The sequence below is a fragment of the Chenopodium quinoa genome, unplaced genomic scaffold (genome assembly GCF_001683475.1).
Source record: "Chenopodium quinoa cultivar QQ74 unplaced genomic scaffold, ASM168347v1, whole genome shotgun sequence".
Taxonomy (NCBI): Eukaryota; Viridiplantae; Streptophyta; class Magnoliopsida; order Caryophyllales; family Amaranthaceae; genus Chenopodium; species Chenopodium quinoa.
The window spans coordinates 4619400-4691488 of record NW_018744092.1 but is presented as its reverse complement, the minus strand read 5'-3'; the positions used below and the strand labels follow the sequence as shown (position 1 = coordinate 4691488).

The 72089-nt window shown below is 36.5% G+C and overlaps 3 protein-coding genes across 4 annotated transcripts; 2 read left to right on the top strand and 1 right to left on the bottom strand.

The window, feature by feature from the left end:
* Nucleotides 1-22359: 22359 nt before the first annotated feature.
* On the top strand, nt 22360-43020 carry LOC110691973. 2 transcript variants are annotated; one of them, XM_021868958.1, is made up of 15 exons: nt 22360-22736; nt 23067-23157; nt 23924-24171; nt 26463-26544; nt 26672-26775; nt 26864-26990; nt 27085-27179; nt 27731-27854; nt 32337-32417; nt 34802-34900; nt 34994-35179; nt 40177-40317; nt 40566-40613; nt 40863-40991; nt 42515-43020. In XM_021868958.1, the coding sequence occupies exons 3-15, from the start codon at nt 24131-24133 to the stop codon at nt 42680-42682; spliced, it is 1425 nt and encodes a 474-aa protein (XP_021724650.1). In that variant the 5' UTR covers nt 22360-22736; nt 23067-23157; nt 23924-24130; the 3' UTR covers nt 42683-43020. The 2 variants fall into 2 exon arrangements, with proteins under 2 accessions (XP_021724650.1, XP_021724649.1); XM_021868957.1 differs by lacking the exon at nt 23067-23157.
* A 235-nt stretch (nt 43021-43255) lies between these two features.
* On the bottom strand, nt 43256-47037 carry LOC110691972 (glucan endo-1,3-beta-glucosidase 5-like). The gene is made up of 2 exons (XM_021868956.1): nt 46480-47037; nt 43256-44477 (listed from the first exon to the last, which is right to left on the bottom strand). The coding sequence occupies exons 1-2, from the start codon at nt 46773-46775 to the stop codon at nt 43370-43372; spliced, it is 1404 nt and encodes a 467-aa protein (XP_021724648.1). The 5' UTR covers nt 46776-47037; the 3' UTR covers nt 43256-43369.
* A 2120-nt stretch (nt 47038-49157) lies between these two features.
* LOC110691970 (probable galacturonosyltransferase 4) lies at nt 49158-53026 on the top strand. The gene is made up of 9 exons (XM_021868955.1): nt 49158-49552; nt 49666-49706; nt 49825-49866; nt 49968-50046; nt 50140-50369; nt 50701-50981; nt 51095-51452; nt 51720-52295; nt 52407-53026. Exons 1-9 carry the CDS (start codon nt 49441-49443, stop codon nt 52680-52682), a joined length of 1995 nt encoding a protein of 664 aa, XP_021724647.1. The 5' UTR covers nt 49158-49440; the 3' UTR covers nt 52683-53026.
* The last annotated feature ends 19063 nt before the right edge of the window (nt 53027-72089 follow it).

The following is a 72089-nucleotide window of genomic DNA, read 5'->3' as shown; positions in this document are numbered from 1 at the left end:
AGAGGCATATAAGGGTGTTTATAACCCCCCCCCCCCCCCAAACAAAACAAAAAAATAAAAAAGACAAAAAAGGGTAAGAACTGATGACTATAGTCGGTAACAATTATTAATGGGATATATATTTATATATTTAGAAAGAATAATTGAATCTAAGCTAGCTCATAATAGTTAAGAATCAAAGAATGCCAAATGAATTAAAAAATCATTCTACAAAGTTTAGAATTCAACAACTGCAGCAGTGTCTCTCTATTCTGCATATTCCACATAATTGCACAAGTGTAGAACCAAGTAATATCCATATATGAATTCAAAGTAGCTTATACACAATAGACCATTATTTGCGTAATAGCCACTGCATCAATGCGCATCATTAGTTTAAATCATGCTGTCAACCACTTTGTCATTACAGCATCACTCCTTTTGCATCACAGAAGTCGGAAACACTACACTCAAATTTCATCTCTACCACTAGAATCCTCCTACCTTCCAAACTCAACAAGATAAACCTTATAGGCTTAAAAGGTATATTAACAGGTATTCCTTATACGACCCTATATAATAGGCCATATTAGATTGAAGGTCAATTTTAAGGAATTGGGTTGTATTACCATGGCAATCCTTCTTTTTGTAAGTTTTTAAATCATTACCATGCCACATACTTAGTTTTATCATATGGATAATTAATAAGTTTTTAAACTAAACCTATATAGTTTATTACAATCTAAGAGTAGAATGTGGTCTATTATTTAGGGATGGAAGAAGTCTAATACAAAATTCACATGGCTTATAGTTGAAGTTTGAATTCTCATATTTGTCAAGCCTAGAAGCTACAACTACAACTTAATACAGAGACACCACTGTTTGCAGTTCAAAGATTATCAAACAGCCAACAAAAAATTTAAGAGATGTAAAAGTACCTGCCATGTATCATATGCAAGGTTTAAGACAAAAAGTGGAGTCTTGATGTAACTCAAGTGATATTGTGGAAAGAAGCACTGATATAAAAAAAAATGAGACATGTCAGATTAGATCCTTATAAATGTAAAAGCAAATTAATAATTACTATGAATACTTTAAGCAGTTTGCAGAATCATACTTGCTTATGATTGATTTGAGAACCGGTACAGTTTTAGTTCAGATTCTGTTCTACTCCTTGAAGAGAAACGACGTCATGGTAAAAGGATCTAATTGTGTCGTTCTTGGCTACATCTTTTCTGTAATATGGATGGATGACAATGAATTGAAATCTGAAAATATATATATATATACATATGGTAGGGGAAAAGAAGGCTATAATATGGCAGGGGACATGAGTAAATAAGATGACTAACACAGTAACACGTCTAAGAAAAAACCGACATAACTGATACATTTGATAGTAGAATTTCCTGGTAGAGAATTGGAGAAGTTGTCACAGTGCAGAAACACTGCTAAACACCCTGGTGAGCAGCCAGAAAGCAAAGCATGCAGAGCGCAGATCAGAGTACGCATAGATGTCATATGGCAATCATTTTCGCAACGTGCTAAGAAGATTTTGTATAATTATCAAAAAGTGTACTCGTAATAGATTGTCAGAATTTCAACATAAACTCTTCATTTTTATATCTGAAAGGGAGTCTTCAACATGGTTTTCCAAAACTGATAGGCATTCAAATCCATGAGACCATCGATGATCAACATCAAACAAATGTTTGAGTAACAACTATTACTAAACAAACAACTAAAATGCTGAATTTCACAGCTTACTGACACGAAACGCCTTTAATTCACTCCTGTAACTTCTGGTAAACCCATAATTTACCCATAAAAATCTTTCTCCTCGAAACAAGCTTAATTAAACAACTGAAATCAATTTCACCACCACAATTCATCATTTTATGGTTCTTGGCACTATAAATCCTACAATATCCCTAAAATTAAGCCAAAAAAATGACCCCGAAGTAATTAATCCCAAGAGCAAGAACATACACAATAATCCAATAAACACATCCCCCCACCCCCAACAATTAATCGCAATAGCGACAACAAGCAAGCAGAAGCACCACAACACACAAGCTCTGCACAACACACACCGCAACCACCACCGCACCCACGAAACCAGGAAACCCTTAATTTCTTCCAATTAACCTTAATTGGCAAAAATCACTCAAACATAGAACAAATTCACGAGTAAATCCATTAACAATCAATCCAATAACACATGAATAACACAACCCTTAATTTCTTCCAATTAACCTCAATTGGCAAAAATCACTCAAACATAGAACAAATTCACGAGTAAATCCATTAACAATCAATCCAATAACACATGAATAACACAACCAGATTCGACAACCCTAAAACAACAACAACAAAATCAACTTCACCAATTGCAACGAAGATCCAAATTGAGAACAGCAAAAAAAATAAAATAAACCAAAACAGAGTGAGGCATCCTTGTACAGTTGTATTAGTACATCTCAAAGAAACAAAAACAAAATCACATCAATCACACATTAACACACACAGTACACAAGAAATCTTCAATAATCAACAAATATCAAACAAAATTAGACTAAAAATTAGTGTTAGCGGCGGAACATACAATGCAAAAGGAGGCAAAATCATTCTAGATCTTCCAGGAATTGTTGTTGCTTCTCAGTTGCAACTCTGAAAATCCAGTACACCTAAAACAGAAACATCAATAAAAGTAAGAGAGAGAAATTTGAAACGAAGAAGATGAAGAAGAAGAGTGCGATTGGTGGTACCAAAGCTATGACATGAGCAGCGATGAGAAGGACGACAAAATTGCAGATATTGAAAGAAAATTGTTTCTGAAAACCCTAGCCATCGATGGAAACGCTTGCGGCGCAGTGGCGGAGAAGGAGATTGAAGAAAAAGGTGATGGTTGGTTTATGAGGAGAGAGAGACGATGGTGGTGAACTGGTTGCTTGTACTGGTTAACTTTTCGGTGATGGTGGGTTTTTGAGGAGAGAGAGACATAGATGAGCAAATGAAAGAGAGAGAAAAAGATCGGGTTTATTATTTATATTTAGCAATAGTTTTGGCACCGGTTCAGTTTGAACCGGTGGGGAAAGTTTATTTTTCGCACCGGTTCGGTTTGAACCAGTGGGGAAAACAAACTTTTCGCACTGGTTTGGTTGGAACCGGTGCGAAAACTCTATTTTCCAATCCTGCCTATTTTTTTTCGCACCGGTTTTCAAAAATCGGTGCGGATTGTGCGGTGTCTATTTCAGTTTTTTACTAGTGTAGGCATACAGATGTGCATTATGCTTCTACTACAGATTCTATCAAGCCCTTTCAGTCTAATAAGATGGAGTTTGAATCTGCCTTGCTCGTGAATGTCCCTGATGTTGTAAGGGACAATTTGATGGAGAACCGAGATTCGACTGTAGAGTTTTTCGGGGATTTTTTAGGACACTCCGAGTTACAAAAAAGCCAAGATCTGGTCAACCCGGGCTGCTGCTGGAGCGTCCGAACCGTTTGAAAGAGTGCCAGACCCTATTGCCGAAAATTTTAAACAGCTAATGAAGGTAACTTAATCGGACCACTTTTGTTCATATGTTTTTAAAAACCGTCCTTTCGGTTGTTTTCCTCTTTATTTGGAATTAAGTCATAGATATTGTTTAGGGGTTTTCTGATGTCCTGCGGGAGAGTTACAATTCCGAGACTGGAACCGGACGCCTGTACCTGCAAAACAAACGGAGACTCCGAGTGGTTGGAGCTCCGCCTCCGACGGTCAAGTTAGCACTTGTGTAAGGAGTAATTAATGCGGAAAGATAAAGTGTGTTTCTCTAGGTGAGAGTAATTAATGAGCGTAAAGATCATATCCCCCTTTAATGAGGATTAATGAGGGTATTTATAACCTTGGGAAGCGTGCCAATCCTAGGTTTAACCTAGGGCTGATTGGGCTTCCCTTGGAAGTTGGGCCTAGGTGGCCGGTATTTCCATTAGGCATGGAGGATGCCACGTGTCGTGACATAATAGGTCCATGGTGGACAAATAGGCGCGTGCCACGTGGCAGACTCTGACAGGTCCAACTAGAGGACACTTGGCAGGACCTGATTGGCCCACGTGGCGCATTCCGATTGGTGGGAGCAAAATCCCTTAATCATTTGCCCCTCACAGGTGGCACGTAACTGGTCACATGTCACCTGTGACAGGTGTCGGCCCGTAACAGGCGACGACCTGCTACAGATGTCGTTTGGTGAAAGACCGGGAGTTTTTCCCGCTTATTTTTTGAATTTGGAGAGTGTCCCTTCAACTTCTTCCCTTGCCTATATAAGGGCATGTTGATTTCACATTTATTCATACTTGAGAACTTTTTAAGAGAACACTCGGACCCCTGAACCTGCTCTGACATTTTGGACATTTCCAGTCTACCGCAAGCCGGCTGATATTCAGATTACTTTTCCAGATCTTCGTCAACTTCTCAATCGTTCAGGTAACCGTCCGTTCTCTTATTCTTTTACATTTCTTTATTTTCTCTTTTTTGAAATGGCACCTCGGAAGCACACGACACGACCTAGGTTAGTGATCAGCCGGTCACCGGGGACGGCTGAGTCTAGGACTAGGAGTACCGCCTGCCCCTTTTCGAACCAATCTTTGCCCTTTATATAAAGTCCGACTGTTTATGTGTCTATGCAAAACATAATGTCCATAACAAAAAGAACAGCTAGGATCACCAATTCGAACGGCTCCTCCTTCTAGGTGCCGATTAGTGAAACATCTGACCATACGCCAGATGTTGAAGTGAACCAAGGCGGCTCGTCTACCGATAGCTCTGAGGGAGGGATCAAGGTGGTCCCTTCTCATTTTACCGTAGACATGTCTACGTATTCTCCCGCTCCTACTGAAGGAGAGGAGGCGGGCCCCTCAGGGAGAGGGGAGGAGTCGGACTCTTCAGAAGGCGAGTCTAACTCCAACTCTTCAGGTCACCTTTCTCTCAACTTAGAGGAGGGGCACGACCGCCTACATGAGGCGAGACTTTCCCATGCAGTCGAGAAGGGGGACAATTGGGGGAGCCATCCGCCACTCAAAGAGAGCAGAACACTCCCTACTACTGCACTGTTCCGAAAGGCCGAATCAAAGCCATGCAAGAAAAAGTGGGCAGCTTCGTGGCGGACCATGTAATGGGCCCTGGCTTTCTGGTTTTTTGTGCCAGATCCGGAAGACACAGTCGTCTGGCCGGCTGGGACCAGTTATGATAGCGCCTGCTTTGGCTGCTATGAGGCGACCATTAGGGCTGGTCTGCGTTTCCCCTTACATCCGGCTGTTCAACAAATCCTTGACGGATATGAGTTGGGGTTATGGCAGTTAGCCCCAAATTCCTGGTTCAATGTTCTCGGCTATGTAGCCGGATGTGAAATGTATGGGGTGGAGCCAAATTTTGAGGCATTCGCCCATATGAACTATCTCAGCCGGACCCCTAAGGCAAGCGGTACCGGCTGGTACCAATTGACGAGCCATTGAGGCTACCTCATGACAAGAGGTAAAGAGAACAAATGGAAGGATTGGAGCAGCACCTTCCTTATTATTGAGAGTTCAGACAAAGAGCTGAACAAACGCTTCAATAGGTGGAACAGAGACCCGCCTCTTCTAGCAGGCGGTCGCAGCATGACGCCTGTCCCTCTCAAAGCTAAAAAAGAGATCCTGGACCGAGGACTCTATAAAGTAGAGACCAGGGCCAACTCTACTACAGGGGTACGAGAGCAAGTACCCCTGAACCGCGTCTCGAGTTACAAATGGCTCTATGATGAGTACTTCCTGGCCGCTTGTGGCCTTAGCAGTCGGTTCTCTAGAGGTAGCCGACCTGTTGAATACGTACTCTTGTGGAAATTATTTCTGAATTTTTCTAACTTTTGCTTTCCTTAATGCAGCGGAAGCCATGCGCAAAATAACCGCCTCCAAAACAGCGGCTGCTCTGCTGCGCGCATCCGTCATGCAACAACACTCATCAACTGATTCTCCCACCAAGGAGATGCCCTTAGCGAGTTCCCAGCTTTCACCCCCCCTTTCTTTTAAAAGGTTGGATTTATACAAATATTAACCATTTGTCTTTTTGCAGACGGGCACACCAAGAGCTTCCTCCTCCCAACAGTCGGACCCCAAAGCCCGGAAGACAACTATGGGGAGTTCGCTTGGTTCTGCCAGTAAACCAGCGGTTGCTGACAAACAGCCAGCCACTCCATCTAAAAATCCCAGCAGGCCGCCTAGAAGTATGAAACTGCTCTTCTAGACTTTGACTCACTTTTCTTTCTCCTTGTCTAAAGTTTCTGTTTACTTTTGATGCAGTCGGCCCTCAAGAACCGGAACTGGTCGAAGTGGACAAGTCCATGATTAAAGTCGTCCCTCCAGCAGAGAGAGACGCGGTCCGGGGTGTCGGCACCCTTGACCTAGATGGAATTGCAGGGCTCCTTGCTGAGGTATACTTAACGTATTTTTGTTGTTTAATTGTTCATGTTGTACATAGTTTTGGATCCTGACGCCTGCTTCCTCTTACAGTCCTTGCTGCGAGTACACGGCCTTCGCAAGCCAATTAATGCGAAGAACAAAGAGGTAAAGGCTGCTAAAGCCATGGTCGCCTATGACTGTGACAAGGCAATGTTTCAAATTGCCCAAAATGAGATTTTGACAACTGATATTCTTTATTATCAAGCGCAGGCTACTTCCACTATTAGGACTGAGTTGGAGGCGGCCAAGAAGAAAATCAATGAGTTGGAGGCGACCATCCAGAACCTTAGAGCCGAGCTGAAGCCTCTTAAGCAAAAGATGATCCAATACGACGCCTTAAAGAAATCCTTGGAGCGTGTCAAGGAACGCTTGGTAAACCAGGAGAAGAGCCTTACTGAGGAGCTCTCGGCCAAGGCCGAGCAAGAGAAGAAGGATTTGGGTCGAGACATGATGGAGGACTCGGCCCAAATCCAGCGCATGACCTGGACTCGCCTCTTTCCAAATGCCGACTTTGCTTCTTGGGAAAAACAATTTCGCCAATGCTCAGAAACTTATAACCAAGAAGTCCTGCTAGCGGCTGCTGAGGATGATGCGCTAGAGGAGGAGGAGCCAATAGTGTCCTTGGTGCTGATTGTGGCAGATACGTCTAAAAAGGGTGCAGCTCTTGCCGAGACAAGCAAGAAGAATGCTTCTCAGAAGCAGGCGTCTCGTGCTGATCAGGCGGCTGTTGTTGTGGAAGATCTGCCCCCATCTTAAAGCTTATGTCTTTTTTCTTTTCTTTGGCCCGCGTGCCGTCTGTTTCTGTATCTCTTTTACCCGGCCAAGGGGTCGAGGTCTTTGAATATTTTGCCGGTCTTTATGGCCGGTTTATTTTTGTATCTTTACCCAGCTAGGGGCCGGGGTCTTGAATATTTGTGCCGGTCTTTATGGCCGGCTGTTAATAGAATTTCGGCGACCATCTTTTTAGGTCGCCTTAGCTGCCAAATTTCGAATTTTGCTTTTCCTTTTATTTTTGCTAAGTGTCGAAACTCTGATATCCGCTTGCATGTCATGCCGACTGTTATGTATGGCCGATAGTTGCAGACAGGTACACTGTAAGAGCTGCCTATGCCCCTGGACGACTAGTTGTCTAAATTCCAGGTTAGATGATCAGTCGGCCACTTATCCAACCGGTCTCTAACGTATTTTGATGAGTACGTTAGGCTTGCTTAACTTAAGATTGGAAAGTAAAACAAGCTCTGAGTTCTGGTTCTCCTTTAGACAGGTGGTCCCGTCATATCTTTAGAAATCGGCTAAGCATGAGAGTGACTACTCGCTTGTCATGGTTATGTTTGAGTAGTAGAGTCACTAGGCGGCGTAGGCCGGTTAGTCCCCTTGACTTACCAAACTTTGTTGGATTTTTACTCAAGGTGTGATAACTTAGTAAGAACAGGCGGTATGTGAAAACCTTTTTTAATTTCAAACCAAGTTTTAAGGAGTGACTATAAGTAAACATGGACTTCACTTAGTCGCCGTCACTATTTTTTGAGTAGTAGAGGTACCAGGCGGCGGAAGCCAATTGGACCCCTTTATTCGCCAATGTTTGTTGGCTACTAACTCAAAAGGTACCGGCTGTACTTATCCCAAGTAGTACAGTCGGTTATCTGACGCGGATGTTAACTTCTAACACTTGTTGGACCAGTGAGAGTTATCCTTGTCTCAGAAACAGCTACGTGGTTGTCTTGGTAGACAGTCGTATAGGTGTCGTGTAATTAATTTATAGAACAATGTTCCACCCAAAAGGGAGCTGCTCTCTGCGACGAATTTCATCCGAATGGATGCCGCCGGACGCCTACTATGATGTTGGGACAGGTCGGATTAGTTTAAAAGTTGGATCAGTTGGTCTGACGCCTGGTCTGATCATTTCGGCCATAGGCCTTAGATAGTTCTTGGTGAACTATGTATGGGAGAGTAGCCGGTTTTATAGAACAAGCGGCATGCCCCTCTTAATTGAACACGTAAATAAAAAGCATGGAGAGTAGCCAACTGTTCTACCAGTAGGCATGCCCCTTCTTAATACAAAATAAATGAAGTGAAATAGCAAACTTTTATTAGGTAGTTCTCGGCTATTTACATCATTCAAAAATAATATTTTTTGAGATTATCTACATTCTAGGTTCGAGGCAAGGGTTGGCCGTCTGGTGTTTCCAGGCGGTAGGTGCTGTCCCGGACCTCTTCATAGATTCGGTAGGGTCCTTCCCAGTTGGGAGTTAATTTGCTGGACTCATTAGCCCTACCGACTGCTTCCATCTTTCTTAGTACAAAGTCCCCCACTTTGAGTGGACACCTGTGCACCTTTTTGTTATATGATCTGGTCATTCTCAGGCGGTAAATTTCATGGCGCAAGGCTGCATAGCCCCTCCTTTCTGGGAGTGAGTCCAAAGCCAGGCGCATGGACTCCCAGTTCGCCTCTTCATCGTATAACATTACTCGAAGAGTTGGCTCGTAGTGTTCAATTGGAAGAACAACTTCCGCACCATAGGTTAGGAGGAATGGAGTCTCTCCAGTCGACCCTTTTTCAGTCGTCCTAATGGCCCAGAGAACATGTGGTAGTTCATCTCCCCATAGGCCGCCTGCTCGTTCAATCTTTTTCTTGAGCCCGTCTGAGATGATCTTATTAAAAGCTTCTACTTGGTTGTTTGCTTGTGGACGGTCGACTGATGCAAAGTAATGTGAAATACCTTGGTCTCCCAACAAGTTTTTGAGAACAGGCGTCTCAAATTGGGGACCATTGTCAAAAACCATAGACATGGGAACCCCAAACCAAGTGATGATATTTTTCCAGATGAATGAAATCACATCCTTTGTCTTGATTCCCTTGACAGCCTCTGCCTCTACCCATTTAGTAAAGTAGTCGACTGCAACAAGTATGTACTTTCTGCCGCCTGTAGCAGGCGTATAGGGGCCCAGAATATCCATGCCCCACTTAGCAAACGGTAGTGGGCTATGGATAGCAGTGAGATCAGTAGCCGGACGGTGAATTAGCTTGTCGAACCTTTGACACTTGTCACATTTTTTCACCATCTCCATTGTATTTGCTTCTAAAGTAGGCCAAAAGTAACCCTGCCGTCTGGCCCGTTGAGCAAGCGACCTGCCGTCTACATGGGAAGCGCAGTAACCAAAGTGAAGATCTTCTAGAATCTCGCATCCTTTTTCTGGAGTAACACACTTCAAGAAGGGTTGGAGGTACCCTCTCTTGTGAAGTTCTCCCTTTATCATTTCAAAACTGGACGCTCGTTTTTTCAGTGTGGCCGCCTGGTGATGATCATCCGGCAAGGTGTCGTGTGTTAAGTATGCACTGATTGGATCCATCCAAGTCGAACTTCTATCTAAAATTCCAATAGGATCTTCCTCAATGCTTCTTTTCTCCATAACCTCCCAGAAAACGGTTCTTGGAGTATCACAGGAGGCCGAGGATGCTAACTTTGAAAGAGCATCCGCCTGGTTGTTTTCAGATCTTGGTACTTGAGTCAGATGAAAGTCTTCAAGGGATCCGGCTTCTTGTCGTACCACCTGTAAATACTTGATCATTACCGGATGAGTTGCTTCGTATTCGCCATTGTATTGACTCACTATCAACTGTGAATCAGAACAAGCGTCTATTTTTCTTGCCCCGACCGCCTTGCACATGCGGATTCCGGCTAGTAAAGCTTCATATTCTGCCTCGTTGTTTGAGGCTTGAAAGTTGAAATGTAGAGCATACTCATACCTGTCGCCTTCTGGCGACTGACATATGACGCCTGCTCCGCAACCATTTGAGGTGGAGCTCCCGTCCACGTAAACCTTCCAGACTTGGTCTGGAATTTGAGAATCAGATGGCCGAGTCATCTCTACAATAAAATCAGCAAAAGCTTGCCCATTTACTGCTTTCTTAGGCTCAAATGTGATTTTGAGAGACTGAATTTCTATTGCCCATTTGATCATCCGGCCTGACGACTCCATGGTTGTCAGTGGCCGCTTGATCGGTTGATCTGTAAACACAACGACTACATGTGCCAAAAAATAGGGCTTTAATTTTTTAACAGCCATGAAGAGAGCAAGACCAAACTTTTCCACTAAGGGATACCTCAACTCGGCATTCTTCAATACGTGGCTGACAAAGTAGACCAGGAGCTGGCAACCCTCTCTTTCAGCAAGGAGGACAGCGCTTAGAGCATGGTCAGAAACTGCCAGGTACATGTAAAGCACTTCTTTGGGCAAAGGACTGACCAGCCTCGGCAAGGAATGTAAGTGAACTTTCAATTTTTGGAAGGCCGCTTCAACATCTGGCCCCCATTCAAATCTTGCTTTCTTTTTTATTGCCTGAAAAAAGTAAACGCACTTGTCGCCTGACCTGCTGAGAAATCTTCCTAGAGCCGCCAGACAACCTGTTAACTTCTGAACCTCTCGGACAGTGCGGGGCGACTGCATGTCAATGACCGCCTGCACCTTCTCAGGGTTCGCCTCTATTCCTCTCTGATTGATGAGGAATCCAAGAAATTTCCCAAACTCAACCCCAAATACACATTTCTTGGGATTGAGCATGACATGATGCCGCCTGAGTGTGGTGAATGTTTCTCGGAGGTCCGCCAGATGATCTGTCTAAAGCTTGGACTTTACAATCATATCATCGATGTATGCCTCGACGTTACTCCCAATTTGGTCGAAGAAGACCGTATTTATCATTCTTTGGAAGGTGGCCGGGGCATTCTTCAAACCAAATGGCATGATCGTGTAGCAATATAGCCCTTGATCAGTGACGAAGGTCGTCTTCTCCTGATCTTTCTTCCACAAAGGAATCTGATGGAAGCCAGAGTAGGCGTCCATGAAGCTCATCAAAGCATGGCCGGCTGTTGAGTCGACCAGACTGTCAATTTTGGGCAGAGGATAACTGTCCTTGGGGCACGCCTTGTTTAGGTCCGTGTAGTCCACACACATTCGCCAGGTACCATTCGGCTTTTTAACAAGTACAACATTGGAAACCCAGTCTGGGAAGTAACATTGTCGAATGAACCCTGCGCCAAGCAGCTTTTTAACTTCAGCGGTTGCCGCCTGACTCCTCTCTTCGCCATGATTCCTTTTCTTTTGCCTTACCAGCTTCTTTTTTGGATCCACGGCCAGTTTATGTACAGCCAGGTCAGAACTGATGCCTGGCATTTCATGAACTTCGAATGCAAAGATGTCTTTGAATTCCTTCAAAAGTTGATGAAAATCTTCACCCAGAATTTTAAGAGCAGTCGTCCCAACCTTGACTGTTCGGTCAGGACGCGAGTCATCTAGGACAAGGTCCGTATGGTCACCAGTCGGCTGAGGGCGGAATTCAGTTGACTGCTCCTCTGCCAGTGATTGCTATCTTCTTTCTTTTCTTTCGAGCCCCAACTGGGCAGCCTTTCTTTTCTTGTCGCCTGCTTTTTGAGCAGGCGCATCCTCCTTGACAATTTCAAGGTCCGCTTTTTCACCACTTGGCCCAGCGGCCACCACAGTGGGTTTGATATCCGAGAGGTAGCACTCCCGGGCCATCTTCTGATCTTCCCTTAGGGAGCCGACTGTCCCATCATCTTTCTCAAATTTGAACAGCATAAGAGATGGGATAATGACAACTTTTGAATTATTTAAGGTAGGTCGTCCCAGGATCATATTGTAGGCCGAGAGTTCCTCAACTACTAGGAACCGGACCACCATGTGACGGCCCTCCCCTTTCTCACCCAGGCGGATGGGTAAATCCACTCGCCCTACTGGGTGTACGACTCCTCCTCCAAACCCTACTAGAGGGTGGGATACCGGATGTATGCAATCACTCTTGTATTTAAGTTTTGACAGACACTTGCTGCTGATAAGATCGGAGGAACTACCGGTATCTATGAGGATTCGGCCAACTCTTTGGTTGGCCACTTTGCATTCAATAACAATGGGGTCATCATGCGGCCCCTTTACCCCTCCCAGATCTTCTTCTGTGATGACAATCTCAGGGAATGAACTTTTGGAGGGTCGTTCTTGATGAACGGAGTTAACATCTAGCCGCCTGATATTGTCTTTATTGCCCCTGATAGTGGGGCCGCCTCCTGAGAAGCCGCCTGCAATTGTGTAGTTGACTACATCATCTGTATCAGAATTATCGGCCTGTTGATTCTTTTTGGCCAACTGCTTGTTCTTTGAGGAAGTGTTCCCCTTAGACTTCTTGACATAGGAGTCAAGGTCGCCTTGTTCAGCCAAGCGGTCTAGGTAGCGCATGAGACTGATGCATTTGTTGGTTTCATGACCAACGTCTTCATGATAATGGCAGAACTTGTCTTGGTTCCGATTGCTCGCAGAACCCTTCATGGGGGTCGGCTTCTCGATTGAGATCCGGCCCTTGATTTCTTTGAGGATAGCTTGACTATCCTTGCTGAACGCATACTTCGGAGAGTATGGTTTGAACTCTTTCTTCTTTTTCTGGGCCGGCTGTTTAGAGGAATCGGCCGCCCAGACCTCTTTTCTCTTTTTGTCATCTTTATTGGCCGACTGCTTTGGGCGGCCTTCTTTTTTGTCGGACCTCCTTCCATCCGACTACTTTCCAGTACTACAGAGATCAGTCGCCTGTATATAGGCTTCTGCTTCAATCAAATCTTCTTGAAGAGTCGCAACCCTCTTTCGAACCAGGTCAAACTTGAAGGTCGACCCGTCCTTAAGGCCTCTGAAAAAGTCAGTGTAGGCCACCTCATCCGGTAGCCCTTGAATCTGTATCCTCATCAGGTTGAACCGCCTGATGTATGAACGGAGCCCCTCCTTCTCACCCTGCTGAATCGTCCCTAAATCAAGGGTCGTCTTCTTTGCAGGTATGTTCATGGAAAAGTTGGAGGTGAATAAGTAAGCAAGCGTCCTGAAATTATTCACACAACCAGTCGGCAGGTTGCCGAACCATTGTTGTGCGATTCCTTTGAGAGTCGCTGGGAAACACTTGCACCAAGTGGGATCATCCAACCCTTGGAGGTACATTAGATTGGTGAATGCCATCAAATGGTCTTCAGGGTTAGTAGTGCCATCATAGGCGCCTACTAGCACATTTTTAACTTTGGCCGGCTGAGCGACTTCAGTAATTTCCCTGGAGAAAGCGGACGGCTATTCTCCAAGTCTTAGCAACCGCAGTTGCCAGTCCAAAGGCTGGACATTCTTTGCCGCCTGTCCTCCAAATAGAGGTGGCTGCAAAAAATATTGTTGTTGCGGTACAAATGGTAAGTTTGGTACCGCCTGGTCGTTATGAAATCCAGACCGACGGGAGGTACCGCCTGTCTGACTCTCATGATTTGACTGAGTATACCTCATAGAGGTATTGTGCAGACTATCTTGGAAGTCTGAAGTGGAGGTCGACTCTGACAGTCGGTCGTTTTTCTTCTGCTCTAGCAGTAGCCGAGTGTTTGAGTATGTTTTCTTTGACCCGTCCGCCTGTATATGACGAATGGGCTTTCTCTTCCCTGGTAAGGGAAAACGGTACTTTGTCAAGTCAAGCACAGGCGGCTCCCACTTCCTATAGTTAGGGTGAGGGGTCGCCTCTCGTCCTTAAACAGAACAGGCGTCTTCTTATTGATCAGTTCTTGGATCTCCCCCTTGAAGCCCCTCATGAAGGTCATGAGCTCGTTTCTTGTTATGGGAGCAGACCCTTCGGCCGCCTGCTGCTGATCAGGCGGTGTGCCGGCTGGATTACTAGGTTCAGCTTGGTGATCTACCCGTTCTTTCCTTTCGGTGTGACGGGTGCGTCGGGCCCTTAGGGTCCCGTCTGAGGCTGTGTGTGTTTCAACCTCAACCTCATTCTCAGTGTCATGGTCTGAGTATACTTGAGGGTCGTCCTCTGGACGCCTCTCTTCTGGATTCGGTACAGAATTTGTTCCCATCTCAAAAGTACTCTCCCCACAGACGGCGCCAAAATGTTTAGGGGTTTTCTGATGTCCTGCGGGAGAGTTACAATTCCGAGACTAGAACCGGACGCCTGTACCTGCAAAACAAACGGAGACTCCGAGTGGTTGGAGCTCCGCCTCCGACGGTCAAGTTAGCACTTGTGTAAGGAGTAATTAATGAGGAAATATAAAGTGTGTTTCTCTAGGTGAGAGTAATTAATGAGCGTAAAGATCATATCCCCCTTTAATGAGGATTAATGAGGGTATTTATAACCTTGGGAAGCGTGTCAATCCTAGGTTTAACCTAGGGCTGATTGGGCTTCCCTTGGAAGTTGGGCCTAGGTGGCTGGTATTTCCATTAGGCATGGAGGATGCCACGTGTCGTGACATAATAGGTCCATGGTGGACAAATAGGCGCGTGCCACGTGGCAGACTCTGACAGGTCCAACTAGAGGACACTTGGCAGGACCTGATTGGCCCACGTGGCGCATTCCTATTGGTGGGAGCAAAATCCCTTAATCAGATATCTTAGTTCAAATTATCTTACTCTTTTCTCTTGACTCATTTTTGTATTTCCAATATGTAGACCGTTCATAATCATGTGGTTATCGCTGGTATGAACGAGGAGCTAGAAAAGAGGGCCAAAGAAGCTGAGGAACGAGCTCACACGGCAGAATTGATGAGGAAAAATACTAAAAATATGGTTTCGGAGAACCACACACGGGTGAACCATATGATGGAGAGTTTCTGGGTTTTTTGCTGAGAAATAGAACAGTCCATTTTCTCATCTTCAGCAAGGTGAGGAGTTAATTCGCTCTAATGGAGCTGAGGACATTCAGAGTTTCAAAGTTCGGATTGAGCAGAAGTTTGAGGAAGAGGCGGCTGCCCGAGAGCAATTGACCAACAAACTGAATGAAAAAGCTTCCCTCGCTAAGCAAGAAAGTGAGCGGAAGTAGGCTGACCTTAAAGCTGAAGTCAAATGTCTCGGTGATTTTGTTTTGGCTAAGGATCTACGTTTGGTTGAAATTGAAGACCAGATTCAAGCCGAGAAGAATGTTGCTGCCAAAACCAAGGTTGTCTTGGAGGGTGTCAGGGAGTTGTTGAAGACCCAGATATATACCCAAGAACAATACGACGAGGGTTATGAAAATGGGTTCAAAATTGGTCGTCGTCTTACGATTCATGCTGTGCCGAATATCAATTGGGATTTGGTTGAAAAGTGGTCCATGGACCTCAATCACCCTAAAATGCGGAGTCCACATCCTAATGAGCTTGCTTTGATTACTCGTCTAGCCGAGAAAGAAGCCTTGGAAAAAGACGATGGTGATGGGGATCGAAAGAAGCTGCGCTTCAGGTTCAGAATATTGTCAAGCCTACCACATCATCTGTTGCTAAAACGTTGGAGGCCAATGATGCTGATGTGGAGGACGCCAATGCATAGAAATTCGGGCAGCCGTTTGCAAAATCTAACGATTCTATATGTACTTTAATGTTGAAATGTTGTTTTTGTTCTTTTGTCTTTTTCATTTCAGCTTGCAATTTGTATGAAAAACAATTTAGAGTTTACTTCAAATTTTATTCTCCAAACTGAAGTTCCTTTTAACTGGAATTATCCCAAGTGTGAAATCTTGGCTTGAGGGTTCTTTTATATGAATAATTGTATTTCTCCGCTTTCCTCTATTATTTTGCCTGATTACAATGTTTGCTTTTAAAATAAATACAATATTAATAAGACCTTTAATATCATAATTCTATCACTAATTTAAATGTTATTGAACCCTTTAGTATTTCAAAAAGCTTGATTGTAAAGGGTTCTAATTTAGTACGGAGTATGTAGTTACATTGACTTTTATTATACACAGATATTGTTGGACTATTAATAGTTAGATAATATTTTTTAGATTAAGCAAGGGATATGCTTTTGAATAAGAATACGATTCTTAACAATACATATTATTATAGAACACCATTAGTTTAAATTCCAAACTGAACAAATACTTCAAATGGATTATCTTTTCATATCCAATTACTTAGACTTCTAATACCAAAATAAATAGATTTTATGTGTTCAAAATACCAGTAAGGAGTTGATTTCTGTTTGTATAAATTAAATTTGCAGACACACAATCTGTTGCTTATTATTATGTGTATTATATCTTTAATTGCTTGATAGAATTGCTAGATGAATGAATTATTAAACATACTAACTTAATATTCTTTCAAAGCTACTTTAAAATTTAAATGGCCTAAGGTCCCAAGCTTCCTAGCTTCCCAGGAAACGAGTGAAATACAAGGCAGATATACACTAGTATATGCAGTAGATATAAATGATCTTCTAATGCATCAACTCCCACTAATAAATCTACACACCAGTTTACAGTTGGCTGGTATTTTAAAAACAATTTAATCATGTAAACTTCCCTAGGGCAACACCACAACATATAGTATTACACTCTAAACAAAAAACAATTAAAGAAACATTAAAAACAAATAAGATATTATCACAAAATAGTTGAAGACAGAAAGATTAATATACAATAAATCAGAATTTAAAATATTTGCTTCATGATACTACTTTAAAAATCTAGCAAATGTCATAAATTTTAAAAAGCCTAATTGCACTTTGATATTGAAAATCCATTGTTGTAGACTTCAATCACAACTTTTCCTTTTATACATATCAGAATCTTGAATTGAATCCTAATTATCTTCATTGTAATTCCCATAATAAGAATCAGACCAGCCATCATCACCATCATCATCATCCCCGTTATAATCTTCATCGTCATCATCATCATCATTATCAGCATCATTATCATCAACATTCTTTTTTGGTTGGAGTTCTTGAGTATGGGTTTTTGAATCAGAAACTTTGTCGCTATCAGAAACTTCCGCAGCCATTAACTCATTCCAGAGAGCAAGTTTTTTGTTGTCATTGTCTGATTCCACAACAATTACTTTTGGGTGACGGTCAACATTATCATCCTCTCGCTTTCTTTTACTGCTTGGTTCTCCTTTTTCTACTTTTCGCTCCATATTCGGAGTATGCTATTGCAGAAATTCCAGATGGTTGTTCATCTTCTTTATCATATCAGCAAAATATAATAAGAAACTTGAAATCTTTTGTTGTTTAGAATCCCCTACATTCAGCTTCCATGCAAGGGGAGTGAAAACTTCCCCAGAAGTCGCAGTACTATCAGTGCTCGCCATTTTTGTTTTTTTTTAGGGTTGAAGGAAAATGGTGAATGGAGAAAATAGAGTACAAAAGAAAAAGAGGAAAATAGAAAAGACAATGGCAGAACAACGTTAGAAACAAGATAACTGCAAATATATATATCAGTCAATCAAATCCAAAGTAAACAATTATTACTTATTCTTGAAAGAACGAAACCTTGTATTTCCCAAAAAATATTAAATCACTTTTATACGTAAAATATTTGCCTATAGTACAAACAGTGTAAAAATCTTAAAACAAAAAGGAATTTTAAAAAAAATACCTTATATACGTAATATCAATATACATATGTATTAACTTTTTAAAATAACTTCCACTTTTTTTTTTTAAAAAAAAAAAAAAATTAACCTCCATTCTTAACTGCTCCATATATTTAGTACGATAACTTCCATTTTTAACTTCCATTTTTAACTACTCCATATATTTTTTTTTCAAATCAAATAATTTTAAAAATTGTAGTTATGTTAAACAGTTTATTAGTTTAATTAGGGAATATTTATTTGATATTATAAATTTGACACTAAAATAACAATATTCACAAAGTTATTTACAAACATAAAAAAAAAGGTGTACAAAAACAGATGATGTATAAAAACAACTTTGAATTTTTACATACACTTATGTCCTTTTTAAAACTCTAAAAAAAAAAGAAAAATAACATAGCAATGGTTGTAGTTTAAATTTTTAAGATTGTTTTTCAAAAAAAAAAAACATTCTAATTTAGAATTATCAGACTTTTTGTTGTTTTTAAAATAAAAAAAACTCATATGCATTTTTTTAAAAAAGAAATAAACAATACAACAATATAAATTTTTATAAATTTAACAAAAAAAAGATTACAATACATTTTCTTTAAATTGAAATTTCTTATATTAAATAACAATATAACACTTAAATACAAACATTTATGATGATTTTAATAATTAGAATAAATAACTAATAATCACTTTTAAACCAATAATTAAATTCAACTTCTGTAAGGTTGGATTTCTTATATGTTTTATTTATTATATCAGTTGTGATTTCATAGTTTACAATGGTTAATTATAGATGTTCATTTAATCATATATTGTTACAAATGAAAAAAAGATAATTATTGTAAAATAATTACATCCTTTTTAAAAATTTATATAATTACACTTGAGGGACACACTAGGTATTTGAAAATATAGCATCTATTATAAAATATGAAAAATAGAAAATTATAACTGATAAATTCTCCCACAACGGGTACTTGTAAATATAGAACTTTTTTCAAATCAAAATACATCAATTTGATTATATATCTCTCCTTAGTTTTGTTTGTAAAGAGATACTACATTTACAAGCACCCACTACAGAAAAATGAGATTAGAGACAATGGATTTTATTTTGGGTGCCATTGTTATGAAGAATAACGTTCTCAGGTGGAGATGAAAGTGAAATAGGTGGAGACAGGAGAAAAAAAAAAAGTAAAAAAAAGGTGAATATAAGTATTTGATAAAATGACGGTTTTCGAGATGTGAGAAGGCGAAAAGGTGAAGTAGATAATTATGATTTGACAATTCAATGGATGAAGGTGGTAAGTACATATGCTGATTTGCATGTATTTGGCACTAGGGATACGTGAAACAATATTTAAATAATCTTTGAAAAATCAGAAAGAATTTTACACACATACAAAAAGTCATTTACAAAAAAAAAACAATAACTTTTTTAATAAATATTCAAAGATATATTCATCAAATATTTTATTCTAATAATATTGTACATGCACTCTTAAAAAGTAGTACTGCGACAAGGTTAGTGATTACCCTAAGAAAATGCACTCTTATTTAACATGCCCATCTCCTATTTAACTATACAATTTTACACATTTATTTCTGAAACTTTAAATAAAGCTCAGTAAATTACCGATAAAGTCGAAGAAAAAATGGAACACTATAGACTATTAATATTTTGAAAATGCATACTAAAATCTTTGAACAGTGTAAAAAACTATATTTGAATTTAAAATGACCTCTAATAAAGTTATATTCATAAAGTCCAAATATAAAATTACAGGAATTTATATATTCTCATCTTCTCGAATGGGTTCAATACTAGCAAGTCTTTCAACCAAAGCCGGATAAAAGATCCTTACATAAAATGTCCTATTACCAGCATGATAAATATACATTATTTCACCATCAACCAAATATTTTACATTAACGAAACTTTCCCACCCAATATCAAAACACATAATACTTTTCGTATCTTTACTAATCTTCAATAGCTGCATAGGCCATATACGACTATTAGGGCCACGAAGAACTTCCAAAGGACTGCAAACTTCAGCCAACAAGCAAGTCCATTCTTCTGGAAGTACCTACAATATTCACAAAGTTATTTACAAACAGAAAAAAAAAACATACATAATATTTAAAACATAAATTAAATAACCTACCAACATATGTCTACATGCATCTCCAAAAATAACAATATGACATGGCAGATTACTATACATCTTTACAATTTAGAAATTATGATTAATATGTTATGGTTAAGTAGAATCTGTATTTATATACAATCAAATCACACTAACAATAACCAAGTATTATATTGTCAAAGTGTTTTAACTATGTGTACACATGTTTGACCTAATTAAAAATTAAATATGAATGGAATTAAAGTTTCATAATATTTCTCAACTTATTTAGACTAAACAAGTTGAATTCTACATTAATATTCATCAATACATTTGAATTAAATAAATATATTAAATTTTAATTGAAAACAACACTTGACTAACTATAATAGTCAAAATCAATAACAACCAATAGTCAGGTATTTTTTTCATTGTAACTTATTTTAACGATAATTCAGATTATAACTTTAAACTTATACTAAAGATGAAAGAAAAGTATAAACTCCATAATAAAGAAGGGGGCATAAAAAAACTGTAGAAGCTAAAACAATTCTTTAACACTACAATTTCGAAGTTATGAACAATTTATTCTTATCTAAAATTTCTTTAATTTTTACATCTAAATCGTCAACCATAAATTTCTAAGGTAAACTAAAAGCTACACTTAATATACATGTATAAATTTCTAAGAAAATTAAAATAATAACATTTATTAATGTAAAGGTATAGTTATATAGTCTATAAATAATCATATATTAATGGTTATAATTAGGAAATTTTTAATAATGTGTTAAATTTTCAATAGCAATATTCAGCTTACCTTTAAGAGATGTTTAGAAACCAAAAAATTAAAACTAAAGCAGAAATTGTTAACATTAGATAAATATGTTAATATAAGAAAAATTTGATTTAATCATGTGCATATCGTAAAAAACATAAAACTCAAGTAATTCAGTTCTGAAAATATTAAGCTCAAATATGAAACTTATCTCTATAAACTAATATTCTGATAAAATTTATGTAAAATATCTAATTTCTTAAAAAGATATAATGAAATTATTAATATAAAATAAATTTATTAGTAAACAAAGGACAGAACACTTATAAAAAACTTTTTAAAACACATATTATTTCTCCTTTTTAAGATTCCAACAAAGATATTAAAAAGATTGGAATAAGTCAAAGCATAACAATGTTTTAAGAAATACATACTAACGGAGAACTACAAAAACAAAGAAGGTTATATTAATTTGTTTTAGCAAAAACAACAAAAAAAATATACTAATGTGAGTGTCCTATGATAAATTTCATCTTTTTAAAAAAAACAAAAAAAAAACAAAAAAAAGTACAAATTTCTTTATATACAAAGGAATTGATAATGTAACATATAAATATTGATTTATATTATGGAAAAAAATTAAACCTAAAAATGTTAAAAGTAATGTTTTGTCTTGATGAATTATCGACCGAAGATCTGCAACCGCTGAAGCTTTTCGACAAAGTGAGCAGAAGAAGACGAGGCTGAGAATTATACATTCTGAACACTTGGCTACTCTGCTACCATTACATCTTCCAGAAGAAGATATTAGCTTTTGTAGGTCTAAGCCGAAAGTACCAATATGGTAAGAAGGATGTTTGCAATGCTTTTCTCCATAATAACTCCATCTTTAAGAATAGTAGAGCAGTGTCTAGATGGTTATACCCTTGCTTTTATATTTATTTACGGCAAATGCGTCAACTAAACAAACATAAGTTTATCTGTTTCCTCCTTTTGTGAATCCATTTCGGCAAATATACTTTTGTTCGAGTGTGCATGTTATATGTGTTGTTGTATGTGTCGAAGACATACTGTTGTGAAAGTGTAGTCATCCTATATCCGAAAGCGATTTAGGCTTCTAATGAGAAGACTCGCTGGATACTTTAGCAACACGTGTCTATATGCTGCCTCTTTTTTTTATGTGAAGCCGAGCTGAAAACATATTGTGAAGACTCGGCCACCCTCTAGCCGAAGATGAGGTTGGCCCCGAGGAAGTGAATTTGCTGGTTATTTTGGCAAACACCTAGGTTCACTAGTAGAGAAATGCTCATTTGCGTCGCCTCATTTGCTTCGCTTGTAGAAACAAACTAAGCAAATGATATAATTTAAGTTTAGTTTAAAATATTTGCGTCGCTTATTTATTAAAAGTGCGACGCAAAACATTGACATAGGTTGTTTGCGTCGCTTATTTATTAAAAGTGCGACGCAAAACACTGACATAGGTTATTTGCGTCACTTATTACTAAAAGAACGACGCAAATAATAATGTCATTTGCGTCTCTCTTTTAATAACATTGTCATTTGCGTCGCTCTTTTAGGAATAAACGACGCAATTAGTTATTGCTACAACGACCATTTGTATTCCAAAACTGAATACAAAATAAAAAACCTTTCTAACTACCTCCTTCCTTCGTTCCCAAAACCTTTCTAACCACCTCCTTCCTTCGTTCCCAGCAGCAGCATAAGGCACGAATTCGAGCAAAAATTCGAAGGTAATTAAGCTACCTCCTTCATTCATTCCCAGCAGCAGCATAAGAAGAATTTTCGAGCAACGATTCGAAGGTAAGCTGCCTCCTTCATTCGTTCCCAGCAGCAGCATAAGCGTGAGGTCTACATTCGTTCCCAGCATAAGAAGAATTTTCGAGCAAATTCAAAGGTGTAAAACCTCTTTCTAGCTACCTCCTTCATTCGTTCCCAGCAGAAAATTCGAGCAAATTTTCGAGCATAAACGCACAGGTAACGAACCCTAAACTTGTGGTATATACCCTAACCTTGTGCAGCGAATTCAAAGGTGTTCGAACCCTAATTTCGTTGGTTAATGTATGTAAATTTATGCAGCGATTTCGTTGGTTAATGTATTGATTTTGTTGGTTAATGTATTGGTTTGGTTAATGTATTGGATTTGTTAATGTATTGATTTGGTTAATGTATTGATTTGCGAATATATGCAGCGATTTCGTTGGTTAATGTATTGATTTATGCAGTAAATTTATGCAGCGAATTTATGTAGCGATTTCGTTGGCTAATGTATTGATTTTGTTGGTTAATGTATGTAAATTTATGCAGCGAATTCGAAGGTGTAATTTGAACCCTAATTTAGAGCATAAACGAGCAAATTCGTGCCTAATAATAGCGAATTCGAGCAAATTTAAATAGAGTATGATTTTGTATCTTTTTATTGCAATTTGACATGTTATTATGTTGATTTTCTGTATAGTAGAAGTTGTGAATTGTTTGTTGCAACAATGGGTTTGTGGGGTTGGAGTTATATTATAGTAGCGTACCGGATTTACCAAATTGCTTGATCCAACCCTGTCAATTTCTAGTTTTCAGGCGGCAAATTTGATTCGGAAGGCTGAAATTCTTGTAAAGTTAGAGCTTTTGTTTGGGCGTTAGCATTGGTAGGATTAATACTAGTTCTTTCACTTAAACCATCTTGGTTGGGCCTAGGGGCTAGTAAGGTTTATCCACATGTCTTCCTGCATTATGAATGCCAAGGTTACCTTTTGTAGATATTGTTTGCCATTTATTAAGAGGCATGGTTTTGCCCCTTGTTGACGGTGGGTTGGTTAAAAATTAGTTTTGCAGGATTTGGTATGGATGAAGAGAAGTTGTTGCGAAATTCTATTATGGCAATTTTGTGGTGTATTTGTGTCCTTTTTGTGTTCAAATTTTAGCTGTTGATTGTATTATATATTTTTGTCAAAAAAAAAAAACCCCCCTCACACATAGGTTAGTAGTCTAAGGCTCTTAGCACCTATGCTATTAACTAATTATTATCTTCGCTGTTCCCTCCAAGCGGAAGGATAAAAATTCTCATATTTGTTTCCTAGAAAAGAAAATAAAACTCAAGTAAGAAATTGAGAATTTGGGATTGTGGATTTAAAGCTTCTTTTGTTAATGGATATATTTGTCAAATTCAGGGATTTTTTCTTCTCAGCTTGATGTTGATGATTTAAGAGATAGCTATTTTCTCTGCCCAAGTTCTATCGTATTGCTGGGAGCACCGATCAGCCTGCTGTTTCTGGAAGTTTGCACTGTTTTACATGCCAGTTGATCTTACAGAAGCACTTAAGAGAATTTATCATGGTTCTCACCCATAGTATATATGTCTCATCGTTGTCACAAATATGATTGAACAATTCATCAATTTTGTGGTTCGACCTCCCAGGTACCAAGTCCATTTCTCCTGTGTCTAGCTTATGTTCTTGTCAGCATGCTATCATTGACAAGCATTTTTGTTGTTGCTTTGTTTAACACTAATTTGTGCATATGTTTCTGTTATGTGCAAGCTGCATCTTGGCTTATTTTATTGGCATTTTTTTTCTTTAAGCTAACCGTTTGAAAATAAGAAAACTGAATGTATTTCCTTGACATCAAGATTGCCTCTAAATGGACGTATCAAAAGAAGCACTGAGGCGCTCAACTTTTTTTTTTTTTTTTTTTTTCATAATTTTCATTTAATATCAAGTGCGGTTCACTTCAATGAGGTGCATAAGGCACTCGGAAATCCCTGTCATCTTGGAGCACCTTGAGCCTTATAATACACCGGTTACTCCTGTAATATAAAGGTTGATTCTGATTATATCTTAGCCCAATCAGCTAGAACATTTTCCTACTTCACCAAAAATACAAAACAAGTGCCATTTGCTGGGCCATTCTAATTTAATATATTATAATCCAAAAGTTGAAGGAAAATGGTGTTTTAGAAGTTACTCTGGGGGAATTAAAAGAAACTGGACCAAGTTATGATTTGATTCTGCTGCTATGAGGACAACTTGTCCTCTGGTATTGTGTGTTCTGTTTCTGCTGTTCATATGTACAACTTTTGTCTTTATAATTAAAAATAAGGTCTAGAAAGACATTCTACTCACATTTCAATGCACTTAATGAGTGTATTCCTCTTCACTCTTTCACGCGCAATACTATATGAAGTTCTCTTACAACTGAATATTTCAAAATTACATCACTCGTTCATGATGGGACGATACTTTGCCCTCAAATGCTCGCTCTAGGTACTTCAACATGTGGCTAAAAGAACAATCTTTTACACTGTACCTAGCAAGGTTTCTTCAAAATCATAACCCAATTTCACGGTGGGAAATACTTTATCCTCAAAATGGTACTTTAGTAACACCATCTATTGCCCAAAAGAACCAACTTTGACACTGTAGCAAAGGCTTCAATTTTCTTTATGTGTCATAAGCTCATCTTTAGCCTTGTAGAAATCAACCCAACTATGAAGCCAGAGTTATAATAATGACCTGTTGATTTGAACTGGAAGGTCTAGAACTCCAGATAGATGGGGCTGAGCTATATTTCGAGGAATGAACAAATCATTGCATCTTTGTTGTTTTTGTTGAGTTTTTCATTATTGTTGGGGGCTTGAATGCTCTGTGTGCTACCTTTTTCTACTACTTTTTTTTTTTTTATTTTTTTTAATTTTTTCTAATTTGGGAATAAAGAATGTATATCTATTTTTTATTTTTTCTTGATAAGTAAGTTCTCTTTTTATGCCTTTCCCTAGCTTGCCGTAGAATTCGACTTGAGATCGATTCCCCGCAGTCAGAAAAAAAAAGTAGTTAACTATATTGACTACAAAACAAAGATGACATGTTTCCGAATCCTAAAACTCCCTTGACCTTCAGATGACACACTAAATCCCTACTCATGAAATAATCTCTCCTCACATCATTCAGCACCCAGACCATTAAAAGTTCCTCATCATCCTCTTATAATTACTTGTATTTACTAATTACTACTGAAATTTTGAAAAGAGAAAGATAATAGGGAGAATTTCTAGACAGACATGATTAAATCAGCATTGTTATCCCACCCTGAGAAAAGTAGACCCTCACGTCTGTTGGAAATCCTCGTGATAACCGGTTTCCAATAGGATTCGAACCTGCCTCCAATAGGTAAACCCAAATTATGAGAACCAATGTTTAATAGGTTCATGGGTTCCTCACAGAAAGGAAGGGGTACATCCTACATCTGTTACAGCTCATCTAATAATTATCTGGTCTTCTTTATGCTCACTCCACACATCATCTAATTCACTGTCTTGACCTCAACCACATACCTTTGAGCATGTACTTGAGTAAGAGGGACAATACTGTTCTATGGCTTCTGCCCCCTCTAATTTTCCTCTGTAGCCACGCGCCCACACCCCCCCTGATATGCGGAATTCTTCATCCCCGTCTTTCTCTTATGTAGAGAGAGATCATTGCTTTGATTTTTTATTTTTTATTTTTTATTTTATTTTGATAGGTTTATTTGTATTCCATACTGCTTCCCACCTCCTTTTTTTACCCGTTATTGAAAATATGAATTTTTATTTTAAAATTAGTATTGTTGTTTTTATTTTTGTGGTTATCATATTATTGTTATTGTGTTATTGCTGTTACTACTATGGCTCTCTTACATGTTCTGTATTACTTTGGTGTATCTTTGATTGTATAGGGCCGTGTATGATCCAGATCAGTACTTATGGGAGAAGGATTTTACACTTGCTGGCAGAGCGTACAAAAGGGAAGATTTAGAGGCAAGTATGGGAATTGTCTCATAGATTTTCAATGTATTTTTTTTATCTCTAGCATAAGTCATGTGTTCATGCTGCATCATTTTGTCATATAAACTTGGTACAATGCTTCCCCCATGAGAATTTGCAGCTTCAAAATGGAAGAGGCCAGACCTTGAAGTGTAGTCATTATGTCCCATCTCTTCTCCCAGAAGATTCTCCTCTTCCGTGTGTTGTATACTGTCATGGAAACAGGTCTGTCAAGAATTTTGATCTATTTGTTTTTTTGATATATTAATATTATACATGAAATTTCAAAAACCCATTTGTGTTACTACTACAGTGGATGTCGGGCAGATGCAAATGAGGCTGCTGTAATACTTCTTCCAGCAAATATCACAGTCTTCACCCTGGACTTCTCTGGATCAGGCTTATCTGATGGTAATTATGTTAGCCTGGGATGGCATGAGGTTCGTTTATGTTCTAGATAACTGTCATTATCAGTAACTATAAATGCATGGTTGCATGACCATCAAGTTCATTCGCTCTCTTTTTTTGTGACAGAAAGACGATCTCAGAGTTGTCGTCTCTTATTTAAGAAGTACCAAGCGCGTGTCGCAAATAGGTCTTTGGGGACGATCTATGGGTGCCATTACAAGGTACAAAGCACCTGGCCTCCTTTTCTTTTCTTCTCCAAATAGCAATCATCCAATAAATTGTATCTTTCTCTGTTGCAGTGTAATTTTATACAGGTTGTTTGCTTGTTTAGTATGTTCAACTTTTGAGGTTTTTCTTAATAGTCTTCATCCTATATTTGCTGATACGACTTTCATTATAATTTCCAATAGGTTTGTCAAAATTGGTAGACCCATTATTGTCGATGTTCTTTCAAGCTTTGTTGGAGGTGGTGATGAAATGATCAATTTCATTTTAAATTTCTTACCCTTTGAATGATTAGTTTGTTCTTTAGTCGGAGAATAGTTACATGGATTTTGTCATGGTGTATATATTAGTAAAGTAAACTTGGGGCTTGATATTCCGTTAGTGAGTACCTTTAGATCAAATTACAAACATGAAACTTGTTTGAGCATTTCGAGTATCATGAATACTTGGTTTATGACTTGTGGACGAAATAGTTTGAATCAGAGGACGATTTTGAGATTTTAATGCTGTTGAATAACTTAGCGTTGTTGTTCTGTTTCTTATGCAGCCTTCTTTATGGATCAGAGGACCCTTCAATCTCTGGGATGGTTTTAGATAGCGTTTTCTCTAATTTATTTGATCTTATGAAGGAACTTGTTGATGTATACAAGATTCGGCTCCCAAAATTCACTGTATGTATTATTTCCTAGCAATTATGGTGTAGTTGTAGATTTGTAGGATCGCCAAGTTTTACTACTTGATTTCATGCGCTATTTTTGAAGTTTTCTTGTTAGGCATTATTTAGTCTTTGCTCACCCAAGCTTTTGTTTGCAAGTTGTTGCCGAACCTACCATTGGGATGATAAAGTCACCACAAACAATAATGTACTCCCTCCGTCCCTTTATTTTTTCCCGAAAGACATGTTCACTTAATTAAGTTTTGGTTGATCACTTGATTGTAGTTATGAGAGGGGAAATTAGTGGGACTAAAAAAATTGTTTGTGAGAGTAAAGTTGTGCTCCCAATAGCCATTTATGAAATGGAGCTAACTTAAGGGGAAAGCCCAAAAAGGAAAGTGGAGCAAACTTTAAGGAGTAGAGTGAGTACTTTGTATCACTCTAGCATTACTCTGATCATTCCTCCCATTTCAACAAAACCCATATTTGCTCTTGATACCAGTGTGCCAGAAAAATGCTAGAGCAATATTCGTAGACACCAATCTCCTGAATCCCAAACCTGACGACACACTTAATCTCAAACATGTTAATTTTACTTGCAACAATTTCCGGAATTTAGAATAAGGGAAAATAATAGTCTTGTTTAAACTAGACTCTCATAAGCTTCTTCCACCTTCTAGTTTTCTGGAAATAATCAGATCCTAGTGATTATTCACACCTGGATGGCCTATTTGAATCTTGATACCATGGTACGAACTTTTATATTTTCAAACTCAGATGCTACAAACTTTTATTTCCATCTATTTTAGGACAATAAGTTCATATAAAGGTTGATTAGCCTACCAAGTTCAATTTATATCTAGTTCTATTAAGTTTAGATATGTTCAAATAAGGTTAGTAAAAATGAGGTAAATAAAATCTCCTCCCTCTCCACCTTAATCACACCCCTAACGCTCTCATAGGATTCCCTCAATTATGTCAACTATTAAAAAGTGAAAGAAAAGGTGTTGTAGGGTGCTCTCAGGGGTAAGAGATTCATTCTTTGGGAGCACTATTCACCACTACCAAAAAAATCAGAAATACATTCTCTAATCAAGGAGTAAACCCCATGCTTAAGGAATGCCATCAAGAACGTCACTTCATTACAAGCCTTCTTAAAATCTATCATAAAGTAATTACCGAAACTACTTCATGGTGTGCCTTCTGCATATTTTCATTGGCTGCCAAGGTCACCTCCAAAATCTTCCTTTGCTCTACGGAAAAATGTGACAACGATATTGTGTTATGATTTGCCAACACATTCGTGACAATCTTGCATGCACTAGTGAGAAAATTGCTGAGATGATAATGTGTCTTAGATGATCAATCCTTTGTAGAAATTAGTAAGTTGGATTTCATACTCTTCTAAGTAATCCTAGTAAGAAAAGCTCCTAGCAAAATCATCCTTGACCACATCCCAATAAGGCAACAATCATGGCAAATAGCTGCTTTAAACCCATTAATGATGTTGCCTGATCTCTCTCTAACCGCAAATCCGCCTACCTTGTGGAGAAGGATATGGTTATAATCCATTCTTATGTGAACATCTTACAAATAGCATCAACATCACTTAAAACCTCTCCAAATACTCTGTATCTCTTCAATAAATTTCGACGCTTCCTCCCATTTCACACCTTCAAGGAAAAGTCCTGGGGAAGTTCCCTCTCTCTTGTTGCCTTAATCTTCATCATTTATAACTTGACTCTGCTTCTCCCTTTACGCTTCCTCATTCCTAAGATCCACAGTCTGTTGCTAACTGCTAACTCTTCTTCTTCATCACAAAGTTTCTAATGAACTTTCAATTTCCTTCAAAAAAGCATGTCACCTGACATCTCTGAAAACCTCTTTTTCCCACAACTATCAACTTCCCTTTGAAGAACTTCTACTTCTTTACGATATTAATTTCCCTCCAGCCCACCCTCAACATCTCATTCACCCCACTACTCCTTCATTGCTTAAAATTCAGGTTTGTAGTCTACATTTTTTTCAAAAGGAAACAGTGATGAATATTAAGGTAATAATCACTCCTAGACTGGGAAAGTATCTCTAACATAGGAAAGTCATTGTCAATTATAGCGAATTTTTATCTTGGAGATGGGATATAATTGGGTGACATCATTATTATACCTGAAGTGTTATTGGTATCCTCCCAATTCTCCTATTCCTAATTCTGCCACTTCTGTATTTCCGACCTTTGAGTTCAATCATAGGGGATGTCTTTTCTTTTCTTTTTTCTTTATCTCCTTCACAGGCTTTGGTGAGATTCAATAATGCGCTTCATTATTTATTTTGGAAAATCTTAATGAGTAAGAATTCTACTAGTTGTAGCTATATAATGTTATGATTTGCTAGGATAAAAGGATGTTTTTGGTTGGAGGAACATCAGCTATTTGATAGATTTAATCATTTAAACCAATTATATTTCTGTTAGCCTAGCATTTTCTGGTGAAGATTGGGATCTCATACTAGTAAGCTCCAAAAATTATACTTGACCCCATCATGACCAGTTGACCACAATGGTTGTAGATATGTAAACTAAGAGAGGTCAGAGGGTAGCAAAGCAATTATGACATCTCTTGAAACTAGGTATCAGTGTGTCACAAAAGCATGTTAACCTTAAGAAAGGTTGTTCTAGGAGTGAAGAGGATAAATTGGCGGTAAGCTAGGTGATCGAAAATCCTTATAGTAAAGGTAAGGGGTTTTGGAATTTGTTGTTGAGAATAGTAGGGCTCTAGGATGAAAGTGTTTGGGTCTCTTCATATTCTTGTGTCTTCATTATTTCATTTCGTTGGTTTTTTTTCTACTAACTACTTGTAAAATTTTTGAGAGGCAGGGGTGGAGGGAGGGGAATTACCATCGCTGAGGCATTTTAAAAATACCACTTACAAGCTGCATCTCTGAATGATATTAGGACAGAACTTGGAAAGTAGTACCCCTTGATTTTACATCTAATTGTATTCTTCTGAAGCCGCCCTTTAAAGGTCATGAGGTGAATATTTGTTGATTTTTTGGCCTCATTAGAGGCTAGACGAAAAAGGTAGCTGATGCTTTTGTTTAAAATTGTAGTGGTTTTTGAAGTTGGTGATCTGACATTGACTGAAGGGTGTTATGGGTGTTTTAATCTTTCAGTTTAATTTGTCCAATATGTATCGGGTTACCCCAAGACTAACACAATCCCACCACAACAGCCTTTTTCACCCATTTTTTGCACTTTAGTTGCCAGGTACAATGGGGGCGAGAGGGAAAACCCTCTGTCTTTTTATTGGGACATGAGAATGAGAGTAAGGAGTTGAATGAGTATTGTAGACAGTGGATGCTGATTTCAATTATTAATACAGTCATGAAGTGGGATTTTCTTATTTTACATTTGATACTGTGCTCTTGTAGTGGTGCCTGGTATGTGCAACAGACTACGCACAGTTGAACTAGAAGAACAGAGATTGAACAATAGTTGTGGGAAAGACAAGATTTTTGATAGATAATAATAAAAAAAAGGTTATAAACAATGGCTTTAGGTCATTACTTCTCCAAGTTTCCCAATTACAATTTTTCTGAAATTCTCTCTCCTAAACTTCTTTCTTATTCGTATTACTCTAGCTCATTACATGATGTGGCATAAGCCTTAATTACTGCGTTTGCCACTATTTGTCTTTATCCCAAAAGCACAATAAGCCAAAGGGGCAGCCTGCAGCTTTACGAAGTTGTTGCTGGTGGTAGTGGGTTGTGAGCACTCCCCTGCCTCTGTTGTTTCTTCTGCTGCTGCCTGCTGTAGGTTTAGAGAATTGGTGGTGCGGAATGATTCATTGCAGTATGTGGTATTTTGCTTGTACTTTATTTTTATTTTTTTTTTGCAAATGGAGAATGTGGGTTCTATTTCATATTTCCATGACCAAGTTTCAGTGTTAGTCAATGGATAATTAACATGATTCATATCAAGCTGATTTCAGACTTTTCTCTTCATTGATTCTTATAATATAGGAGTCACTGATGTAGGCTTTCTATTTTCACTCTCCTGGGTCCTGGCTAGTGTAGCTTTAAAGCTAGACAAAAATTGATTGAGACAAAAATTGAATGAGACTTTCTCTGGGTAACAATGATTGTGATTAGGGTTTTCATTGGTTAAGTGGGAAGAATTGCCGGAAGCGTGTTGGAGGTCTTGCCATTAGGCCCATCCAAGCAGTGAATGAAGCTCTTATGGCAAAGGGGCTGTGAGAGTCCGAGGTGTATGAATGAAAATGAAGTAATGTGGAAGAACACCATCAAACTCAAAACACTGTATAGTATTCTCCTTGTTTAGCAAACATTATAAAATTGTGATATAAATGCATCAATGAATGTGCTCCAAAATTACTGTATTGTAATATTAAGTTTGACTTTGTATTAAGCAGAATATGCAAGTGATAATGAACTGGTAAGAGTAGATATAATAGGCAAAATTCTGACATTGATTTCTGAATAGGTGAAGATGGCTGTGCAGTACATGCGGCGGGTGATTAAGAGGAGGGCAAAGTTTGATATCAAGGACCTCAATTCCTTGCAGGTTCAACAAAAATCAATTTACTGTACACGCTTACAAATATTGAATCAGTCCCTTCTCACTTTTGCATTTATAAACCTCCTTCTCATCAGATCTCTCACCATGGTGGGTGCATGTGTGTGTGTGTTTCACATGCTTGTTTGTGTGAGCGTGCATGTGTGCTTGTATGTGTCCGTGAGTGCACTTGCATGTTTACCATTGAAAATAAACTTAATTTAAAATAGGAAGATTGATAAGGATAAGATAATTACAATCATTGCATATTTTAGGTTCATTTTTTTTAACTTGAGGATAATTTATCTTTTTGGAATTGCAAGAATCGGTTTTGAATTCATCAATTTAAAACTTTCATGGCACGGATGCAATCAAGAAAACAACTAATTATTCATCTCAAGTGTAGAAATAATGTGAGAGATAGTGTATACATCTACCTATCATATTCACCCCTCTCATTGTTAAAGTTTTTCGAATAGGATCTCCAAAGTTTTACAAGGTTGTTCAAATGGCTAAATGTTCAATGCATAATAGTGGCATTATGGTAACTTTGCACAACAATTTTTTATTTTATAAAAATAATTGCCATGTGTGTAAAAGAAAAAAGGAAGAGAGAGATATAGAGAAAGGGAGGACCAAGATTGACTTAATGGAAGTGGAAAGAGAGAAAATAAGTTATGGTACCACATTACATTACTTTAATTTTCAAAATTTAGTGTACCATTGGAGCCATTTTAGCACCATTATAACCGTTTATGGTATATCAATGGTATAATTTCACAACTTAATGGTACTGATGCAACTTTAAAAGTATTTCTTTACCATTATAGCTATTTATAGCTTCATTATCAATGTTACAATTGCATAACTCAATGATACCTATACTAACTTTGAAAATATTTCATCTAAAACCATGTTATGCATATACAACTGTATAACATCTATTTCTTTGCACTTCCTTAAGTTTTACTTGCCCAAACAATTAATATAATACTAGACCATGGACCATCCCCACCCATCCGACTTGAAAGATAACATGCCGACTTGCAATGAAGAAAAACATGTGAGCAAGGTTCATAATTAACTCAGCAAAGCAAAGCCATCCTTAGTCTGTTTTTGGAGCGTATCATTCATGTTTTCCCTTCACATAACTCCTAAAGGCAGTGTCCACAAGAGGAACCTTATCCTTCCTAAAGAAATTTGCTTAAGGCTAGATATTCAGGGAGCTTACTCGAGGAGCAAAACTAGAATTTACATGTAGAAAACCCAAAAAAAAACTCCTTTCCATAACCTAATTTTTGCCATTTTAGTGATCACACATAGAGGAGAGCTCCTCTAACTTTGTCGGTTGGCCTTCAAAAGTGCAAATCCCACGCATCACTACAAGAATGGCTAAATTTAAAATTGGAGCAACAAGTGGAGAAGATAGGCAGACTAGATGTGGAAATAAACAAAGAATGGAGGTTCTCCTACAATTCTACCCAACTACCCTTTCAAAAATGGAACAAATTTCCATCCTCTAATATGAATCTCATTGAGGGGTTGAAAAGGGAAGTACGTAATCAAAACTTGCTCTTAGTAAAATTATACTAGAAAGAATGAAGTACACGAGGACGCCCCATTTTACCCACCAAAGAAATGCTCACCAAGGACATTTTCTTCCATCTATGTAACCTTCGTGAAATGCTTAATATTATCGATTCCCTACAAATTTCTGAGATAACTAAGAGACCCAATTTTCTACTTGCCACCACTAAAGCAGTACGGTTTCAGGCCAATCCCCACTTAGCTACATTTAGAGAGTATCGATTCTTAAAACTTCCGAACACCTCAAAATCTAAAGGTTTGTAAGCGCAGTTTTGAAATTCTGGAAATTAGTTTCTAGGTATAGATGGGGACATGAACATATTGCAAATAAGACTCTTGGACTTCCTCCCTCCCCTCCCTAAAATTGTTTGTTGAAATTTTTTCCTACTAGGCTAGGTTTGTAATATATATATAAAGCTCTTTAAAACTTTACTTAAGTATGTCTTTTTTGCTTACAAATTTGCTACAATCTGAAGTACTTTACAAGCCCCTGATAGCTTAAATCTTGCGTCCGAAATTTTGAATTTTATTCAATTGTGGAAGATGGTTTACAATCTGAAGTACTTTACAATCTGAAGTACTTTGCAATTTGGTGTTGCACTTGGTAAGAAAAAAATCAATATAACTTTGTGGACAGTGTTTCCCCTAGTCAATGTTCAAGTTCATTTTGAAGGCTTTTCTTATGAGCGATGTTCTTGATTTTGTAGATAAAGCTTCGTATATAACAAAATTTGTAAGAATAACTCTTTGAGTTTGTATGTGACTTTGCTCTTCTACAATAAATGGTATGATCATGATTCCTGCAGGTTGCAAGCCAAACATTCATTCCTGTCTTATTTGGACATGCTAATGGGGATAAATTTATTCAACCACACCACTCTGATGTTATCTTTAAATTGTATGCGGTATATATACATATGCAATTGTGTTGAAGTTTCTATACATTATACTGTAAGTGGCTGCTTCATGACTGCCTTTTGTTACTGGTGTCAATGTAGGGTGATAAAAACATCATAAAATTTGATGGTGATCATAACTCTTCTCGGCCACAGTTCTACTATGACTCAGTTTCCATATTCTTCTATAATGCCCTACATCCTCCACAAGTTTCATCTGTTTGGTCCAATAAGATTCAGGAATATCATAGTCTGAAGGATCTGAGAGTTGATGCTGGTATGGATGAGGTAATATGTTTTGAACATTGAATTTCTTAGTATATTATAATTACAAAATTTTGTTTGTTTTTCTTTTCCTTGTTTTTTTTTTTTATTTTTTATTTTTTTTTAATCTATAGTCAGGTCATGCAATCAACCAGTTTATTTTTGGTAACTTTTAATATTTAATCGAAGATTTATAGAAATATTATGTGGCACACAAAGTTTTGAATTTGAAAATCCCCCCAATGTGGAGGTAAAAGACTACTGGTGAACAAATGATTTTATTCCCACTATGGCAAGATAATGAACATACACATATACCAACTTATACGCTGAACTTTCTTTTCTCTGAATGCATGTATGTCGATATATTAATGAACTATAGAATATTGAACATTATATGCCTCTCATTTTTTTTAATTAACAGATGGCAATTGATATTGACCATTAAATGCCTCGGATTTAGCTCTTTTAACAAATGGAAATGTAGGGAATAGGTACTCTGAGCGGAATTGCATGAATCATATTTATAAGCACCTAAAAAGGATCTATGCACAACACATAATTATACCTTTGAAGCGTGATTCCACAAGCGATCGACCACGAATGACTAGGAGAATAAGAGCCTCAACTTGGTCCACGGGCTAGGATTGAACCTCCACTAATGCTAGTTAGTCGGGCACGAACACTTTGAGCCACCTTTTACGGAGAAGGAAGGAAGAAACCGACCACGAACACCACCACACCACCACTGTGCACCACCTTGCACCGTGCGGCTGTACGGACGTAAGGAAAGGAATGAGGAGAGAGATTGCGTGAGGCTAGGGTTTGGTTGCTAGCTAGTCAATTCTCAATTGACTGCTTAAGTGTGTTATATCAAACCCTAGGCAAGGCATCACATGTATAATTAGAGTCCAAACCAAGCCAAAAGTACTCTCTCTTTTAATCCCATATGGCTGGCCACCATCCACGAGGCCCAATGATGGGCCTCATTCTTTGTTCAATCTATCACCCTTATGTGTAACCTCATAGGATCCATTCTATTGGGCTTTGGACTATTTGACTAGCCAAAGATCATTTATCACGTCTAGCAACAGACAATGACGACTCAAAAGAACGAACTTATTATCTCCATAATAACGATTCATTAATATATCTAGTAATTGCATTTGACGAAGACATAAATCTTTCAAACACTTGTCTGAGACAAGTGTGCAATATTCAAATTTCTTAAGTCAATATGTGTCGATTTGATAACATAATTACCCAATTTTTTTTTTATTTTTTTTTTTCATTTATTCTTCAAAGAATTTCGAAGAATAAATGAAAAAAAAAATAAAAAATTGGGTAATTAAAAGTCACGTGCTTCGCACATGACTGAGTCAACGCCGGAATTTAATGGTCAACGGCAACTTTCCGGCAAGTGGTGTTATTTTGCAACAAAATTTTTAAACAAGGTGGTCTTCACAACATTTTTTTTAAAAGGTGGTTTTTTTACAAAAACAAGTTTTAAAAAGGTGGTTTTATACAAAATTGCCTTATTATTATTATTATTATTTTTATTTTTTTTTATAATTTCAATTTTAATTAACAACTTTTGTTAAATAAAATTAATGTGGTCTACGATGAATTAAAACATAACTTTTATGCTTATTCATCTAATTAAAATTAAATTCACAATCTAATTTTAATTTCTAGGGTTCTTCATGAAAAATAATCCCCTTAGCTCTTAAATTAAATACATTGATTATGCAAAATTCATAATTTATACATGAAATCAATTAGATTAAATTCATGAAGCTTAAAACAATTGAAATTAATCAAAACACAAAACTCAAAATCAAAATTTAGGGTTTAGGGTTTCGAAAAATTCGAATCTAGGGCTAGGGAATTCGAAAATTTCAAACACTTAGGGGGTTAATTTGGTAGCAAATTAAATCACATTTAACGATTTCATATGTTAAATCACATTTAAATTATAATTGACCCATTAAATTATTCTCCCTCTTTATTGAATTCAAATTGTGGACATCAAAGAATTATGATCAATATGCGTAAATGCAAGAGGCTTAACTGATACCACTGTAGGGAAATAGGTACTCTAAGCGGAATTGCATGAATCATATTCATAAGCACCTAAAAAGGATCTATGCACAACACATAATTATACCTTTGAAGCGTGATTCCACAAGCGATCGACCACGAACGATTAGGAGAATAAGAGCCTCTACTTGGTCCTCTACTTGGTCCATGGGCTAGGATTGAACCTCCACTAATGCTAGTTAGTCGGGCACGAACACTTCGAGCCACCTTTTACTGAGAGGGGAGGAGAAAACCGACCACGAACACCACACCACCACCGTGCACCACCTTGCATTGTGCGACCATACGGCTGACGTGAGGAAGGGGATGAGGAGAGAGATTGCATGAGGCTAGGGTTTGGTTGCTAGCTAGTGAATTCTCAATTGACTGCTTAAGTGTGTTATATCAAACCCTAGGCAAGGCCTCTATTTATACATCACATGTATAATTAGAGTCCAAACCAAGCCCAAAATACTCTCTTTAATCCCGTATGGCTGGCCACCATCCTTGAGGCCCAATGATGAGCCTCATTCTTTGTTCAATCCATCACCCTTATGTGTGACCTCATAGGATCCATTCTATTAGGCTTTGGACTATTTGACTAGCCCAAAGATCATTTATCACGTCTAGCAACAGACGATGACGACTCAAAAGAACGAACTTATTATCTCCATAATAACGATCCATTAATATATCTAGTAATTGCATTTGACGAAGACATAAATCCTTTAGGAAACATTATAGAATATTTAACATTATATACCTCTTTATTGTTCAATTTTACAAATCTACCTCCCTAGCCCTGCCCCATTGAATTGGGTTTTGTTGTCACTAGATCCTTTGTTAACTGCAGGTTGGAAATGTGTATTTTAAATGAGATAGACAATTAGGATATAAGACCCACTTCTTCCATTCTAGTCATGTGTTACAAAATCGTTGTTGTAAATATTAGTATTATCTTTAATTGAATTTCCTCTAATTGCTTTACTTACCCGTAACATCCTAAATGGCTTAATTGTGGAAGTTTTTACTCAAAGTCATTGCTGCCAAGCTATTGGCTAGAAACAATAACACTTTTAGGTATTCGTTGGAGCTAGATGAGAGTATGATACTCGTATATTTTCCCCACCTTTACTGGAAAAGTTGTATTTAAAGATCATTCAAGACACATTGGAAATGAGAAGGATGAATAGAAAGGAGAACAGACAAAGAAGTAAAGGTTTAAAGAGTGGTGATTATGAGAGTATCATGGAAGTACACTTTTCCTTCTTTTTGAAAAAGGTGTCTCGCTGACTTGCTGTATTATAAGTTGGTTGTAATCTTGATGTTTAGTGCTCATGTTGAGCACCACTTTTCTTTTCTTGTACATGAGTGAAGACTGAAGAAAAAAGCCACGATCCTGGTAACAATTGTGATGTGGAAGTGGCCTTTTGGTATATTGAAATTTCACGAATCACGATAATTGACATCTAAACCCATGTTATGTGGCCCCTTCACTGTCTTTCTCTCTCTTCATATCCCATGCGGTTGTATGCCTCTTACTAACTTTGTCTCTATTATGACAGTTTTTTATTCTCCTATTGTTGTTCTTAATATGTGTCTTAGCACAAGAGGATAATTGTTGAGGTTTTAAACTCTTATGAATGATTATAGTATGAGTAATATTCCTATTATATATGAATTTCATTGTATCAATCTAAGATGTTTTGTACCGTTTTGATTATGGTCTTTAACGCAAGTTACTGAACAACCTTGTTTTGATTACGTATGTCACGTCGTTGATGCCTATATGATATGCTCGTATATCTGAGTAAATGAGAAGAGATTGGTTGGGTAGGCTCTTATAAATTTATAATGGTGGTTGTTGAAAAGTTTAAAGTAAATTTAGGGAAGCTGGTATTGTTTCAGTGTATGCCGAAACTTAAACGTCATTTTCTTTTTGACAGCCGGGATAGTTAATTCTAGGGGCAGCAGAGATGCGGTGCGACCGGCGCAACCGCACAGGGCCCCCAAAAATTTGGGCCCCCGAAATAAACTTGATATATACAGATTAAGTAAACAAGTTTAATGAGAAATTGCCTTTGGGCCCCCAAAAATTTGTGGCCCCGAATTAAACTTGATATATACAGATTAAGTAAATAATTTTAATGAGAAATTGCCTTTGGTCTAGTGGTAAAGAGTTTTAGGTTGAAGCAATTGGTCCTAGGTTCTAGTCTTAGGATTGACAGCCTATACCCCCACTAATCTTTTTCGATTTTTTTCGCTTCTTTAATATCTCACCCTTTTTGTTTGTTCTTTCCCCCCCCCCCCCCCCTTTTTTAAAGCTCAATTCCTAAATTTTCAACACTTGCTTGTTAATTCTCTTGCTTTGCAATGTTTTTGGTGTTATCTTGATATGTACTATTAATTTGTTACCCTTGTATTTTAATAATTTTTTTAATTTTTTTTTTGAAGTATAAAAATTATAATTTTATTCTTTGTTTGTTAATAATTGGTGATCAAAAGTAATGTATCAATTTATATATGAAAATTGAAAATAATAAAATAAAATTGACTAGCACAATAATCCGAATTTTTACATACTATGTTCATTGAAGCAAATTTTATTATTTTTTTAATATCTTCATCTCTTATTTTTAATCATAGAAAAGGGCCCAATTTATAAAATCGCACAGGCCCCGAAAATCTTTGCCACACCCCTGTTTAATTTATGAACTTTTTTGTGCTTTATGTTGAGTTTGAAGATGTCATGTCTGTGACTTAATTGTGGTATAATAGAATTTTTCCTGTTATAGCTGACACCTCTTTCGTATACTGTAAACATATCTGCATAGAGTACTAATTACGCAACAGGTGTATCTTTTCAAGTGCATCTTGAAAAGAACATGGTCATATTTTTCTTAATTTAGGACTAATATATGCGTATTTTATTATATGTTTAGAAGCTGCTGTATGAGATAATATCTAATCTTCATATTGCGGGTACTGATGCTGCAAGCTCATCTTCTGCTCCGCCCAGCTTTTCAACTGCTAAATCTGTCGGAGATTTTCTCTCTGAAATCGTACCAGTTTTGGGCACAAGTGTATGTAAAATTTCTTGAATATTTATTTAAATGTTGTTCATTAAGTGGCTTTCGGGCTTTCCCTAGCACACAATGGGTCTGTAGATGATATACGTCCTTTTCAACTTGTACCTATGAACTAAACTTATTAAGAGCTATGAGCCTATGACATTAACACCTAGGCTGCAAGAAGAAACATGTATCTGAAAGTATTCTTCTCTTTGTGGGAAATGGTTTCACCATTGACATTTTTCTGGTGGTAAATGCAGGACATGATATCTAATGAAGACATATGTGCTGCTGATGGGTATTTCCAGGTAAACTGTACTATGTATGATGTATCTAAAAGTACTATGTATGATGTATGATGTATCTAAAAGTACTATGTATGATGTATCTGAAAGTACTATATATGATGTATGATGTATGTTGTAGTATTTTTCCTTACATTTTGCTGGCAGAGATGTCTCCTCTTGACCTATCTATCATTGGGTTTATGTTTCTTTGACAACATGATATTTATCTTCTCTAGAAATTTACCTATAATGAAATGATCTCATTTTCAGGATAAAATAAGTGGATCATTTGAAGAATGCTGCTCGCATGCTAGCTCTAACAAGGAGAGTTTAGGAAGATGTTCATCTTTAGAAGGCTATGATTACATAGAGTATGCTGATCCAAGTAACAGCCATCAGGTTTGTGTCCTACTTTTACCATGACTTACGAGTATTATTTACTTATGTCTCCTGTAGATCTCTTGAAAGCCATGGTATAATAATTTTGTTCTTATGTATATATATATATATATATATATATATATATATATATATATATATATATATATATATATATATATATATATATTTTACTCCTGTTAAATGAAAATGGAATTTTCCATTTTGGGATGTTGGATAATTGCCAAACATTACACAGAGCAAGTTAGTACATTGTATAACATTTCCCCAACATACATAGAATTCTCATTTGCTCCTTAAAGGGCAATCACCTTAGATGGGAGAGTTGTTATGTATATGATCTATTATTAAAAGATGAGGAATTTGCTTAGAATCAAAGCAAGTTGATTGAAGTGGAAGGGTACTATGGGTGTTTTATGTTATCCTGCATACCCCATAGATTACAGGGAAAATTCTACTCTATGGGAATAAGGCATGCATTATTATATGGTACGAAATGTTGGCTATCTACCATTCACATTCATAAGATGAATGTAGCGGAAATGCATATGTTGCGTTGGATGTGTAGCCATATCAGAAAGGATCAAATGAGGAATGAAATGATTAGGAAGAAAGTAATACGTATATTGAGAACATAATGGAGGGACAATCATTTAAGGTGCTTGAGATTGAGTGAGGCTCCGGTAAGGAAACTTGAAGAGTGGCATAGTGAAAAGATCATGATGGGTAGGGGAAGACTTCATTATTCTTGGAGAGGGTGATTGAGAGTGATATTAGCCTTTAAGGGACTAAGGAATATATGGCGTTGGATAGTGCAAAATAACTTTTTATATACTTTTTTCTTTTTAGTTTTACCTAAACTCACTGTGTTTTACAAACTCTAATTATTATCCTATATAAAGATTTTCTCGAACTTATTATGTGTTTTTACTCGCTTGTTTTTCCTCTCTATTTATATCCCCTTAGCTCCCTTTTATAAAAAATCATCTAATTTATTTTGTAAATCATGCTTTGAGGTTTCACTTTACATGCTCTCTGTTTTTGCTCACTTTATTATTTCTAGTTTTACGTCCACTTTCATCTATCACTTTTCTTTCTATGTTCCTATTTTTTGCCGACAGTTTATTATGATGATTCTTGTTAGTTGACCTCACATCATTTTGGGACTAAGGCTTTATTGTTCTGCAAGCTTAAACTATTTACGGCATGTTTGGTAGGTGTTCGTAAATGATGGTAATGAGAATGAATTTGTATGTAAATTTGTAAGGAAAATCAAGGTTTATTCCTATGGTAATGCTAGTTTACCCTAAATTGTCCATTTTTCTAAATTAATATTTGTTCCCACCTACTACCTCCTCCCAAGTGGTAATAAATCTTTATTCCCACCTAATACCTCCTCCCAAGTGGTATTCACCAACTATTGTCAAAATAGTGTGTGAATAATGCAAGTCATGATGTCCCAACTTAAATAAGCGTAGTGAATTTTGTGGCTAAGGTGTTTAGATTGCTTTCCCTTTATGCAGATGAGCCCCAATGTGTCGAGTACCTGCACAGCACAAGACGTAGGCAGATCGCCCAAAGACAATGAGAGAAAGGTCCCTCTAGGGAAGTCGGAAAAATTTGGGACCTTGAGTCAACTTTTGCGCTTTTGCATCCTAAAGAGAGCTAATCATCGTAACTCCTTTTCATGAGTGTACATGCTAACACGAATTGAAATTTGTTCTATTGTACTACAAATGATCTTTCTAACTGCAGAATTATTTATGTACTATGACGAGTCTAACAACAAAAAAGTTAACACGATAGTTAGAAGTTTTATGTTTAGAAAAGATTATTTATGTATTATTCACTAATCATTCTTGTGGATTGGATTAGCAAAACTATCCAATTTCGTTGATCTGATCCAATGGTGGTGCATTGATTCGAACTAGAAGTCATGAACCTGGTCTAGATGTCTAGTTAGTTTCAGATAATTCAAATTATTATTTTTGGGAATAAATGTCTTGCCAAATTAAGTACATTTGTTATAGCCCCTTCAATGTACAAATTGTGTTATGTAAAAAATAAAAATAAAAAAAGTTTTGTTTTCAAAATGATTTATTTATTATTTCATCATTAAATCATACAACTAGGATATGACTAAAGAAAACTAATTAGTTTTAGCTCCATCTGATGTACAAATTTTGTTTTGTTTCTGAAATGATTGATTTTTAATTTCATCATATATGACTGGAAGATTGTACAAGTATTTCATTACCCTCGTCAGGATTTTTTTTTTTTTTAAATTAATTTTTTTGTATTATTTGGTTGTCCAAACCCAAATCATGACATATTGACATGGAGAAAGATAAGCAAATATAACCCTGTTCTTTATAGTCTTATTTGACCTGAAGTAGAATTACAATGCTCCCTGAAAAGAATAATGTCCAGAAAATCATCCATTTGCCGCGCAATCCATGACTTGAAGAAGGGTTTGTGATACCAACAAGAAATCGACATTGTCCAACTGAAGGATCCAAGAAAGTGACCACACCAAGACCGTCAAAGTCACAACTCTGTACATCTTGTTTCTGTAGCTGATAGTAGCTATTGAATGCGAATGATACATTCCCATTTTCCCCGATTCCATTGCATGAACCACCATAATTAAGTCTAGTGCAGTCAGCAGCACTACAAGCAAGTTGTAAATGGTTTGACACACGAGATAGATCCTTTGATGGATTTGCAATGCACCATCTAGCCGGGAGATACCTAACATCCATTGCATTCTGTAAAGACCCAACACCTAGACCAAGATTCAGTTGATACTTAGCTTGCCCATCAAAAGAGAAAATTCCCCAATGCCTTTCAAAGTTCCCTGGGAGGGTGCTCTTTGAGTCTTCATCAAGAAGGCTGAAGATATAAACGTCCATAGGTGGGGCCCCAGGCTTGAGAGGAGTCCCTTTGTTGCTAAGGACATGATTTATAAGGCCCTGGTTAAAAACCCTGGCTGCAGTAAGATTTGCACCAATGGCTCCATCTGTAGGCCAACCAACCTCCCCAATCACTATGGGCATCTGACCATACCCAATTCTGTTAAGTGCTGCAACTAATGTGTCATAGTTACCGTCAAAGGCATTGTAGTAGACATTTGGTCCATCTATTACAGGATGGTTTGTCCCTGCAAAAAATGCATAGTCTTGGGGGAAATCTGAATTTCCATAAAGACTTAAAAAGGGATAGATGTTGACAACAAATGGAGAACCATTGGAATTGAGGAAGGAAACAAGTTCAGTCATAATCTGGGAAAGTTCGGGGCGAAAGGCTCCTTGAGATGGTACAGTTGACTCATAGGCATCAGCATTACAGGGAACTACTAGCTTGACAGAGGCGGCAAGATTTGCTTTGACCAATGACTGCTGCAAATTAAGTAGAGCTGGCACAACATAAGACTGAAATTGGCCAGAGTAGCTAGTGAGGAAGGGTTCATTTCCAACAGCTACATACCTGAAATTGAGTAAGATGTTTATTCAGTGGTTTGCAATTCCATGACAAGAAGTTACTCAGGCTCAGCTCAGGATCAAATAAATGTACCAACTGCCAAGTAGGAAACTAGTCAGAAGTTAAAAACTGAAATTAGAGCAGCAACCTACAACAGTAAATGCTTGAAAGTAATTTATTTTGTAGACAGGAAGTTTGCAGATTATATAACAAGCAGTCAATGGTGAATAAACATAAAATGGGACCAAAAAAACACCCCAAAGAAATTGTAACAGACCAGGTTTGCCGCAAGTATTTTTTGAACACAAACAGCAATAATTGTAAGGCTAAATGCTGGAGTTTTGATTAATAACGGTCAAAAGGTTACAAGGGTAGTAGCTTGAGGCTACCAATCTCCAAGCAACTTGAGGTTGCAACTCTCTAAGATTCACTTGCTTAATTTCTGGATGATTCCACTACTAACTTACTACTACATTTATAATACTCAAGCATCTAAAGTGGAATTAGCCTACATGTGAATACTTAGCCGAAAAAGCAAAACCAAAATATGACATAGCTAATACTTGTTGCTAGTTTTCCCAAACTTCTTCTTAATGACTTTTGTCCCTTGCTCTTTGTTGCTTGTTGACCCCTTCTAGTCTTTTTTTCCCTGCTGCTGTTGTTTCCTTTGCTTCGGTTGACGCTCTTTGACCCTTGACTTTCAATTTGTCAACTTTGGGCCTACCGGTGTAGACCTTGATAGGTGGTTCTATCACAGAAATTCCTAGAACCCAGGCACTAAAGGCAAAGTAGTGGTTCTTGTTTTAGAGTCTATACATAATCAAGGCAAGTACTTGGGGATGGTTTTCTGCCAAAGTTTAATTAAGGCAAGTGGAGTAATAAAAAACCAAATCAAAATCAACTCTTATAGTTCTATGATTTTATACAAAAAGAGTCGGCTGCAGAAGGCACCATCTTATGTAACCATGAGGCAATCTCATTGAAGTTGGTACCTATTTGATTCATCCTTTTGTCAGCTAGGCTACAGCTCTTTGCTGAGGCCATTCAACATAGTTCTCCAACTGGAATTCGAAACTAAGAAATCAGGGAGGACAACTTGCTTGTTTTGATTCCAATTTGGTTTAGGCTGATGATAATTACCAAATTGCTTGTGAATTTGTGATGGCAAAGATAAGAATTTACATGGGTGGATTTCTTTTCCACTGATCATGGAATCGGAATGTAGATGATAACACCAAGTCACCATGTGAAGAATTTTGAATGGGAGGATCTCTGAAACGAGACCTTACATCTCACGTGTTCTAACTATGCTTGTTGTATATACTCTGGCTAAGAAATTCAACCACACTCTATATTATCTACAGCTTGTTGTGCACAGGTCACTATCAGTTTTTACCAGTGTTTTATGATAACGATCTGAGAAGTGAGAATGAAGTTGAAGGACCGAGGCCAAGGGAAAAGGTATTAGAGCATACTTTGTGCATTTAGAATCCTTTCCCATTGAAGAAAAGGCAATCATCATACAGTATAATATAGCAAGATGCAAAATATCAGGCATATATTTATTACCATATTATTTAATCAACATTCCTAATCAAGCAAACTTTATCAGACTAATCAGCTACATATGCCCAAAGACTTTTGGTTGTGTCAGATGCTCAAAAAAGTTGAGATTTAGCCTCATTACTTCCCATTATCTAATGATAATAATCCTAACTCTAATCAACACGGTCGGTCGTGGGAAGATTGCTCACCGGTGATGGGTGATTTCTTGAATTTTTCTTATTACCCTCAACCTAGTTAGTATACAAGTGCATAAGGTTATAATACTTCTATGAATCATATAATATCTGAACCAAATTACGGCCATTATCATTAGGGCCGACAAAAGTAGTCTTATGATGGTAAGACGGTATTACACAAACGTTTGTCAAACTCAAACTAAAATCAAATACTTATATATATATAGTTGAAATAACGGAGAGAGCGAAATAATAGACCTGAATACCTGATGTCGGCGGGAGGGTTAGAAGAGACATAAGCGGAAAGGTTGTGGCGAACCCAAGAATCAGCGGCTATGGAAGAAGAGCTAAGAATAGGCAGAAAATCATTAGGAATGCCAACCATAACTTGAATGTGGGTACCCCTAAGAGCATTAAGAGCTTCTGGGTCGGCATCGAAAAGCTTCACTTTAGAGATCTTGTTCTGTTTCAACAGATCCACCACTTTGGTTGCTGGTAGTCTGTGTTGTGATAGGGTTCCCCAGTTCATTCCTATTGCAGATTCGCCGCCTTTTGATATCATCACTGTAGTATTACCAACCACATTAACACTGCTTGTTTCTTCCAGATTTTCATCATTTTGAGTTGCAACTTACAATTAGTTTCAAGTTGCAATTCAGTTTAATGACTATACTATATAGACAATACAGTGATATAGTGTACACCAACTTGAGTTGTTTGTCACTTTTTTTTTCTTTTTCTAACCACTAACCTGTCCACACTATAAATCTTTTAGTGGAGCTGGAGCCCAAATATCTATCATTCATTCATTCGTCATTATTCAATATTCATACTACCCTTTAAGCCTTTAACGGAGGAGTATCATCTAGTAATACCAAGTACTAGAAGGTGAGTGTGTTAGCAAAATTTACGGAATATCATGTACTTGTAAGGAGAAGTGATATTAGAATTTAGAAGTATAAATTATAAAAATTTAATATTATAAAAGTATAAATCAAGATGAGTAAAACAAGATTTCATATGATTATATTTTTCCTAACTTATAAATCACTAAAGTTAGTCAAAGTGAGATATGTGAATAGTGTAAAAAGTTAAACTGTTGCAAGTAAAAAAAAAACGGAGGAAGTAGCTAGTTAATAGCTAGTTTACCAAACACTCATACTTATTTACTTCCTTCGTCCCATAAATAGTTTCTGTTTGTGTTTTTTCACGATATTTAAGAAATAGGAGGAGAAAGTGGATGAAGTACATTAATAAAAGTGAAAGTACAATTATAGACAAAAGTTAGAAAGAGAAAGTGGAAAAAAGTACAAGGCATATGCAAAATTAAAGGGTAAATTAGAAAGTACAATGAATAAAGTTAGAAAAGTGAGGGTATAATGGTATTTACATACTATTCAAAAATAGAAACAGGAACAACATTTTAGATCTCCAACATAGGAAAATAGGAACTTATTATGGGATGGAGGGAGTATATATTTTCACAGCTAACAGCTACCTCTACAGCTATGTTTTTTCCGAACACGCCCAAAAATAAACCATTTATCCTATATCTTTATGGGTGCCATGTTTGAAAAAACAGGGATTGGCGATTGGGCCACGGGGGTCGGGCCTCCACAAGCCCCCCCCCCCCCCCCCGGGGCTCCGTCTCTGGTTATATTTGGCATGTATATCCCTGAGGAGTAAGTTTTAGGCATGTTAGGTTTCCTTGTATTGTAATATATATATATATATAATACAGGCTAAGCTGTTTTCTCCAATCTTTCTTGAGTTTAACAAGGTATCAGAGCCTCTTTAATTTTTAGAGAATTTTTCGATCCTGATTTGTTCATCAAATTAATTTTTTTTTTCTTTTTCCACAATTTGTGAGATTAAGGCATCAATTTTTATTATTTTAATCACAGGGTATTTATGTCATATTACATTTAAAAATGGGGTAGTTTGGAGTTTGGTCAATATGCTGTTAAATTCGCAAACGTTTGAAATGGCGTCCTTGTAAATGACAGTTTACTCGTCACAAATAACAGTGTGTGTTCAAACTTACTAAAGTTAGGCATATTGAGTTTCACAAAACATAGATTACGAGTAGGTTCAAACCCTAAATGAGGGAGGATCTTGGAGCACCCGTTAAAGCAATATGCAACCATGTTAACACACATCTCAGCAGTAGGCGACCGTGGAAATTTTGAGCAAATCCATTTATTGTTCTTCGTTTTTCTATAAAAGAAGGTGCACATAAATTAAGTTTTAATGAATCATTGTTGAAACTTGGAAGATAACAAAACAACATTTGTTTTAATTGAGTGGATTAATTTCACAAAAAAAATTGTAAAGCATTGTCATCCTTAATGAAGTAAAATATCTAATTTGATTCTAGTGCCTCCATCTTTACTATATACATGTTTGTTTTAAAAGTGTATACACTTATATGACTTATATCTTATATGCATTATTGCATTTCTATCAATGTGAAATCTTTTCTTTCTTGATTTATTAGATGAATTTTTCCTTATTTGCTAATACTGTGACACTTTTAATTAAAAAATGTTTACAAAAATTACAAACACTTTCTTTTATGACAATCTGAATAGCTATATCTTATTACTTTACCGGTACCTATTCCCTTTGTTCCTTTTATATTTACTACACTTTATTTTTTAGGTAGTCCCTTTAAATTTTCTCTATGATTTAAAAAGTCATAGGCACCACTACTTTACTCTCACAAACAAAACCTACCAATTAGGCAATTATTCACTTTGGTGAACTTTACACAACCAAAACTAAATGAAGTACGAAGTAAATTTACTTCTATAGAGCAAATCAGCAAACAAAAGGAAATGCGACTACGCCCACAATTCTAATACTCGTAGCTCAATCGAACACGGGACGATGCGAGTATTACTTAACTAACCCATGCTAATAATAGCGAACTCAGATTTACAGTTAATGAAAGAGCAAGTTGTATCCATTCCAGACTGTCAAAACTCAAAAGAGAGAGTCACACACAACTACACACATTCACTCTTTCTCTATATCACTCGCTTCTCCCCCGTCCATTCACTGTTGTCATCAAATTCAAGATTACAACAGCTATAACTGAGCAACACCGGATTTCTTTTCTTTCTTTCAAGATCCAAAATATTCCAGAATTCAAGATCCAATCTTCTTGTTTTAGGAAATGAAGTAGGCATTAAATTGAATTACCATTTAATTCAATTGGATATCCGATGAAGTTGAAGATGGGGTTCAGGAAACCCGTTTTATGTTTGCTTTTTATTACAGTAGTTTCCCCCATTCTTCTTTACACCGACAAGCTTGGCATCCTTTTCCCTTCTTTTTGTAAGAACCCTTTTCCCTTTTTTTTAATTTACTTCTCAAAATTCATCTAAATTTAATTTATTTTTGGGTGATTTTTGTTGGGAATTTGTGTTTTTGGGTTTATTTTGGTGCAGCTAGTGAAGAGCTTGATGGAAGTGAAGAAATTTCCACCTTTGTGAGTGCTTTTAAATTTTACTTTATCCTTTTTTTTTTTCAAAAACAAAACAAAAAAAAAAAAAAAAAATGAAAATTGATTGATGATATTGGAACTTCCTTTCAATTTTGTCTGTCAGGCTTTCACTGGTCGCACAGGGCAACTTAATGTGCTTCCTCAGGTAAATTGAATTAGTTTATATAGTGTGGGTTGAAACTAATATTGCAGTTTTTGTATTTAATTTTAATTTTGTTAATTTTTTGCTGTTTAATTACTTTTTAGGAAAACGAAATGTTTGTTAAGGAACCTGTTGGAATAGTTTATTCCCACAAATCTTCCAAACTAAAACCCTCCATGCAAGGTTAGCTGTCTTACTAATTTGTTAAGTTTGTGTGAATTGTGATTCATTTCAGTAGTTAAAATGGTTAATCTAAACAGTATTTTGCTTGATTAGATGGCAAGGTGCTGGAAGTGCAGCCAGTGGAGGTGGAGCACAAAAACCGCATATTATCTACTACTACAACTAGCAGTGGGAGTAATAGTACTGAATTAGAAAACCCCATCAGACAGGTAACAGATGTGAATGAGGTGAAAGGAGTTGATGGCTTGCAGATGGTGGAAAATGCGGATGTCAATGTCAATGCCAAGGACAACGATCCCTCACACCTTGCTTCCAACAATCTGGTATTCATATTTTTATAAGCTGTGTCAATTTTTTCTTATGCTTTAAGTTTTGATTGCCTTACAACTTTATGTGAATCCATTGGGTATATGTCCATACCCATGTTGGAGTGCCGAGGATCATTTGACTTATATAATTGAGCTGGTAAAATGAAGAGTATGAGTAACATAGGCCACCATGGATGTTGGTAATTAGTGCAGATTTATCATGGAATTTCTTATCTTTGCTTTCCTTCCGTCTCCACGCTTGCCTTTCTTCTGGCTGTGGAAGGTATAGTATATGTCTGCAACATGCCTTTCCTGTCAGCTTATATTCCTTTTCTCCGTCCTTCAGGAGACAAAACCTAAGATGCAATCTGTCGAAAAAGGTGGCAATGTTGGCACAAGAGAAACTGCCAATCGAGGTCATAAAAATGAGAAGAATGGTAACCAAGTGGACAGCGTGTCTAATACTCAAGTTCGGTATCTGAAAGATCAACTGATCAGGGCAAAGGTCTATCTTTCACTCACAGCAACAAGAAGCAATGCTCATTTCATCAGGGAACTTCGACAAAGGATAAAAGAAGTTCAAAGGGCAGTTGGTGATGCAACAAAGGATTCAGATCTTCCAAGGAAGTATGTATTGATATTAACTCCCTTGTTAGTTATTACTAAGACTCACTGTGGAGTCAAAATACTCTTTGAATCTTGTGTCTGTGTCATAATTTGATTACTTGGTTCAACTGCAGTGCCCATGAGAAACTGAGAGCGATGGATCAGACATTGGCCATGGGCAAACAAATTCAAGATGATTGTGCAGCTTTGGTGAAGAAGCTCCGTGCTATTCTTCACTCAACAGAAGAGCAGCTCCGTGTTCACAGAAAGCAGACCATGTTCTTGACTCAGTTAACAGCAAAAACACTCCCCAAGGGTCTTCACTGTCTTCCTTTGCGCCTCTCAACTGAATTCTATGCCCTGAATTATTCTCAGCAGCAATTCCCTTACCAAGAGAAATTGGATGACCCTCAGCTGTATCATTATGCCTTATTTTCGGACAATGTGTTGGCGGCTGCAGTGGTTGTTAATTCTACTGTATCACATGCTAAGGTAAGATATGCCAAAGATCTTTCTCTGTTTAGTTTTGCACCTTATAGCTATTAGGAAGTTTAATGGAAGACAAATCATGGTGTATACACTGAACTATGAATATTTGTGGATATTTCTGCTTTTGTACCTATTAGTATTTGATCCATTTTGTAATTGCTAAACTATTTTCTAGATGTCTATTAACCTCTTAGCAAATATATTTATGTTTGCCTGGCTTGTTAGTCAAAATATTTAAGAGCTTCCGCCTTGACTTTTTGCGTCTGGCAGGACCCATCAAGGCATGTTTTCCACATTGTTACCGATAGACTCAATTATGCAGCAATGAGGATGTGGTTCTTAGTTAATCCTCCGAGTAATGCTGCCATTCATGTTCAGAATGTTGAAGAATTTACATGGTTGAATTCAAGTTACAGCCCGGTACTCAAGCAGTTGGGATCTCCATCTATGATAGACTACTACTTCAAGACACACCGTGCTGCTTCAGATTCAAATTTAAAATTCCGGAACCCAAAATATCTGTCTATTCTCAACCATCTTCGATTTTATCTGCCAGAGATATTCCCAAAGCTGAATAAAGTTCTGTTCTTGGATGATGATATAGTTGTCCAGAAGGACCTTACCAGGCTTTGGTCCATTGATCTGAGGGGGAATGTGAATGGTGCTGTTGAGACCTGCGGTGAAACTTTTCATCGTTTTGACCGATATCTTAATTTCTCTAACCCTCTTATCTCAAAGAATTTTGACCCCCATGCTTGTGGATGGGCATATGGAATGAACATTTTTGATTTGGAAGAGTGGAAGAGACAAAACATCACTGAGGTGTACCACAATTGGCAAAAGCTGGTAAGACTTCGAGATGCATGCTCATTTGCTTAGTCTTTATGGTTTGGTTGCTTTTACAGTGCATGTGTCTGAGCTTCTTAGCTAATTTGATATTTTCTACTGTCTTTGCAGAATCATGATAGACAATTGTGGAAGCTCGGAACTTTGCCTCCGGGCCTCATTACATTTTGGAAACGTACCTACCCTCTACATCGATCATGGCATGTGCTTGGTCTAGGCTATAATCCTAGTGTCAACACAAGGGACATTGAGAAGGCCGCGGTTGTTCATTACAATGGCAACATGAAACCGTGGCTTGAGATTGGGATGCCTAAGTACCGAGGTTATTGGTCAAAATACATTGATTATGACCAAGTATATATGCGGGAGTGCAACATCAATCCCTAACTGGCTCTTGCATCTGTCTTGCGAGCACACATCTTTAGTTCCTAAGCTACTGTTTTGCTGCTAGTTACCAGAGTTTATTTTGGAGTATCATGTTCTTACACGATACGTGTGTCAGTGTAGAATTACTACGTAATATATCTTAAACGCACAACTCCTATGGTAAATACATTCTTTTGTATATTTTTGTGACCGGGACTGCCCATGTATTTGTAAATGATCAAGTAATTTTTGTTTTTTTTTGTTTTTTTTTTTTTTTGGGCAATTCTCTTGGTGTTTTTGTACAATGTAAGAACGATTTTGTTTGGAAGTAATTTATGAATGTAGTTTCCATTTCTACGTTGATATCCCTAAGGCTACGGGTGTGTTTCAATCATAGGTAACTTTGAGCTTCTTTGAAAGTGTATTGAGCGTCACATTTGAATAAGAACAAATATAATAGATAGAATTTCAAACATTACGATTAGAAAAGACTCTCTATAGCGAACCCCCACTGACTTCCCACCGCTTACTTTTTCTCAAGCCCATGCTCGCCGGCGAGTCTAGTCCTTTAGTTTCCGTTTAGTTTTTTTTTTTCTTTCTTTGATGGTGGTCTCTTGGTGAAGAAAACAGCGGATTTTGCAGAGCCATTCGTCATCTTCTTCAGTGGTTCATCAATTGTGGTGTAGAAAACAAGGAGCGAAGGCTATTCTTAACGTCGCCGTCGAAAGAAATTCCGTTAATCCCGACAATAAAGGTGAAGTTAAGGCTAGGGTTTCCTTGCTTTTTTCCAAGGCTCGGTTCAGTGAGGTGGTTCTTACGTTGGCCGTGATGATTGTTCTTGGTGTTAGGTCAATTTCTGCCGGTGAGGTTTATTTTGGTTCACATTGCTTTATCCTGTTGATCCATGTCTTTGCCCCGGTTATTAGTAGTGGTTAGTATGTTGTTCTTGGTTTTCCTTAGTTTATTTATGTTGACCTTGTGTAATTTGCTGTTTTTTTTTTCTTTTTTTAATAATTCTCTTTCTCTGCTTGGTCATGAGTTAGAATTTCATAGGGTAGTTCTAGTTATGGAGGTTAACGAAGTGTTGTCGTTGTTCTCGGAGCCTTATAGGTCGACTTTAGGGGTTGTAAGGTTAAGCAATCCCTTGTTAGTTGGGTTGGTGGTCCGTTTGGTTGCCTTTTCGAGTTGTGACTATGTTCCCCTGACAGTTAAAATTTTTCGGGAGAAGGGGAGTTTTCAATCAGGTTTTTTGGTTCCTTTCTCCGGGAGTATAGGTGGTTTTACTTGTTTTGTTTTCCAGGGGGTTGAGTTACGTTTGCAATTGGAAGAGTTTCCTTGCATTTGTTGATTGCAGGGGGAGAGTGGTGTTGAGGGAAGTGATTTGTTTGTTGTCCTTGTTGCTTGGTTGTGGGATGATATGGGCATTCATATAATTGCTATCATCCATTTGTTGTTTGTATTGGTGATGACAAAGCCAGACATCGCTATAAATCAAAATTTTGAAGGAGGCTCCCCATCTTCTGGGGTAAGCAAATGTAACACCCTAGAAATTCCTTCCTTTTCAAAATACCTATTTTGCCCTTTTTAAAATACGAAATAGGAAATTCTAAGACATTACCGCCACCGTGATAACGGCTAAGACAATTATCAAAGACACACAGCGGAAGACTCGTTTCAAAAGTCCTTTCTAAAACATAAAACCAACCTCAAGTCAAATAAACCAACGAAAGTAATTCAAACCAAAGTTAAACGAAGTCAACCTACAACTTGGAACCATTGTAGGCCCTTTTCAAAACCAAACCAAATAATTAAAATCATTGTGTTAGTCTCTCAAGCAATAAATAATATTCAAAGCAAATAAACACATCATATCCTCATGAAAACTAAACAAGATTTGCCCCTCACTCATGCCCCAACATGAATATGCCGCATCACCTTAAAAGCTTCTCTTTACTTTGTTCCCACTACTCGCCATTAGAAATGGATCGTCGTAGTGCCAAGATAAAGATAAGGCCAAACAAACATACAAACACACACAATCATCAGCAATGCTGAGTACATAAGCGTAAACGAAGCACACTAACATGCTTACAACCTATCATCATACAACTTACCTTTTTGCACCTGTTTTCAAGCATACAACATACAACTCATACAATGGACAATCTAATTGTTCATTTCATTGATTACACGTCGAACAGGTTTCCAACCAAATCCCTACCCCAAATAAATTGAGGTAAACTACTCTGGGAGCTAACCGGGTAGGCATAAATGTCATTTGTGAGTGAAGGACGTCCTGCGCATAAAATAAAAAGGAAAATACAACATTTTGTACTTCCAGTAGAAGCTATGGTTAAATATAAAACCTCATAACTCCCCCATATGTTCATACTCGAGGTATATACGTTCCAAGAGTTTTAGTGCGTAATATGTTTCAATTCACTTTACATTCTTTACATATTTTAGACTTGGTGATGACTCTCAATCCACAACACAATTAATCAATACAATTCATTCAAGTAATCAAACATTCCAATTTAATTCTTGAATAATTAGTGATCACAAATAATTTAATGTTGAATACTTTTTAAACTACCTCGGTGTTAAAAAAACCTTAAGCGCATAAAGCACCGCAAATCCTATCCCTCGGTGTTTAGAACACCTTAAGTGCACTTAGGGATTGCAATATATTTTATCCCTGTGTACTTAGACACTTAATAGCTCAATTTCCATGCTTTTAGCATCAATAAAAATTATATGAACCATAACAAAATTCCATTTTATTTTTCCAAACCAAATTAAACAAATAGTTTAATAAAGTAAGCCTTTAAACATGCCAATAATAAAAGTATGGTTCATTAACAATATTCCAATACCACCAATTCCAATATAAATTATTTCAATCAATCATGCTTGACAAATCATGCTTCACAAATATTTCACCAAAAACCATTCCAATTCAATAAATCCAATTCAATTCACCAATTCTAACCAATTCCTAACATGATACTAATTTAGAATCAACTAAAATAAATCCTAGCATGCTTCTACACGCTTAATAAATATCGAGTACGCGTACGTACCTTGTATATGATCTTAAAATCGCCACGACTACACAAAATCGCTCACTTAGAAGTCTCCTACAACCCACAATTACCAATAGACATTAATACCTATTCATATCAAATTTCCAGCAATATAAACACTCTTTAAAATACTTTTAAACCCTCTAAAACATGCTGAAATTTATTTAGAACCACTTACTTTTTTTCCCAATTAATGGGTAATTAAAATCTTTTCAAGAAAACTTCAATTTAGCTTCTATATAAATATTCTAGCAATATAAAAACCCTTAAACTTGCTGTAATTTAATTTAAAAACATTAATTTTAATAGTATTAATCAACCACAATTAATTTCCTTTAATAAACATCAATTTAGAAACCTAGGGTTTATCAATTTGAGGCTTTTTCATATAAAAACCAAATCTGAAAATTATATATGCTAAACATCATAAAAAAAATCATAATTTTATCACATAATACCAAAAATAATAATTAATTAAAGCTAGATTAATTTAAAATAAGGAGTTTTTTTTTTATTTTAAACACACGCACGCACACACGCAGGGAAGGGGCTGCTGCCGCCCTCCTCGTCGGTGGCTACTATTGTCGATTGTCGCTGGTGGCGGTGGCCGACCGGTGGGTGGCAGTGGTGGTGGTGGCCGACCACCTTGGTGGTTGTGTGTGAGGTGTTTGTGAGGGAGAGGGGAATTAAAGGACGAAAAATAAGAGAGAGAGAGAGAGAGAGAGGGAGAGAGAGAGAGAGAGAGAGAGAGAGAGAGAGAGAGAGAGTTTACCTCTTTGGAATTATCACCTTGGGTAAAAATCTGATTTTTGCCTTTGTGTGAGTATTTATACTTCTATCTAAAACCCTCCCACTTGGTTTTCCTTTTTTACCCTTAATGATTCTCACTTCCACTCAAATTGGTCTATTGGCTTTATTTAAAATTCTTTTGACTTTAAAACTCCTTTATAAATTAAAATATGCCCCAAAGTTTACAAATATAAAAATAAAATATTTCTAGACCATATAAATAAATAGTAAATGGGTTTTTAATTTAATAACACCTTTTTAAATATTAAAATACCATAAATAATTCATTTCAAATTTTTTAAATACGTTATAAAATAATACTTTAAATTTATAAATGTATAAAAATATGGGGTAATACAACAAATTCCTTCATTTTCTTGCAATCTCTGTTAGTAGGGTTGCAAGAAGAGATCCTGCATTGGGATGCACGGTTTCTCATGGTAGAGTCGTTAGAGTATATGACTCTATTGGGTTTGTTCCTAGATTCCTAGTGTAATACCTAGTATTGTTGAACCGTATTTTCTAATTAATTAATTAATTATTATTTTCAAAAAAGGGTATTTTAGTAATTTATTTTAATATTTGAATTTTTGGAGCCAAAATAAAGTATTTTAAAACTTAATTATTATTTTTGGATTTTGAATGAGATTTATTATCCACTTATTTTATTTTAAAAACCGGATTATTTATATATATATATCGGATATTTTAATTAAACAAAATTATATTTTATTATTTAATTAAGTGGTCCGAAAATTCCTAATGATTAGCTAGGGATTTCGGATTTTCCTAGTGTGGAAAATATGATTTTCTTAGTTAATATATTTAGTGAATAATTGGTATTCTCTTAATTAATTATTTTATACAATATATTATTTACACAATTATTTTTAATCCCTTAAATCTAGAAAAATAATTCCCTAAATACTACATGAGGGGTCCGAAAATTTGAGCTATGGAAGCTCAAAATTTTCGGCCACCTTGGTTGGATTTTGGGTGATTTATTTTGGTAATTTGTGTTTTTAAATATCTCCCTTAAATCTATTATTTTTTCTTAATTCTTATTTCCCATCTCCTAACTATTTGATCATCTTATTTCCCTACCTTATATCATCCTTGATTATTCCCCAAGCAAAGACTTTTTGCCATATTATTTTTCATGACAACACACTTTCCTTAAATTAATTATTATTAGTCACCTTAATATTAAACTTTCCATAATTCTTTAGCTCTCTTCTCCAAGTAATTTCCTTAATCCTTTTTACCATAATTCTTCCTACATTCTCCTACCATAATTCTTGCATGAGCTAGGCTATAAATACCCTTGATGCATGGCTAAACACTCACACCAAATTCTCTCTTAATTTCTCTCTAATTCTCTTCTCTTTTTCTCACCTTTTCTTGCGCCAACCACCACCGATCACCACCCTCCGCCACTACCACCGCCAGCTGCTACCAGCCGCCACCACCAGCCACCTGCCGGAAGGCTGACGCCTCTTGCCGCCACCTCTTCTTCCTCTTTTTCCTTGGTTTTCTACCTCTTCCTCTTCTTCTTCTCTTCTCTTATTTAATTAATTATTATTATTATGGGAGATTTATAAAAATTATTATGAGTAGTTTTAATTAAATAAAATCAGATTTTTATTCAAGTTTATGAAAAATAATTTATAAGGTTCATGTACATATAGTTGGGGGTTTTTAATCTAATTGTTGTGATTATTTGTTAACCTTATATTAATTAAGGTTATATTTATTTGTAGGGTGTGTTTGATCAAAGTTCTTGAAGTTCGTTTGTGTGTTGCTAGCAAGGATCAAAGGTACATTAGGTGGCTAGATATATACTTTTGAAATTGATTGGATTGAATGAGCATGTTTTATATGATTGAATTGAATTATGATTTATGAAATAAAAGCATGTTTAAATAATTGGTTTTAATAAATAAATTGAAGGATTGATTTAATATCAAGTTTTGAAGGATTAAAGTTAATTTATCATGTTTTAAAGGTTTGATTTTGAAAGCATGTTGAATTTAAATAAAAAGGAGTTTGAGTTATTTATTGGAATTATTGAATTAAAGAGGTTTATTGAATTATTTATTCAAAAATCTTTACAAGCATGATTATTATACTACTCCCACTATGTGAATTCATTGAAGACTATGGACTTTGTATGACCTAGGCTTTCCTCAAGAATAGCCTTAAAATAGTAAGAGACTAGCTTAGGGGGTGTGCACACTTTGAGAGGAAATTGGGTTTTTGAAAAGAATTGATTTATTAATCATTATTAAGTTATTGGAGTTATATTTGAGGATTGATTTTGAATCATGAGTTTTGGAATTTATTGAATTAATCATTGAAATTGGTTTTAAAAGCATTTTTGCAAATAAATTGAGTTTACTTATCTTGCACTTATCGTATTTAGCATATTTTGGTAATCCGTATTTCCTATTTGTTTTGGTTCGCCCTGTTTACCTTAATGGTAAGCAGTGTTGACTATTTTTAGGTGGGGTCAATAATTGAGCATATGGGAGTCCCGAGATGTTCTTCACCTAGAATTAGGAATGTTGGTCTTTGTTGGTATTATGAGTACTCATGACAATGGTTTCTAATTATAGTTATTATTAATAAAGAAAGAGTTTGAGTTTTCACTGCAAAGTATTAGTTTTGTTAGTAGTTTGAGTAGCCTTGCGTAATCACGCGTCGGTAATACGCCTAAGTCTATCTCTATGGTATAATTATACGTATTATACTGGAATTTTCATAGAGGGAGATTTGGGGGTGTTACAATTGGTATCAGTTTACCGGGTCTTAAAAAAGATTAAAATTGGGAAAAATAAAACGGTGGGTAGACATTAAGAGGGCATATAGGATAGAGTTTCGCATCTGTGTGTGAAGTTCAAAAACATTATTTTTAAATAAAAACTATTTTCTTATTTGGAAAGATGATTGAGAAAAGGATTCTCGTGTACGAATCTTTGTCTAGCTAAGGCTCGCCTCGACGCTGCAGGTAGCTTATCTGGGAGACGCGTGCTCGACCGTCTAATATCATGATTCAAGTACATTATTATTATTTTCAAAAATAAAAAGAATTGAAACTATTTGAAAGCTTGAGTTTGTGTGTTGCTTGTGCATTAAAGTTGGTGTTATAACACCTTGGTCTATGGTCAAGAGGTCCGAAATTTTTGAGCTATTGCCCATAGTTGGGTGATCTTGAGTTATACTTGGTTTATTATTGAGTTATGTACTGCTTTATGCAATTGGAATTTATGAGTTGAGTTGCTTATGTGAAATCGCATTGAATTGATTGATTATTATGTGTAAACAAGAAGATAAAAATGATTGATGATATGAGGAATAAATTCTTTGATTTATATTAATTTAAAGGTGATGGGAGGTTCAGAATTTTGGTGTCTTGATGCTCATATATAGTCGAGTCATCTTAAGTTATACTTGTTGATTGATACGTATTGCATCATGCAAATGGAATTCATTGAGTTTTGATTTGAATTACTCATGTCAAATAATATTCATGTGTTTATTGAAGTGATTTATTTATATAGATATTGGATTAAATCAGATTGAAATTCTTTAATATTTATTACTTGAAAGGTGAAGGGATTAGTATGTATTAATGATTTTGTGACTAGAATAACTACCTTTGTTCAGTCTCTTTATGAGAAGTTTGACCTTGAAGTGTTTACTCAACCACCATGGCTAGTACTATTATCTTTAGCCCATTTACTTAAAGTTAAAAAGTATGAACCTTTCTTTGAGAATGAGAAGCGCCATCATGAGGGAAAGTGGCTAGTAACCTTGACTCGATTCAAAAGTGCTTTGTACTACCTTAAATTTGAGTATGAATCTAGGAGGAGAGTTGTGGAACCACCAAAGTTGGGGAGAACCAAACCTTGAAAGAATATGACCAACTTCATTACTTGAACTTCCAACTACCTTTTGTTTATCCAAGACTTCACAAGGAGTTTGTTTCCTCCATTGATGAATCTATACAACCTTTTGAAAGGCATAAGAATTGTCCTTCTCCTTCTCCTACTCCAAGTTATGAGACTCCTACCTCATGTAGACGTCCAAGCCCAAAAGCCAATTTTCATATAGTAAATGGCCCAAAATTCATGATGCTTTATATTCCAAGCCTAAAATGTCATCCACCTTTTCTCCAAGGGTCCAACGTAATTTCTTGTAAGCCAATTTGTGGACGTGCTAGCCCACACTATAGGGAGGGGTGATTTAATTAAATAATAATACAACATTCAGCACTTACAATCATCCCTTAAGATATCTAAATTCTCAATACGAGTATTTAACACCTCTAAACTAATGGAATCGCTTCTGAACTGCTCCTGAATAATTTTAGATGCCTTTGCATCGTTCTTGATGGAGCTCCATTGATGTATAGACGCAAGAGTGATAAAGTAAAACTTGATTGATCATCAAGATCAGCAAATTTACAAGACCGAATCTTCTAAATTTGCACCCCTAAACCAACAGACCCGCAATTCCACAAATTTGCAAAATGAACCTTCCAACTTTGTATCCTTGCACACACGAAAAATAACCAAACAATACTAAAAATCCCACCGTTAGGGAACTGACTAAACCCTACATGAAAAGACTGACTATAATCACCATACTTTTGATGATTTTTATTGGCTAAAAACATTAAATTGAAGAAGAATGTGGGGCTTACCATCGATAAAATCGATGGCAACCCCTAAGTTTTACTATGGTGGCTAGGTTTGAAGTGAGAGAATTGAGAATTTTTTATAATTTTAGATATTTATCAATTAATTACTTATAATCCTTATTTATTTTGCCCCATTTTCTTTTCCAAAAAAAAAAAAAAAATTATTTTTCCCCCTTACATTTTTGTCAGTCATAGTATAAAGACTGTGATATAATCCAATCCTTCGTCCCTTTATTTTTGCCCCATTACTATTTTTTGGTCAAATTTTGAAAACTTTGACCATAAATTTGATTTTTTTTGGTCAGAGAGAGATTTGGTCAAGTTTTTATAATTTTCACGTGAATGAAAATGAAGATATATACGTATTAAAACGCAACTCGAACACCATAAAAAGTCTAAAGAACAAAAAAATAGGGATATAGGGAGTAAAAGAGATAATATAGTCATATAAAATCATGTTAGATTTGATGTCTATTTTAGTTCTTGCTTTTATAATGGATATGTCTATTGATTTTAAATTAAATAAAGAGTACTTGCTCTTTTATTTTTTATTTTTTTTAAATGTACACCTAGTCACCTACAAAGTCCTTTTATTTAAGTGTAACACTTTTATTTTTGACAAAGTATTCTATTTTAATACTCCACATTAATTTGTGTCAAAAAAAAAAACTCCACATTTATATATTATACTTTTCACGGTCCTCATTATTTTTTTTCACACATCTCATACTTTTCAATAAAAAAATACTCCACATTAATATATTATACTTTTCACTTTTATTTTTGACAAAGTATCTCTCTTTCCACGGTCCTCATTATTTATTTTTTGACACATCTCTTACTTTTCAATAAAAATTTCATACCACATGTAATTTTTTAATGTTCACTACCCCATTTAACATATTTTTTTTTTTAAAAAAAAAAACCGTACTCCGTATTAAAATAAATTAATTTAGCTAAAATCAGGTGGCCATCAAAGTAAAAATTTAGTCACCCCAATTAAAAAAGATACTAATAAAAAGTCCCTCGTGTAGGGTTTGAAAATTCTCTCTGCTAGGGTTCCGTATTTTTCCTTCCCAATAATTTTCGTGCATTTTTTCCATGTTAATTCCTTCACAAATTAATCAATAATTTTGCAATCGTGTTCAGGGGTGAGATGGATAGATGATCAATTGGTGAAAGCGTGTGAGAACTTGAAGTTAACTGATGAGGAAAATTTTGTACTTGGAGGGTCGAGTGAAATGGAGGATGAGGAAGTACCAAATCAAAAAATTTCCTTGTCTCTGGTGGGGAAACTTCTCACTAAGAAAAATTTCAATGGCGAGGCAATGAAGCGTGTACTAAAAATCTATGGCGGATAGACGACAATGTTGCAATAAGGTCTGTCGATACAAACCTGTTTGTATTTCAATTTTTCAATGCTGATGACAGGAAGAAGGTTATGGATGGGAGGCCTTGGGCATTCAATAACCAAACCCTGTTATTAAAAGAAATATGCGCTAATGAGCAACCTTCTGATATTACCTTTGACTCTTGCCCTTTCTGATTCGGATTCTTGATGTTCCTTTTGGTAGACGTTCCTCTTGGTTTGCTAGTGAGGTTGGAGATTGTATTGGTGAATGCTTGGAAGTGGATGAATAGGACCGTCTTGGGTGGGAGGAGTATATGAGGGTGACAAGATAAAGTCGTATTACCTAATCAAAAATATTACCTAAGTCCTCTAACTAAAGCAGATAGGGAAGTAGGGTCAAATCCACAGGGAAACAAAGTCTTTTTATTCTTAAATAATTAAATATAATCTAAATTATCAAGTAACCAAATTATTTTGTGAGAATTAATCTAAGGAGAATAAAAAACTAAAGCAAATTAAACTAAGGAGAAATCAATAAAGCAAAGCCTAAGGTATAGGTTCACCAATAAATAATATTCTAGGGTAAAATACAATAATCAATCATCAATGCATCAATTAATTAGATCATAAAGGGCTTTCTCTACGTATTACAATCACAAAATTAATCTACTGGTATTAAATCGCATCTCTCGAATCTTGACTTAACCATTTATAAATTAACCTGCCTATTGAAGCTAAGCCTAAACATCAATGCTCATCTCTCGAATCTCAGATCAATATTGCATAACTCATATAATTAAACCTGACCAAATCTAATTGCATAGCATTAAATCAATCAACAGGAAATCAATCGAGCATTAACAATCAACAATAATAAATTACCCCTTCATATTATTTATGGATCCCCACAAACCCTAGAAATAAAACTACTCACACATATTAAAATCTAAACCAAACAAAGCAATAAAACAAGACATGATTAATCAAAGCAAGTAAATTACTGAAAATAAAAGGGAAAGAAATCGTTACCAAAATAAACGAAAATAATGAATTGCATAAACCAAAAAGAGTTGAGAGAACAAGAGTATTAATCTAAAGCTTAAAACTAAAAATTTGGAATTTACTAATGAAAGACATCCGCAAATCTCGCTTAACTAAGTGTATTTATACTAAAGCTCAAAATCCTAAGCTAAAACAAAGATTAAAAATCGCTAAACGATCCTTAGAAACATGCGCCCGGTCGGGCGCCATCTCGCCCAGCCGGGCCTGCCTTCGGCCAATGGACTCTCTCTTGTGCGCCCGGTCGGGCGCGCCTGAAGGCGAGGAGTGCTTCTTCTCTATCTGCCTCGCCCGGCCGATCGCGTCTCAGGGCGAGGGTACTCCCGGTCGGGCGAGCATCCGGGCATAAATGGAATCTTCGATTGGACTAATTTCTTGGCCCAATCCAGATTTCCTCTTTGGGTCCTTATAACTCGATCCAATGCCTCGGTCTCTTCTTCTTTACCGAGCCCTTAATCACCGGTTTGATTGCTCCAACGCGGTCTTGGGCTTCGGAATGTGGTCATATGAATGAGATCCTACTCCAATGCTTGTTGTAGCTCAAATAAGTCCGGGAAAAAGCTCCAAGTCTGCAATTTCCTATAAAATAATACCAAGGTTACGAAAACACTAGAAAACGCATATTAGTAATAAAAGGAGCTCTGTAGAGCCAAAAATACACCAAAATATGACAAAGGGATGGGGGTAAATCACTATATAAAATAGATATATCAAACTCCTCCAAGCTAAACCTTTGCTTGTCCCAAAGCAAAGATCTCATCAATGAACAAATAAAACATACTTCACCCTAAAATCAACCAAAACCAAGCATAATCAATTCAAGGCAAATCCAACAAATATGCATCAAAATCAACCAATCAAATCCATCCAACTACTCATCCTCCCTAACAGTCGTCAAACAAAGCGAACCACAAGTGTATATGGAATTCACAACTAGTGCTCAAACACTCTTCACTCTTTTATGTGGCAGATATAAAATGTATCCAATCGCTCTCCATCCAACCCTTTTATTGTGAACAATACCCTCCCAAACTCACAACACTCGTGTGTTTAAAAAGACAAGCACTCAACCTAGTAGTCGACTCAAAATATGCCAAATCATTCTTTTCATTGATAAACAACTAATTTCACCTCCATACAACTCTATGCACAAAGGTCGGAAGGTCTTTAAAGCGTGTAATGTAAGGCTAGGGTAAAAGGGTAGGAAATATTTGGGAAAATGTGAGAGTAAAGCTATGCTTATGGGAGCCAAATCCTATCAAACAAAACCAAGGTCAAAAATAAATAATGACTATAAATCTCCAACATAACTCAACTCAACTCCACAAAAATTCACCAAACAACCAATCCAATATTTCATACATTTTCCACACTTACAATTTCAATCATAAAAAAATAAAAATGTAGAATTTGAGTGAATAAAAAAAACTTTGAACTCTTTTTTTTTCAACTTGATATTTTTCTTTGAAACTTTTTTTATTTCTTTTGAGCAACCTTCAATTAGAACACTTGATCATTGAAACATTTTTTTTCTTTCTGCTCTTTTTTTCTTTTGAAGTTCACTTTTCTTCTTTTTTTATTTTTTTTCTTGAACTTCTTTTTTTTTCATCATGCTTATTTTTTCAAGAAAATTCAACTATCAAACCACCAAAAATAAACCACAATCAAGAACAAAACAACTTCTCAAAATCCACCCAAATTGTGCAATAATTAAGCACACTAAAACTCCCTCACCTCACTCACTAATAGCTCCCCCAAGCCAAGCTTGAGACTAGTAACCAATGGGGCAAAATCGGCTTGTTATGTGGCTATACAACAATGAAAAGTCAAGGCAACAACATGGGTAGCAAGAAGGGAACAAATGCATCTAATATCGTCTAAAGGCTACCTAAGAGAACAAATGCCTTCGTCCTCCTCAATGTGCATAATATGAGCCATACAAACATTACTCAAAGTTAAAAACCAATAGTCAACTTCATTGACATACTAATAAGAACTAACACACAATTCCTAACTAAATCAACTAGTCAAGCACCAAACCCACAAATAGTTGGACAAAGTTGACTCATATTAAGGTATCAAAGCAATCAAACATAAAATCATGGCTAACCTATCCACAATATTCATCATCATATACCAAGAATCAAAACAATTTACATGTATGGGGCACAGGGAAGCATGATTTATCATTCATTGGATCGTATTTTTGGATTTTTTTATTTTTCATTTATTTTTTGTATTTTTTTCATTTTTTCAAAGCATTAAAAACTATACTAGAAAGCAATAAAACTATACTAAACACACCAAAAATAAAAATAGAGAGAAGAAATAAGATACCTCAATCCAAACATCTCCCCCAAGCCAAAATCAGACAATGTCCTCATTGGCTCGGGAATTAGCCGCAGCATGGAAAATCATCACCATCCTCATCCATCGTCCCAAATCCTTCACCACTACAGAAGAACTCCCACCAAAGTAATTAGGGTTAACATGACCCCCCATCCCCCCAAAATGAAAGTCTTGGCCGTAGCCAGAGAATGAGGAGTAGTCTGTGTAAATACTGCGGGACTTGGGATCCACATATCCCTGGGGTGGTGGCTGGAACAAGTCAGGGTAGAGGGTCTCAGCAGGGATAGCACCACGACGAGCATAGTCGTTATACATCGGAAAAGTCCCCTACCCGTGTTCCTCTCAACGTAGCCCACCTGCTGGTCAAGGGAGCCAACTAACCTCCTAATGTCTCCCACCTGTGTCCTAAGCTCCCCCTGGGTATCCTCTATCCTACCTATAGCATGACCTATACTATTGTAGCACCCTAGAAATTCCTTTCCTTTAAAATACCTATTTTGCCCTTTTAAAATACGAAATAGGAAAATCTAAGAAATTACCGCCACCATGAAAACGGCTAAGGAAAGTATCAAAGACACACACAACGGAAGACTATCTTTAAAACCATTCAAAACAAGTCAACTTAAAAAGTCAAACCCAACGAAAGTAAAGTCAAACAAAGTCAACCTACAACTTGGAACCATTGTAGGCCCTTAAAACCTTTACGTTAGTCTCATAAGCATAATAAAATAAATAATATTCAAAGCAGATAAAATATATCATATTCCTATGAGGACTAGGCATGAATCGCTCTTCACTCAAGCCCATCATGAAATGCTTCATCACCTGAAAAACTTCTCTTTACTTGTCCCTACTACTCGCCATTAAAAATGAGTCGTCGTAGGGCCAAGGTAAAGACAAGGCCAAACAAACATACAAACACATAATCAACAATGCTGAGTACATAAGCGTAATTAAAAACACATTAACATGCTTTCATCCTATCATCACACAACTTACCTTGTTGCACCTGTTTACAAGCATACAACATACCAAACGACCAACCAATAAATAAATGAATTGCTTATTTAATTTGATAATGCATTGAACGGGTTTCCTACCAAATCCCTGCCCCAAATAAATTGAGGTAAACTACACCGGGAGCTAACTGAGTAGGCAAATGCCACATGAAGTGACTGGACGTCCTGCGCATAAAATAAATAAAGGAAAATACAGCGTCTTGTACTCCCAGTAGAAGTCATGGTTAAATATAAAACTCCATAACTCCCCCCATATGTTCATACTCAAGGTATATACGTTCCAAGAGTTTTGGTGCATAATCTCTTTCACTTTACGTTGTTTACATATTATAATACTTGGTGATGACACTCAAACCATAACACAATTTAACATTATACTTCACTTAAGCAATCAAACATACCAATTTAATTCTTGAATAATTAGTGACCACATAAATTTAATTGTTGAACCCTTTTTATTCTACCTCGGTGTCAAAGACACCTTAAAAGCATAATGCGCCGCAAATCCTATCCCTCGGTGTTAGAATTACCTTAAGTGCACATAAGCACTGCAATATAATATTATTCATGTGTACTAAGACACTTAAATAGCTCAATTCCCATTCTTAAAGCATCAATAAAAATTATATGAACCATAATAAAATTTCCTTTTCATATTCCAAACCAAATTAAACATTTAGTTTAATTAAACATGCTCTCTATCATGCCAACAGTAAAAGTGTGGTTCATAATCAACATGCCAACATAATTAATTCCTATCACCAATTCGTCATAAATAATTCATACATTACAATTCATTTACCAACATCAATCCAATCACAAATTCCAACCAACACCTCTCATGATATTACTTGGAATTAATTAAACAAACCCTAGCATGCTTCTACATATTCAAATAATTACCAAGTACGCGAACGTACCTTGAATAAGATCTCAAAATCGCCACGACTAAATAAAATCACTCACTTGGAAGTCTCCTACAAACCAAAATTACAAAGAGACATTTATACCTATTCCACACAAATTTCCAGCAATATATACACTCTTTAAATCACTCATAAACCCTCTAAAACAAGCTGAAATTTAATTTAAACCCTTACTTTTATTCCCAATTAATGGGTAATTAAAACTCCTTTTAAGAAACCTAATTATAGCTTATATATTAAAATTTCAGCTTTATCAAACCATCTAAAATTGTTGTAATTGTGTTTTAAAACACTTATTTCAATAATTCAAATCATCCATAAACAATTCCCATAAATATACATAAACTTAGAAACCTAGGGTTTATAATTTGGGGCTTTTTTTCATTCAAATCCAAATCTGAAAATTTATATACAAAATACTTAGTTTTAAACATCATAATAATCATCACAAAATCCAAAATTAATAATTAGATCAAGAGTAGATTTAATTAGAAATCAAAAAGATTTTTTTTTTGTTCGAACACCGGCGCACAACATTACCACGGCAGGCTGTTGTCGCGCCCGCCTGGTGGCTGCTGCTGCCCCGACGAGTGGTGGTGGTGGCGGCCGCCAGCCGGTGGGCAGCAGTGGTGGTGGCCGACGTGTGTGGTGGTGTGTGTGGGTGGGAATTGAAACAAAAATAAAATAAAGGGGAAGGGGAAAAATTAAGAGAAAAAGAGAGAAAATAAGAGGAGAGAGAAAATAAGTTACCTTTGGGTATTCTCCACCTTGGCCAAGTTTAATTTTTCCATGTGATGAGTATTTATACTCTCTTTTCTAAAACCCTCCTAGACTTAAATTCCCTTTTTACCCTTAATGACCCCTTTTCTAGTCAAACTAGTATTTTGACTTTCTTTAAAACTCATTGACTTTAAAATTTCCTTTTATAAAATAATATGCTCCAATATTTCCAAATCTTGAAATAAAATATTTTAAAGATTGTTAAATAATTAAAAATAAACTTTTAATTAAAATAATTCTTTTTAAATTAATGAAATACCATAAATAATTCATTTCGAATTATTCAAATACTTTAAGAAATACTTATTTAAATTAAAATACATATAAAAATACGGGGTATTACAGTCTACCCTTCTTAAAAGAAGTTTCGTCCCGAAACTTAGGTAACAAAATTCAAACTTTTCCCTCACTTTGTATAATATTGCTGTACTCTTTTGTCATACTTTTGCCTTTAATGTCTCTTTGAAATCAAAATTACTCGAAATAACCATTAAAAATGTGCAAAAAGCACAAAAATAACTGAAAATACAGGGAAAAAGCGCGAAATTCTACCGTATTCTACCCCCATTAAAGGAAACGAGTTACGTCCCCATAACTCACCATACCTTAAACAACTCAGGATATTTCTTTTTCATCTCATCCTCAGCTTCCCAAGTTGCTTCTTCATACTCTTGGTTAGACCATAACACTTTAACAATCTTAACTTCCTTATTGCGTGTACTACACACTTTAATGTCAAGGATCTTGACAGGTCTTTCCTCATAAGTTAAGATTTGATCTAACTCAATGGTTTCAGGTTGTAGCACATGGGACTTATCAGGGATATACCTTCTTAACTGAGATACATGAAATACATCATGCACTTTACTTAGCTCCATAGGTAAGGCCAACCTATAAGCCACTTTGCCTATCCTTTGCAATACTTCATATGGACCAATATACTTTGGGCTAAGCTTTCCTTTCTTTCCAAATATCATTACACCTTTCATTGGTGACACCTTTAACAACACTTTGTCACCGACCTTAAATTCCTCCTCCCTACGCTTCAAGTCCGCGTAGCTCTTTTGGCGATCTTGCGCAGCTTGAATCTTAGCTTGAATCTCCCTTACCTTCTTAAATGTATCCTCGATCATTTGAGGCCCTAAAATCATTGTTTCACTTATGTCGTTCCAACAGATCGGACTACGACACTTCCTTCCATATAATGCCTCAAATGGAGCCATGCCAATGCTTGCATGGTAGCTATTATTATAGGAAAATTCAATTAAGTCCAAGCTATCTTCCTATCCCCCTTGGAAATCTATAACACAAGCCCTCAACATGTCTTCCAAGGTTTGAATGGTTCTCTCAGTTTGCCCATCTGTGGCAGGGTGAAATGTTGTACTCTTCTTAAGTGTTGTACCAAAGTTTTCCTGCACACTCTTTCAGAACTTTGAAAGAAACCTAGAATCTCTGTCAGACACAATATCTTTTGGAACTCCTTTTAATCTCACCACATTTTTGATGTAAGCTTTTGCAAGTTGCTCCATCTTCTAAGTCTCCCTCATTGGTATAAAAACTGCAGATTTTGTATGTCTATCTACCACTACCTAAATGGTGTCATTTCCACTCTTTGACTTTGGGAGGCAAGTCACAAAGTCCATTTAAATGCAATCCCATTTCCATCTAGGAATTTCTAATGATTGCACAGTTCCTTGCAGTCTTTTGTGTTCTATCTTCACTTTCTAACAAGTTAGACATTTTGCCACAAATTCCACAACCTCATTCTTCATTCTGGGCCACCAATACATCTTTTTTCAGGTCTTTATATAGCTTGTCCCCTTCTGGGTGTACTGAATACGGTGTGTTGTGGCCTTCTACCATCAACTTTCTCTTTACAACCTCACATTTTTGTGGTACACACCAACGACCCTTGTACCTTAATCTCCCATCTTCATGAATTTTGAAATCCGTAGCTTTTCCTTTCTTTATTTTCTCACGAATCCTATCCAACTTTACATCTCTTGCTTGATTTTCCCTTATCTCATCAAATATTGTTGGTTGAATACTTAAGTTTGCAAGTATGCCTACCAGCACTCCCCATTCTACCACTTCTAGATTCATTTTCCTCATTTCTCTACATAACTCATCAGCCACTATCAAAGTATTCAGTCCATGACCGGGTTTACGATTTAGAGAATCTGCGACTACATTTGCTTTCCCTTCATGATATTGTATGTCTAAGTCATAATCCGTCACATATTCTAACCATCTCCTTTGGCATGAGTTTAAATCCCTTTGAGTAAAATGTATTTCAAACCCTTATGGTCTGTGTAAATCCTACATTTCACTCCATACAAGTAGTGCCTCCAAATGCAAAACTGATTGCAGGTAGTTCTAAGTCATGAGTAGGGATATTTACTTCATTAGTCTTTAAGTGTCTTAATGCATACGCAATCACCTTCCCATTTTGCATAAGTACACATCCTAAACCATTCTTGGATGCGTCACTATATACATCATAAATTCCACTATCGTTTGGCAGTGTAAGCAGTGGCGCTGTGACTAGCTTTTGTTTCAAGAGTTGGAATGCTTCCTCACACTTGTCATCCCACTCAAACTTCTTGTCCTTAGACTTTTCTGTAGAAACAGATTCTTTAGAAAATCGTGACAGCTCAATAAACTTGGTGTAGGATTCAGTGACCGACGACATATTCCCATGTGATGGGTATTTATACTCCCTTTTCTAAGAACCTCCTAGACTTAAATTCCCTTTTTACCCTTAATGATCCCTTTCCTAGTCAAACTAGTATTTTGACTTTCTTTAAAAACTCATTGACTTTAAAATTTCCTTTTATAAAATAATATGCCCCAATATTTCCAAACCATGAAATAAAACATTTTCAAGATTGTTAAATAATTATAAATAAACTTTCAATTAAAACAATTCTTTTTAAATTAATGAAACACCATAAATAATTCATTTCTAATTATTTAAATACTTTAAGAAATAATTATTTAAATTAAAATACGTATAAAAATATGAGGTATTATAGTCTACCCCCCTTAAAAGAAGTTCGTCCCGAAACTTGGGCAACAAAATTCAAACTTTTAATGGTCTCGGGGTCTGGCCTAGGCTGGTGTGGGGGTGGCTGAGGCACATGCACCTGGGGCTGTGGCTAAGCCCATGGCTGGGGCTGAGCTTGGGCAAGTAGAAGGTCATAGGTGTAGGACTGCTGCCTAGAAGGGAAGGCGGTCAAGTCTGGGTCAAGGAGAGTGAAAATGGGTATATAGTCCTTCCGTACCTTCACGTGCCACTCTAGGACCTAGTGATGGTTAGGCTTAACCCAATTTAGGTGCTGGTAATAAGGCCAGTTCATATAAGTGG

Coding starts and splice junctions, on each gene's coding strand:
- LOC110691972 (XM_021868956.1), bottom strand. CDS start 46,775: ATGATATCAAAAGGCGGCGAATCTGCAATAGGAATGAACTGGGGAACC. Junction 44,478..46,479: donor AACCCTCCCGCCGACATCAG/GTATTCAGGTCT, acceptor ACTCAATTTCAG/GTATGTAGCTGTTGGAAATG.
- LOC110691970 (XM_021868955.1), top strand. CDS start 49,441: ATGAAGTTGAAGATGGGGTTCAGGAAACCCGTTTTATGTTTGCTTTTT. Junction 49,867..49,967: donor AACTTAATGTGCTTCCTCAG/GTAAATTGAATT, acceptor ATTACTTTTTAG/GAAAACGAAATGTTTGTTAA. Junction 52,296..52,406: donor ACCACAATTGGCAAAAGCTG/GTAAGACTTCGA, acceptor CTGTCTTTGCAG/AATCATGATAGACAATTGTG.
- LOC110691973 (XM_021868957.1), top strand. CDS start 24,131: ATGATTGAACAATTCATCAATTTTGTGGTTCGACCTCCCAG. Junction 26,545..26,671: donor ACAAAAGGGAAGATTTAGAG/GCAAGTATGGGA, acceptor GAGAATTTGCAG/CTTCAAAATGGAAGAGGCCA. Junction 26,776..26,863: donor GTATACTGTCATGGAAACAG/GTCTGTCAAGAA, acceptor TTACTACTACAG/TGGATGTCGGGCAGATGCAA.